Source organism: Protopterus annectens, chromosome 8.part0 (genome assembly GCF_019279795.1).
Source record: "Protopterus annectens isolate FY-2018-M chromosome 8.part0, PAN1.0, whole genome shotgun sequence".
In the NCBI taxonomy this organism is placed as follows: domain Eukaryota; kingdom Metazoa; phylum Chordata; order Ceratodontiformes; family Protopteridae; genus Protopterus; species Protopterus annectens.
In genome coordinates, this window is record NC_056741.1 from 247,403,706 (window position 1) to 247,475,794 (window position 72,089).

The following is a 72,089-nucleotide window of genomic DNA, read 5'->3' on the forward strand; positions in this document are numbered from 1 at the left end:
TAGCATTTTTCATATCTTTGGGTATCAACAGGATGGGCTATTCCTGTTGCCCTGTGGGAGTCAGGACCACAGACCAGGTCACAGATCTGGTACAAGTTGCCCTATCTGATACGGTCTAGTCAGTGAAGTCTTGGTTATTAAGGGGTATGAAACTCTAACTTATCAAGAGCTCACAGTCATACTGCATTTCTGTCAGACACTCTGTCACAAGGGTACCTCTACTATAATTTATAAAGTTCCAACCATTAAACAAATGCTATTCCTGTTATGTACCTCTTTTGCTGGGTGTTTGCATCAGTGTATCTATTTTTCCATCATCTTGTAACATCTACCAGCAAGGCATAGCATTCTAAGGTGGTACTTTGCATTTCACTTTGCTTTATTTGCATTCACTATTCATATGTTGCCATATGCTTTCTATACTGTACAAGTACTACTGCATCGCATGCTGTAGGTCTCTGAATTGCATCTTCACTGGGTGATTGGTACACAATGTGTGCCTGCTCTGTTTTGTATGTAACAGATTTGGGTAAATGTCAGACAATCAGTGCACAATGTGTGCCTGCCCTGTTTTTACATGTAACAGATTTGGGTAAATGTCAGGCAATCGGTACACAATGTGTGCCTGCCTGTTTTATATGTAACAGATTTGGGTAAATGTCAGACAATCGGTACACAATGTGTGCCTGCCCTGTTTTGTATGTAACAGATTTGGCTAAATGTCAGACAATCAGTGCACAATGTGTGCCTGCACTGCTTTGTATGCAACAGATTTGGGTAAATGTCAGACAATTGGTACACAATGTGTGCCTGCACTGTTTTGTGTGTAACAGATTCGGGTAAATGTCAGACAATTGGTACACAATGTGTGCCTGCCCTGTTTTGTATGTAACAGATTTGGATAAATGAAAGGCAATCAGTACACAATGTGTGCCTGCCCTGTTTTGTGTGTAACAGATTCAGGTAAATGTTAGGCAATCGGTACACAATGTGTGCCTGCCTGTTTTATATGTAACAGATTTGGGTAAATGTCAGACAATCGGTACACAACATGTGCCTGCCCTGTTTTGTATGTAACAGATTCGGCTAAATGCCGGACAATTGGTGCACAATGTGTGCCTGCCCTGTCTTGTATGTAACAGATTTGGCTAAATGTCAGACAATCGGTACACAATGTGTGCCTGCCCTGTTTTGTATGTAACAGATTCGGCTAAATGTCAGACAATCGGTACACAATGTGTGCGTGTACTGTTTTGCATGTAACAGATTTGGGTAAATGTCAGGCAATTGGTACATAATGTGTGCCTGCCCTGTTTTGTATGTAACAGATTTTGGTAAATGTCATACAACTGGTACACAATGTGTGCCTGCCCTGTTTTGCATGTAATAGATTTGGTTAAATGCCAGACAATCAGTACACAATGTGTGCCTGCACTGTTTTGTGTGTAACAGATCGGGTAAATGTCAGACAATTGGTACACAATGTGTGCCTGCCCTGTTTTGTGTGTAAGAGATTCGGGTAAATGTCTGACAATCGGTACACAATGTGTGCATGCCCTGTTTTGTGTGTAAGAGATTCGGGTAAATGTCTGACAATCGGTACACAATGTGTGCATGCCCTGTTTTGTATGCAACAGATTCGGGTAAATGTCTGACAATCAGTACACAATGTGTGCCTGTACTGTTTTGTATGTAACAGATTCGGGTAAATGACTGACAATCAGTACACAATGTGTGCCTGCACTGCTTTGTATGTAACAGATTCGGGTAAATGTCTGACAATCAGTACACAATGTGTGCCTGCCCTGTTTTGTATTCAACAGATTTGGGTAAATGTCAGAAAGTAGTTTTACATCCTATTTTCTAACATTGGAAATATAGCCTATGAGATACCAGTCAACATTAAAGAAATCAAATTTCCTAGAAAACTGGTTGTATAGTAAATAAAAATAATTGGTACTTTGTGATACTGTGGAACAGTTTTTCTAAATGGGCAGAACATCTTAGTTGGCCTGACAAACTACAAAAGCAGACAATGAAGCACGTCCCTCGCAGTTTAAGGCCCCTGAGACGCAGCAGTCCTGAATGTGCAAGCTAAACCAAAGCAGGTGATATTTACATCATGTGGATTCACTCTCAAGTCCTGAATGTGCAAGCTAAACCAAAGCAGGTGATATTTACATCATGTGGATTCACTCTCAAGTCCTGAATGTGCAAGCTAAACCAAAGCAGCTGATATTTACATCATGTGGATTCACTCTCAAGTCCTGAATGTGCAAGCTAAACCAAAGCAGCTGATATTTACATCATGTGGATTCACTCTCAAGTCCTGAATGTGCAAGCTAAACCAAAGCAGCTGATATTTACATCATGTGGATTCACTCTCAAGTCCTGAATGTGCAAGCTAAACCAAAGCAGGTGATATTTACATCATGTGGATTCACTCTCAAGTCCTGAATGTGCAAGCTAAACCAAAGCAGCTGATATTTACATCATGTGGATTCACTCTCAAGTCCTGAATGTGCAAGCTAAACCAAAGCAGCTGATATTTACATCATGTGGATTCACTCTCAAGTCCTGAATGTGCAAGCTAAACCAAAGCAGCTGATATTTACATCATGTGGATTCACTCTCAAGTCCTGAATGTGCAAGCTAAACCAAAGCAGGTGATATTTACATCATGTGGATTCACTCTCAAGTCCTGAATGTGCAAGCTAAACCAAAGCAGGTGATATTTACATCATGTGGATTCACTCTCAAGTCCTGAATGTGCAAGCTAAACCAAAGCAGGTGATATTTACATCATGTGGATTCACTCTCAAGTCCTGAATGTGCAAGCTAAACCAAAGCAGGTGATATTTACATCATGTGGATTCACTCTCAAGTCCTGAATGTGCAAGCTAAACCAAAGCAGGTGATATTTACATCATGTGGATTCACTCTCAAGTAAATACTGGATTAAAATCATGAAATAGTGCAGGCAGAGTAACAGGGATTTAAATATACCTCCTTGTGTCTTATCCCTAAACTGTTGACAGTGACAGAAACTGGGATAATTTAGGAAATGTATACAGCTTATACATTTGTCCATATTAGACCTTTTTATTTAGATATTTTGAATCTATTTTAGCAAAATGAACTAATATGAATTTATACTTACTTATGCACTAATCTGAGTTATTGGATTTTTAATCTAGTGCTAGGTATTTTCCACATGGAGCAACATGTATGTTATTTGTCCTAAATCAGGGATGTCCAGATAGGCATTACGTACTATGGAAATGGATGCGTAGTGATTCACAAATGCATTTTGTGGTGCTAGCACCAATATTAATCTACAGATATTCTGACTTGAATTAAAGTGTTAAGCTTTTAGATGACTAGTTACAGGATGCACAAATCAAGCTCATACTCACAGTTAGCCCCCTCCCCCCGGTGGTTACTAGTTATGTGTTTCAAGTGTGCAGTAAGCAGTTTTTACGCGATCAGCATTCTGTGTATGATAACTTGTTTGAGAAATATTGCATGACAGTTTGTATTCTACCCTTACCTATAATTTCGTCTTTCTCATTTGACATAGAACATTTCCATTGTGTGTCAGATCATCAAAGAACGTAGACAGGGCTTCTAAAGGAATGGTGCATTACAAGTGTAAAGTTTAAATACTACTTTGACTGAAATACTTGCTGATTCATGGGTTTCACTGCATTCTGGATTTTTACGTATATATTACTGGGTAAGTAATTAAAGTGATTACAATTATTGGCTTTTATAATATGCAAATTTGCATCTTTTTAACAGTATTTCATTCATATGCTTGTATCTACCCATTATAACCTATACAAAATGTTAAAAATAGTTGAATTTAAATACCGGGGGATGCCACTTTGCAAACTTTTCTGATGCATCATAAAGGCATTTCAGATAATATTTATTTTAAGAATGATTTTCTGCTGAAGTGGACTGGTGCCTAATTTTGGTTTAGTTTTTCTGCCTTAAATGTATTGCGGACCAAGGAGAGATTTCAGCTACTCTATGACCCTAAACTAAATTAAGCAGGTAATCAGAAAATTAATGAATGTTGTTTTCCTGGTGAAAGATGCCATAGATGTACTTGTTACACCAATGACAATTTTGATAGTTCATAAATGAAAAATCAAAATAACATTTCTGTGCTTTTATTGCAGCAAATGTTTAGTAGTACAGAACAAGGGTACCAATGTAAACAGACTGAGGTTTTGGTTGAGATGTCAGGATTCTTTAACATTGCCTGTGAATTTTTAAAACAAAGTTTCCATGATATATTTGTTTCTGACATTAGTACATTGTAGACAAATGAACAAGACAGCATTCTAATAGGATGCATTCAGTTTCACAAAGAAAAGTGTTTGAATCATACAACTGTGAACTCAATCTTGTTAAAAAAAACTTTTATCTATTTGAAAGTCAACATGCAACAGGAAAATGAAGCTGCTGTTTTTTTATTTAAAAAAAAGTTATTTTTTCATTTTTTCAGTGAAGAACAAACCCAGAGCTATTTATAATATTTAGCTCAGATGTGGCTTGGAGAGCTTGTTAGAGAAAAAAAACATATATTTGGTTTGCAATTCCATAAGAGGTTAATTGAAAAGTTGTTCTAGACCTTTAACTTTTACTTTAATCTGTTTGCCTATTTTAGTACTAATATACCAATAAAATAAACAGGCTGAAAATACACAATTTGAATATCTCTAAAAGTATATGTGAGATATGCATGTTTTGGGTAATAGTTTCTGATTCATTACCTGCGTTTATGTTTTTTTTTTTTGTAAGGAAGTATGTTTTAGGAAAACTGTTACATACATTTCAGTGTAGATAACATCAAATTCTGTCATCCAAAATGTTGCCTCTCATTCGGATTTTAGATTGACTTGATTATGTTAAAAGTGCCTTTCCAGAAACATTCAGTTGTCTGCCATATGAAACATTTACTGAATATATGGACCTATTAATATCCATACGGGATACAGGAAAAGAAAACTTGAAGTATAAATAATAGGGTTAACATTAACTACTCAGAGCAGTGAGGTGAGCCTGCCTATATTCTTGTCTGTGTCCATTTACTCTTTGGGTGTCATTATATTTTGGTATCTCAGTACAACTGACTCATTTGTTTTAGAAGTGCACAAATTATTAACAAAGATACATTTTTAAAATATATGTCACATTTTGACAGATGTTTAGTGAAAGATCATTAAAATTATCACCAGGTAGATACCATTTTATTCATATTCTGCTTTAAGTATCTCAAACAAAACAACTTAAATAATCAGACATTTCAGAAACATCATTTGTAAAAACTACAATTAACGGAAGTGGTGTTGGAAGAAAAGGAGACTCTGATAAGTCACCTCTCAAATGAAATTAGTCCTTCCAAAAAATCAAATGCTATTTCAATATTCTCAGTGGCTTTCCCTCTATTACTAATGAACAGTAGGCCAAAACATTTTTTTTTCAATAAAAGAACATTTGGTAGAAAGACTGGATTCTATTTTTTTTCTCTATAATGTATACTTAATGCATAAATATTTATATAATATGTTCATGTTTTACAAAAAATTGCACAGGACACTAAGGATAATCACAAGGCTTTCTTTAGTTATGTTAGGAACCTGGGAGGGAATTCCCAGATATGCTCAGAATTAGTCCAAAATGACAAAAAATACACCGAGCCCACAGACATTGCCAACATCCTAGCTGACAGGTTCAGTGTAAACTTCTCCCCCCTCTCACCACCAAAAGGGCAAATATCTATCCCAACAGAGTGCTGCCCCCCTGACATCTCAGATGCTCAGGTAAGAGCCGCCCTCTCCAAAGCAAAAACACAGCATCAATGGGACCAGATGGTGTCCCGGCTGCGTCCTACATGAACTCCAAGAAGAGCTAAACCCAAACATAAAACTACTGTTCAATCTTAGCCTTACTACAGGATATGTACCCAAAGAGTGGCGCACAGCAACAGTGGTCCCTCTCCACAAAGGTGGTGCCTCAACGGATCCTGGAAACTATCGCCCCATAAGCCTGACTAGCTTGGTCTGCAAAGCTATGGAAAGGATCATCATGGACCTCATAAATAAAGATATTGGGGATCTACAGACACTGGATCCTACCCAGTTTGGCTTTGTTAAGGGCAGATCCTGCCTCTTAAACCTGGTCGATTTCTTTGAAACAGTCACCAAGGCCATTGACGAGGGAAGGTGGTCCACACAGCCTACCTGGACCTCGCAAAAGCCTTCGATACAATACCCCACTCAGGCATTATAGATAAGCTCACCAGCTTAAATATAAACCCCTATGTCACTAGATGGGTTGCAAACTGGCTCAAGGACAGAACCCACATGGTTAGAATTGCTGGAGCCATGTCAGACTCCAAACCAGTTACAAGTGGTGCCCCACAAGGCTCAGTCCTGGGGCCTCTCTTGTTCGGTATATATTTCTCGGTACAGGCCAACACGGAAGGACTGTGGCTGACCAAGTTCGCAGATGACTGCAAACTGGGCGCCATAATCAACTCTCCAGCCGACACAAGCATCCTCCAAAAGGGCCTCATAGAAACAGACAACTGGTGCCAGAGCCATGGCCTCAAGCTAAACGCCAAAAGTGTATAGTCATCCCTTTGGCAAAAACAAAGTGCCTACAAATTACCACATAGGTGGTAATCCATTAAGTACAGAAGAAGTCATTAGGGACCTGGGGACCCAAGTTGATAGCAATCTCTCATTTGACAACCACGTGGCCAAAGTGGTTAGAAAAACATTTTATATAACCCACCTAATCATGAAGGGATTCACATCTAGATCAGGGGAGGTCATCGTACCTCTTTACTCATCCCTCATCAGGCCCATAATTGAGTACAATGCCCCTTTTGGGATGTACCTTACCAGACACCTGCAGCAACTTGAAAGACCCCAAAAGTACCTCACCAAGAGGATCAAAGGGCTCAAACAGATGCCATATGCTGCCCGGTTAAAGAAACTCCAGCTCTACTCAGTGGCATACCGCCTGCTCAGAGGCGATCTGTGCCTGACGTATAAAGCCATGTCCAACCCAGAACTAATGGACATGCTGCACCTCAGAAAATCCAAATCCCATCGAGCTACCCGCTCGAGAGACTTGAACCTCAGCACTGAAATAAATAGGACATGCTGGAGGGACAGATTCATAACCCAGAGGCTCCCTTCACTCTGGAATAAAATCCCAGTCCAGGTTAGGCAGAGTCCCACATTGACTCTCTTCAAGAGGAATCTTGATGAGTGGATGGGAGATCGTAGGTTTACCCCGGCTATCACTTCTGTGTCACTGTTAGACAGAGGCACAGTATACTAACCTCAAAAAAAGGCATAGCAAAATTAATTTAAAATGGGTGGCGAAAGCCAAACTCACTCTGGCTAGGCTTATAAATGCCCTAGGGCAGATAGCCTAGTATGAACCTATGAACCTATGAACAATATGGAAACTCTTCTAGTACTCCCTCATTAGAACTACTGCATCATTATCTGATTTAATAATGAACAAAGACCTAACATGATTAATTCATTCATATATATGCTGAAGTGCGGTGTGTTCATTATAGATCTGTAATACATTCCTAGTGATGGGGAGGGTAACAGAAGGACAGAGTGAGAGACAGAATTGTTAGCTCATTGTGAAGTCATCTAATATTATATCAGGCTCCCTACTGTACTGTTAATACTCAGAATGCTGAGTGCCGAAACACCAAAAAAAGAAAACACAGGAGAAGAGGAAATTTCAAAAATTGTTCCTCTACTTTAAACTTTTTTAAACTTTTAAACATATATATATATATATATATATATATATATATATATATATATATATATATATATACCAACTTACCAACTCTGAGATCACAATTTCTTGGAGAAAAAGGGAATATTCTGAAAAATGCATTTTGGACTTAGTATATGTCAGTGTATGAAAGTGCTGTAGAGGTTTACTGATAATTGGTGATGAGCAGTTGAGATTTGGATTAGGATGCAGTAAAATTGAATCAATATTTACAGTGAGATGAAGGGGAAGAAGCTGGAAATGAGGAAAAAGTGCAAACAAGCATTCCTAGACCTGGAGCATATTACAAGGTTCCGAGAAAATAGATGTGGGCAATTCTGCAATGATTCAAAGCTCCAGAAACATTAGTAAAATTAGTGAAGGTCATGTACATGGACTCAGTGACATAAGTACAAACAGAGTTCATACTAAGAGAGGGGTTTTATTTATTTATATTTGTTTACCAGCGTAATTATCTCAGTGAAACATTTGTAGACCCACCCCGGGTGAATAGGATCACATAAGAAATGAGCAAAACATATTTACTGATACAAAGATATGTTAAAAAACACACACACACACACACACACACACACACACACACACACACACACACACATATATATATATATATATATATATATATATATATATATATACATATAGTTACAAATGCAAAAATATGCTACAACAATTAGTTCAAGAAGCAGTTAACAATAACAAGCCATGAGTGGAAAATTGGAACTATACTTAGTGGAGCGGGATCTATATTAGAACATCGAAGTTTCAGAACTTCGAATGTTCTAATATCAAACCCAATTCAGCGAACATTGACAACATTGAACATTCAGAACAGCAAATTTTTTTCCTAGGGAAAAAAAATTTGCAGTTCTGAAACACATACACACAACACAAGCACACCAAACAAACAGCAATCCACACACATACACTTAAAATCTTACATCTAGCCCTACACTAAACTGTACATACACCACTAACTATCCACTTACCTTAACCCAAATCCTAACCCTAAGGTCCGTCACTATCGCACACTCACCTCACCCATACCCTAACCCTAACTCACCTACCCTGCCCTAACCCTCACGTCCACACAATCGCACACTTACCTGACCCACACCCTAACCCTAACTCACCTAACCCTCACGTCCACACAATCGCACACTTACCTGAACCTGACCCATAACATTCCACCACAGCGCTGAAAATAGCAAAGCGACAGAAACAGACAACTGAATTCTTTCCCTGGGAAAAAATGTGGTTTTCTACAGCTTCGCTATTTTCAGCGTTTGCTGAATAGGGTTCGATATTAGAACATTCGAAGTTCTGAAACTTCGATGTTCTAATATAGACCCAGTGGTGCGTTATGGATGCATTGTAGCTATAATGGCTGAGATGGCTTAAGCTACAGGGTTAGTAGGATATCACTATATAGGGAGGCACGAGGACATTAGAAGAGGCAAATAAGAATAGTTGCAAGAAAAGATACCGGGGGAAAAGCCAGAGAAAAGGTATGAGAGGCATGCAGAGGGAAGAAGATTAAGAAGCAGAAGAAATGTGAGAGAGATGCAAGGAGAAGAGGGAAGTAGGATGAATGAGAGGCAATAAGTAAAGGTGATAACAAGATGAGGTAAGGAAGGATGAAATATGGATAAAGGATTCATATAATATGACCTAAGTGAGTACAGCCGAACTTTTCTTGGACGAAGAGGTGTTGTCTGAAACCCGAGTACTTTTGGATGTCTAACATTAAGACAGGAGTAGTGTCCCATAGTTTAGGTGCTAGGATGCAGAATGCATGGTCAGTGCAATAAAGTTTAATTCTGGAGAACATCTATGGAGGTTAGTCAATTTAATGTATCCCAGATAAACATCTAGGAGTACAGATTGATTGTATAACTCTCACATAACAATGATTTTTTTTTAAATTCTTTAATGCTCAGTTCTTTATTACTCAGAGTATGTGAATAAATTAATATTTTAACTCTTTTCATAGTGGAAAAATTAAAAGCTTAGAATGAAGAATTATAACACAGTACCTTCTATATGAAAAGATTAATCAGAATAATACCCTCTAAATAAATGGTTTGGTTCTCACATATCAGACATGTTTAGGTTAGTTACAGGGCAAAAGTCGGAAATCAGTGAAGATAAGAACTGAAATTTATTTCACCAGACAGAATGTGTGTAAGAGTCATGGGTTAACAGACTCAGAGATTTGACTTGACCCAGAAGAAAATATTCATTTTTAACCTACTAATATATTGAGTAAAGTAACTTGGTCAGGTAACAGATGTAGCTGCAGATTATGAACCCTACCTACAGTAGTAAATCATGTTGAATTACACACCACAAGTTAAACATGCACATTTTAGGCACATTTATTGTTTTATAACCACATTTAATATAAAATGTAAATTTGCACAAACAAAATATGGGGAGGTCTATGGCTGTATGATATTAAAATCTAAACCTTCCCTCAAAGTCTAGAAGGTTACCTGAATGTGGTGTGGCCTCATAACAAAAGGCACGTCAGAAGACATACTATGCAGCATTTATCTGGAAAGGGTATTATCTCTAAACAAATACAGATTTTATGATGCTTTTAAACAAGAATTGTTTTATTTATTTTGAGCTAGTGATGTACACAGTCTTAATATTGATAATGTGTGAATATTTATTTACCTTCTGACAGCAACTGTGTCAACCCTTGACGTGATCCAATATCCAGATGAGCAAACCCAGTCAGCTGGGAGCACAGCACAGCTGAACTGCAGTGTAGAAAATGTCCATAATAAAATTAATGTGGTTTATTGGTACAGACAAGGAGAAGATGGTAGTTGGAACTTTTTGTATCAAGTCTACAAAGGAGGTAACACTGAAGGAAGATATTCTGGTGGAGTGAATGAACAAGAAACTGCCTTTTACCTTCAGATTGAAAATACCAAAAGGAATGATTCTGCTGTTTACTACTGTGCAGTAAAGCAGGATAATATCTTCTTATTTGGAAATGGTTCTACACTAATTATTACAGGTACGTAGACATAATCAGAAGTGAAAACAGGGCAGTACGCACTGATGCTGGTTTACTGTGAGGAAGCTGCATCCTTAGTAAACAAATGCAGCCTTTATGGTAGCCATAGTGAAGATACATTTTTATTAACAGTGTTACTGTACTCAGATGATAATTTTAATTTGATAAATTCCATGTCAGGCTATGTAACAAGCCAGAGACTGAATGCATGTTTGTATTTAACTCATTACTCAGTAGTATTACTGGCTTTAGAAACTCTGGTGACCTACTGAAATGCATATTTCTTATTGGTTTTCTGGTTATCCTTATCATACCAACCATCGTCTGTTCAATAACCAATCTCTTTCTTCACCAAGTGACCTTACATCTTAATATGTGCCACGGTAACCTTGTTACATTATTACTACATACAAGGGCAAGATGGCATTTGGAATTTTTTGTATCAAGTCTACAAAGGAGGTAACACTGAAGGAAGATATCCTGGTGGAGTGAATGAACAAGAAACTGCCTTTTACCTTCAGATTGGAAATACCAAAAGGAATGATTCTGGTGTTTACTATTGTGCAGTAGCGCAGAATAATATTTTCTTATTTGGAAATGGTTCTACACTAATTATTACAGGTACGTAGACATAATCAGAAGTGAAAACAGGGCAGTACGCACTGATGCTGGTTTACTGTGAGGAAGCTGCATCCTTAGTAAACAAATGCAGCCTTTATGGTAGCCATAGTGAAGATACATTTTTATTAACAGTGTTACTCTACTCTCAGATGATAATTTTAATTTGATAATTCCCATGTCAGGTTATGTAGCAAGCCAGAGACTAAATGCATGTTTGTATTTAACTCATTACTAATAGTCATACTGGCTTTAGAAACACTGATGACCTATTGAAATGCATATTTCTTATTTGTTTTCTGGTTATCCTTGTCATACCAACCATTGTCTTTTCAATAACCAATCTCTTTCTTCATCAAGTTACCTTGTATCATAAGATGTGCCATGGTCACCTTGTTTCAAGGAATCCACACCATGGTTGTGAGGCTGGTCCAGGGTTATTATTGTCCTGCAACTTGTTTTCCTCCCCTTTTCTATATGGGGTTAGTCATGGCGTAATAAATGTCACAATGCCCTACATGCACATTTAACCACAATCAGGGTAATCTCCAGTCAATTTTTATTCAATACATATTCTTGTGAGGTGGTCTTCTTGTATGTGTTTGTGACTTATCAAAAATTGTCGAGAAATGAAGTCCATCTCCAAAGATAAGATAGTTTTCTTTGCAATTCTTAAACCTTGCCTTTACATCTCCCCCTTAATTCTGGACTGTTACCTCAGCTAAATCACTGATATCAAAAGTGTCTGAAAATGCTTTTGTTCCCTCTGTATGAATTTTTATTTTATTCATCTTTTTGTTTAAAAACCTGTGTTTGCGCGACATTTGTGCTTGTATTACCTCAGCAAGATCCTGTCTGGGTGTCCTGCAGAGTTCTACAGCAGCAGATAGAGAAAAGGGAGACTTTGAGTGGATTAAGTACCTCTGTTTTGCTTTATATTGTTTATTTCATTAGCCGCATTATTCCGGAAGTTTTTTTATTAATGTTGCAACTTATTTGAACTGTTTTTTTTTAATTCTGATACTGTTTGCACTTTAACTGATCATTTGTAAGTATTTTTCAACTGTTTTTGAACTGTTGAGGGCTACACATGCAAGTGCGTTAGCCATTTTTCTAATTTAAAAGTGTTTGTTTTACTGTATCTGTTTTAATTTTTGAAAAAAAACAAACAAAACCCCCCCACAAAAAATCTTATTTCTCTACTCATTTCCCACCTTTCTAAAACCAGTAGAGTCTGGTTTTCAGATTTTGCTGAATTCTGAGCTGTTTTGTAGTTTCTTTTTGCCCAGACCTTACTAAGATAGAAGGAAGCTTCTATGTTCATCAGTGAGAGTGGTGAGCTTTGAGCAGCCTATCTGTCACTGGAGGAGTGGTTTCAGCTCAGAATCTGTAATTTTATTGGCCATTTTGGGCTATTTCTATACCTTTCATCATTCTGTTTAAAAACCTGTGTTTGCATGGGTTTTGTGCTTGTTTTACCTTAGCAAGATCCTGCCAAGGTGTCCTGCAGAGTTCTACAGCAGCAGAGAGAGAAAAGGGAGACTTTGAGTGGATTAAGTACATCTGTTTTGCTTTTTATTGCTTATTTTCACTAGCAGCACTATTCTGAGTGTTTTCTATTAACTTTGCAACTTATTTGAATTGTTTTTTGAATTCTGATACTGTCTGCACTTTAACTGATCATTTTTGTGTTTTTCAACTGTTGAACTGTTGAGGGCTACACACTCAAGTGTGATAGCCATTTTTCTGCTTTAAAAATGTTCGTTTTACTGTATCTGTTTTAATTTTTGAAAAAAAAAACAAAACAAAAAAAATCCTCTCTCTACTCATTCTCCACCTTTCTATAGCCAGTAGACTCTGTTTTTCAGATTTTGATCAGTTCTGGGCTGTTTTGTAGTTTCTCTGTTGCCCAGACCTTACTAAGATAGAAGGAAGCTTGTCTGTTCATCAGTGAGAGTGGTGAGCTTTGAGCAGCCTATCTGTTGCTGGAGGAGTGGTTTCAGCTCAGAATCTGTAGTTTTACTAGCCATTTTGGGCTATTTCTATCTCTTTCATCTTTCTGTTTAAAAACCTGTGTTTGAGTGATTTTGTGCACTGTGCAGGGTTAAAGGGTTAAGGGTTAAACTATTCCCGGTGCCAGAAATTCTGCTCTTCTAATTTTCCCTTAGAATTAGACAGCTTTCTAGTTTTAGCATTCAAAACTGTTTCCTTGTGCTCAGCACTTGTTCAAAACTCGTGGCAAGCATTTTATGAAATATACAAATTACTGCAGCACTCAACTTTCCTCACTTATTAGGAGGAAAACAGTGTTTAGTACTTAAATTAATAAGAACCTATCCAGGCATGTCTAAGGGTCAGCTCCCGGTATTTTCCCCTGTCTACCTGATGAATCTGGGCATCTTGGGGCACTGTAGCAATTACCTCATGTACACTGACAACCCTCTCCTCCTACCACCCAACAATACAACCTGTGAGAGATGCACTTATATAGCCAAACTGGAAGCCAAGCACTCTCCAGCCAAGACTGTACTAGACAGTCAAAAGGAGGAGGTAAACACCTGCACCACACCACACTCAGCACATAGGTTCATAGGTTCATAGGTAGGTACTAGGCTATCTGCCCGAAGGCATTTATAAGCCTAGCCAGAATGTGTTGGCTTTCGCCACCCCCTTAGATTAGTTCCCTGTGCCTCTGTCCAGCAGAGCTACTGAAGTGATCCCCGGGGTAAACTTTCTGTTTCCCATCCACTCGTCAAGGTTTCTCTTGAAGAGTGCTAGTGAGGAACTCTGCCTAATGTAGATTGGAATCTTGTTCCAAAGCATGGGAAGTCTCTTGGACAGGAATCTATCCCTCCAGCATGTCCTATTTATTGTTGTGGTGAGGTTTAGATCCCTAGAGCATGTGGCTCGAGATGATAAGGTTTTCTTTAGGTGGAGCATGTCCATCAATTCTGGGTTGGACATGGCCTTATATGTCAGGCAGAGATCACCTCTGAGCAGGCAGTATGCAACCGAGTACAGCTGGAGTTTCTTCATTCAAGCTGCATAGGGTATCTGTTTGAGGCCAGTGATCCTCTTGGTGAGGTACTTCTGTGGTCTTTCCAGCTGTTGCAGGTGTCATGTAAAGTACATCCCAAATGGGTCATTGTACTCTATGATGGGTCTGATGAGTGATGAGGAGAGGGGCACAATGACCTCTTTTGATCTGGATGCAAACCCTTTTGTGATTAGGTGGGCCACATAGAAGGATTTGATTTTCTAACCACTTTAGTAATGTGATTATCAAAGGAAAGATTACTAGCTACTTGGGTCCCCAGATCCCTTATTATGTTTTCCATATTTAGGGGACTACCGCCTATGTGGTAGCTTGTGGGTACTTTGTTATTTCCAAAGGGAATAAGTATGCACTTTTTGACATTTAGCTTGAGGCCATGATTTTGACACCAGGTATCCATCTCAGTGAGACCCTTTTGGAGGATGTCTGTGTCAGCCGGTGAGTCAGTTATAGCCCCTAGTTTGCAGTCGTCTGCGAACTTGGTCAGCCATAGTCCTCCTGTGCTTGTCTGTACCTCTGAGAAGTATATGCAGAACAGGAGGGGTCCTAGGACTGAGCCCTGGGGAATGCCACTTGTAACCGGTTTAGAGTCAGACCTAGCTCCCACAACTCTCACCATGTGGGTTCTGTCCATGAACCAATTGGCAACCTATCTTGTGACATAGGGGTTTATGTTCAGACTGGTGTGCTTGTCTATAATACCAGAATTGGGAATGGTGTCAAAGGAATTTGCAAGGTCTAGGTAGGCTGTGTGTACCACCTTTCCCTCATCTATAGCCTTGGTATCTGTCGCAAAGAAGTCCACCAGGTTTAGGAGGCATGATCTGCCCTTAACAAAGCCAAACTGGGTAGGGTCCAGTGTTTGGAGGTTCCCAATGTCTCTGTTAATAAGTTCCATGATGATGTGCTTCATAGCCTTGTAGACCAAGCTAGTCAGGCTTATAGGGTGATAGTTCCAGGGGTCTGTTGTGGCTCCACCTTTGTGGAGTGGAATACCTATTACTGTGCACCACTCTATGGGTACATAGCCTGTGGAGAGGCTGAATTTGAACAGTGTGTTTAGGTGAGGGGTTAAGTCATCTTTGAGCTCATGTAGGATGCAGTCTGGGACACCGTCCGGTCCCATTGATGCTGTGTTTTGGGCTTTGGAGAGGGCTATTTTAACCTGAGTGTCTGTGATTTCAGGGGCTCTACATAGTACCCGTACAGGATACATAGTCCATCAAAACCTACACCACCTAAACCCAAACATAGTAACACAAAACACACACCTACATTCATGGAGGCTCTCAATAAAAATCTGCCCAAACAACAGAAATCTCCAAAGCTGAAAAGCAAGCAACCACCACCCCTCAACACTACCCAAATGACACATAGCCCACAAAATCAGTGTGCCACTCAACCTCAGCCCATAAGGCAAAACAACGTACCCAACACACTACCCATAGGTGACTCTGTAGTCAGGTACACTGATGTCCCACTCACCAGACTAAACAAGGAGAAATTTACTGTCAGCTGCCTGTCGGATATCAGGATCTGTCACATAACACAAGCACTCAGGTCATGCCACAACAAGTACAAATATGACTCTGTCATTGTCCATGCTGGTGTGAAAGGCCTGAGATGTACCTCCCTGGACTACATGAAAAGAGACATGGAGGAGCTCTCGGGTCATGTAGCCCAGTCAGGTATGACTCTAACCCTGAGTTGCATCCTGCCATTCCCCAGAATGATACCACAATACAAAGACAAAATGATTGACGTCAACAATTGGCTAAGCTTCTGTGTCATTCTAAGGGGATCAACAGACCATGATGCTTTGCCATAGATGGCCTGCACCTGTCACCCCTGGGATTCCAGATACTGTCTAAGGCTCTTGCCACCCCTATAGTGCCTTTGTGCCTTTTTTAGGCAAGGTTAAAATGACAAACTCACCACAGCAGCAGTTATAAGCAAGTAAAATCTGAAGATAATGCTACTCAATGATAGAAGTCTAAACCTCAAAATGCACTCACACAAGGCACTCCTTAAAATGGAGAACATTGACATCTATGCAGTGATGGAGACCTTGTTCAAGGCTCCAGAGAGCACCACTGCATTACCAGGCTATAACTCATACCACACCTTTCGGCTACCTAACCTGAACCGAAACACTAAAGGAGGAGGTGTCCATATTCATTAAGGATATCCACACCTCCAGGCTAGTTGCTCAACATAATGTATCCAAAATTATCCAAGAGCAACTAACACTGGGCAAGACTGCAATCCAGGTTGTAGCTTGTTACAGATCCCCTGCCATGCTCCAGAATGCCCACTCCACATTTCTTGATATACTGGGTAATATTAAGGTACAGCCCAATACCCTAATAATGGGCAATTTCAACTACCCCACCATCAACTGGGAAAACTACTCATGTACCAACTCATTTGCTCAACGCTTTCTGGAATTCATAAATTCCAACGCCTTGGATCAGCTTGTCCATACTCCCACCAGGGGCAGCAATATCCTGGACCTAGTCATTACAAGTATGGGCAACCGATGTTCCATGACAGAGGTCAACTCCTCGCTGGTCAGATCCGACCACAAGCTAATCACCCTAGACATCAATATCCTACCCCCACCCCCCATTAAGGAAACCACCGTAAAAAACTTCTCCAAAGCCAACTTCACGCTTCTTAAGACAGAAGTGCTAAGCTTCATGACACCTATACAGACAGAAAACAGAGGTATGACTGCTGAATCCTATACAAATGCACTGTATAAGCACATACACGGGTGCATGGATTGTGCCATCCCCAACAGAACCAAGAAGCTATCCTCCAAATAAAGGAAGCCAATCTGGTGGTCCCCTGCCATAAACAAACTCTACAACAGAAGGAAGAAGCTGTTGCAAAAAAGAGTAAAATCCCCTGAGTGCAAAAACTCCCTGGTCAGCGTCAGTAAGAAGCTGAGATCCCTCATAAAATTCTCCAAAGCTAGTTATGAAAATAAAATCACCACTGATTCTAAAGACAATCACAAAGCATTGTACAGGTATGTCAAGAATCTCAATGGCGACACTCAGATCTGCTCTGAGCTATAGCACAATGGCACTAGATATACAGAACCAACTGATATTGCCAACATCCTGGTAGATAGGTTCAGTGCAAACTTCACCCCCCCCATCCCTCAAAGAGCCCATCACTATACCGAAGAATGGAAAGACCCTGCAATCACGGCTGCACAAGTAAAGACCGCACTCTCCAAAGCCAAGAACACAGCATCCTTGGGACCTGACAACATCCCAGGCTGCGTTCTGCATGAACTACAAAACGAACTGGCACCTCACTAAAGTACCATGTTCAGTCATAGCCTCACCTCAGACTTTGCGCCTACTGATTGGCGCACAGTGACGGTTATCTGACTCCACAAAGGGGGCACCACCACGGACGCCGGGAACTACCTTCCCATTAGCCTGATGAGCCTGGTCTGCAAGGCCATGGAATGTATCATTTTGGACCTTGTAAACAAGGACATAGGTAACCTCCAAACTCTGGACCCCATTCAGTTTGGGTTTGTAAAAGGTAGGTCATGTCTCCGAAACCTGATTGACTTCTTTGAAGTAGTCACCAGAGCTGTGGACAAGGGTAAGGTGGTGCACACAGCCTAGCTTGACCTCGTCACGGCTTTCTATACCATCCCCCACTCTGGAATTATAGATAAACTCACTAGACTGGGCATAAATCCCTATGTCACAAGATGGGTGGCCAACTGGCTCACTGATAGAACTGACACAGTGAAAGTAGCCAACTCCAAATTCAACTTCAGACCAGTGACAAGTGGAGTACCACAAGGCTCAGGCCTGGGTTCTCTTCTGTTTGGCATCTACTTCTCAGAAGTCCAGGCTAATACAGCAGGTCTTTTGCTAATGAAGTTCACAGACGACTGCAAACTAGGTGCCATAATAGAATCGCCTAATGATGTGGACATTCTACAAAGGGGCCTCACTGAGACTGATGATTGGTGTCAAAGTCATGGCCTCAAGCTCAATGCCAATATGTGCATTGTCATCCCCTTTGGGGAAAAACACTGTACCCATGAACTACCACATAGGCGGTAGCCTACTAAACACTGAAAGTATGTTAACAGACCTTGGGACACAGGTGGACAGTAGCATCTCCTTTGATAATCACATCGCCACAGTAGTCATGAATTCCTTCTATGTGGCACACCTCATCAGAAAGGGGCTCACCTCCAGAAAAAAAAAAGGTCATTGTTTCTCTCTATTCATCCCTCATCAGACCCATTATAGAGTACAACACCCCATTTGGCATGTACCTTGCAAGACATCTACAACAACTAGAAAGACCACAGAAATACCTCACTAAGAGGATAACTGGCCTCAAACAGATCCCATACGCAGACCGTCTCGAAAAACTCCAGCTCTACCCCGTCGCTTATCACCTACTCAGAGGCGACCTCTGCCTAACATACAAAGACTCATCAAACCCAGATCTGTTGGACATGCTACACTTAAAGAAACCCCAATCCCTTTGAGCCACATGCTCCAGGGACATAAACCTTGCCACCACAATAAACAGAACATGGTGGAGGGATAAATTCCTGTCCCAGAGACTTCCCATGCTCTGGAACAGACTACCCATTCATGTCAAGCAAATCTCTTCTTTAGCCCAGTTTAAGAAAAATCTTGACAATTCGATGGGAAAATAGGAAATTCACCCCAGGGATCACTTCTGTGAATCTGTTAGACAGGGGCACAGGAAAATAACTTTCTTGGGTGATGAAAGCCAGGGAACTTTTTTGGCTAGGCTTATATAGGCCCCAGGGCCAATACCCTAGTACCTACCTATGAACCTATGTAATGTACATCAGGATGTGTTACTATGGGGATCCATGTGCAGTTAACATTTCTAAATAATCAGTTTTTGAATAATTTATTATTGCTTCCCAAACTGTTTATTTTTCTTTGTTCTGAAGCAAAGGAAATTCTCGTCTTCTATTAGTAACATCTTACTATATGAATATGTTTAATGGTTCTTTTATAGGCTGTGTGAACTCAGTCATTGCCTTCAAATACACAACAGATGCACATAATCATGTCAGCAGATAAGTAGTGTCTAAGATTCTCATTCATATTGCTGCTTCTGTGGACATGAGATAGTGTAAACTATATGTATTTAAGTAAATATAGGCATTGTATGATACTGTTTAATGGAAGGCAAAGTACACATGCCATGATGGCATAATTAAAGTAATAAACTAATTCTAACTACACTAAGCAATTGCTAGCATTTTTTGTATTTGTTTTATTCAACTTCTCAGAATGGTAGAATATTTTTGATTAATCTATTAACTGCATGAGTTTACTTGACATACATACATTTCTTCAGGGATATCACTAACTGGTTAAGTAACTCACAGAGAAGTACATAGTTTAGAAGTGACGGTTGTCAGACTCAAACCTTGATGTGCAGAATGAACATTACTGAGAGCTCATAGCCCTAACCTTCATTATTAAATTATCAGGCTAGGATGCTAAATTTAAAAAATAAACTGAAAAAAAACACCAAACAAAGAGAAAATACTAATTAATTAACAGAACTTCATGTTGCTATGAAGGAAAAGGACTAGGCAAACTGATATTTAGTGCTCTCATTCTTTATTCAGTAACCAAGAACTTCATTAGAAGTTGTAACAGTATGATCAAGAATCAGAGTGCATATATACTAGGCTATTGGCCCTGGGGCCTATATAAGCCTAGCCAAAAAGGTACCCTGGCTTTCGCCACCCAAGAAAATTATTTTCCTGTGCCCCCTGTTGAACAGAGCCCCAGAGGTGATCTCCGGGGTGAATTTCCTATTTCCCATCCAATCATCAAGATTTTTCTCTTCTTGAAGAGTGCTAATGAGGAGCTTTGTTTGATATAGATATGTAGTTTGTTCCAGAGTATGGGAAGTCTCTGGGACAGGAATGTCTTGTGAGGTACATACCAAAAGGGGCATTGTACTCTATAATGGGTCTAATGAGTGATGAGTAGAGGGCAACAATGACCTCTTTTTTCCTGGATGAGAAACCTTTTGTGATGAGGTATGCCACGTAGAAGGATTTCCTGACTACTATGGCGATGTGATTATCAAAGGAGAGACTACTGTCCATCTGTGTCCCAAGGTCTCTTATCACACTTTCAGTGTTAAGTAGACTACCACCTATGTGGTAGCTCATGGGTACAGAGTTTTTACCAAAGGCGATGACGATGCCCTTTTTGGCATTGAGCTTGAGGCCATGGTTTTGACACCAGGCATCTGTCTCAGTGAGGCCCTTTTGTAGGATGTCCACATCTTTAGGAGTTTTGATTATGGCTCCTAGTTTGCAGTAATCTGCGAACTTTGTTAGCCAAAGACCTTCTGTGTTAGTCTGTACTTCAGAAAAGTAGATACCAAACAGGAGAGGACCCAGGACTGTCACTGGTCTGAAGTCGGATTTGGAGTCTGCTACTTTCACAGTGTGGATTCTGTCAGTACGCCAGTTGGCAACCCATCTTATGACATAGGGATTTATACCTAGTTTAGTGAGTTTATCTATAATTCCAGAGTGGGGGATGGTGTCAAAAGCCTTGGCGAGATCTAGATAGGCTGTGTGAACCACTTTACCCTTGTCTATGGCTTTGGTGACTGCTTCAAAGAAGTCTATCAGGTTTAGGAGACATGATCTGCCTTTTACAAACCTGAACTGGGTGGAGTCCAGAGTTTGGAGATTATCAATGTCTTTGTTTATAAGTATCATGATGATACATTCCATGGCCTTGCAGACCAGACTCGTTAGGCTAATGGGGCGGTAGTTCCCGGGGTCCATGGTGGCTCCCCTTTATGGAGTGGGATAACCGTCACTGTGCTCCATTCAGTGGGTGCAAAGTTCTTGGCTTTGGAGAGTGTGGTTTTTACTTGTGCAGCCTTGATTACAGGAACTTTGCATTCTTCCAGTATAGAGATGGGCCCTATAGGGGGTAAGAGAGGGGTAAAGTTAGCACTGAACCTATCTGCCAGGATGTTGGCAGTATCAATTGGTTCTGTATATTTAGTGCTATTGTGCTGTAACTCAGAGCAGATCTGAGTGTTGCCATTGAGATTCTTGACATAGCTATAGAATGCGTTGTGGTTGCCTTTATAATCAGTGGCGATTTTGTTTTCATAACTAGCTTTGGAGGATTTTATGAGGGATCTCAGCTTCTTACTGAGGCTGACCAAGAAGTTCCTCCAGTCATGGAATTTTACTCTTTTCTGCAACAGTTGTTTCTGTTGTAGAGTTTGTTTATGGAAGGGGACCACCAGATTTGCTTCCTTTTTTGGAGGATAGCATCTTGGTTCTGTTAGGGATAGAACGATCCATGCACTCGTGTAAGTGCTTATAAAGTGCATTTGTGTAGGATTCAGCAGTTGTACCTCTATTGTCCGTCTGCATGTGTGTCGTGAAGTTTGCCACTTCTGTCTTAAGAAGCGTGAAGTTGGCTTTGGATACATTTTTTATGGTGGTTTCCCTAAGGGGGGTGGGGGCGGGATGTGGATGTCTAGGGTGATTAGCTTGTGGTCGGATCTGACCAGTGAGGAATTGACCTCTGGTGTGGAACACTGGTCATCCATGTTGGTAATGACCAGGTATAGGATATTGCTGCCCATGGTGGGAGTGTGGACAAGTTGATTCAAGGCAGTGGAATTTATGAATTTCAGAAAACTTTGAGCAAAAGAGTTGGTGCATGAGTAGTTTTCCCAGTTAATGGTGGAGTAGTTGAAATCACCCATTATGAGGGTGTTGGGTTGTACCCTAACATTTCCAGTGTATCAGGAAATGAGGAATGGGAATCCTGGGGCATGGTGGTGGATCTGTAGCAAGTTACAATTTGGATTGCGGTCTTGCCCAGAGTTAGTTGCACTTGGATAATCTCTGATGCATTATGCTGAGCAGCTAGCCTGTAGGTGTGGATATCCTTAATGAATATGGACACGCCTCCACCTTTAGTGTTTCGGTCCAGGTTAGGTGGCCGAAAGGTGTGGTATGAATTATAGCCTGGTAATGCAAGGATGCTCTCTGGAGCCTTGAACCAGGTCTCTGTCCAGATGTTGATGTTCTCCATTTTAAGGAGTGCAGTATGTTGGGCCTATAAATATGTAATTGCATGCTACACAAGCTTTGCATGCAAACACAACTGACAAATACACACAACTCAAAGTCTCCGTCTGTAACTAGAATTTTTTTTTACTCTCTTTTTACTTGTTATCTGAGGGAAGTCAAATAATTTATTTAGTGTCTCCCTGCATGCATGTGGGAGTTGATGGAATTCAAACTCAGGTCTCATTCTTCACAGCCTGAAACTGCTTTATTTCTTAATTTGCTATTTCAGGCCTCGTTTATTTATACAACTTGTGTCACATTTTGATTTGCTGCATGTGAGCAATGCTATTAAGTGAAAAGAAAAATCTATACTGCATCTTTATTGAAACCATTTCCTCCTCAAAATTAAGCTTTAGTTACTTATTGATGTCCTTAACTACTTGCTTCATATCTCATTTCTGTAATTCATGGCTGCAAATACTTCCCACTTTCATAGTTGTTCCTTAAGGATGCATATTGATACTTCCTGTTGGTAATAAATATACATCCTGCCACCTTTGTGCTCCTTGTGACCTCTTTTAGAATCTTATCTATTCCATGCTTGCTTTGGATTAATTAGGAAATAAAATGTCTGGAAATGGTGTGTCCCAGCGAGAAATAAAAGTTCTAACTTTAAGCCCCCCTCCACCCAACACATACACACACACACACACACACACACACACACACACACACACACACACACACACACACACACACACACACACACACATTCTGAGGATATCAGTTCATATAAAACTATTGAACGTTTTCATTTCATGTCTGCTTTCTAAACTTCTGTTTTTATTTATAAATAATAGTATGTGGTATAGGAAACAACTTGCATTCAGTGGGTCTGGTTTCATTATATAGATAATAGAAGCAAGAACAAAACAGAATATAATCCGTGGTAAAGCAGGATCAATCCAAAGCATAAACAATGATAAAAAAGACAGACTCTGCAACGTTGAAAAATTTTATTAAAATAATAAACAACAAAGCTTTCACATTAAAGAATCCTTCATTTGTTAATCTGAAAGCTTTGTTGTTTATTATTTTACTACAATTTTTCAGTGTTGCAACATTTGCCTTTTTTATTGTTGTTTACTACATAGATAATTCCAGTAATAACTTCAGACTACTCCTAGCAAACGTGTTATTTTCTACTTCCGTTAACTGTTCTTCTTTGACAAAATGTTGACAAAGCTTTCATCTTTTTAAAAATTTTTTATTGAAACATCTCAAACAGCAAAAAATGTGCTATTATCTTATAGTAGTAATATAGAGATGATATATATTTTAACTAATAACCATGATGAACTATGAAACATATGACATACAAATTTGATATCTATAAATTTAAAACCGATGAATTAATGAGCTAATAGATGAATTAAATGAATAGGAATACAAATTAATAACTTAAAACAAGATAACATGAGATGAAATTAAATAAAATAAAGAAAAAGAAAGAGGAAACGCAACACCGGATCCAGGTGGACAGTAGTCTCTCCTTTGATAGTCACATCGCCACAGTAGTCAGGAAGTCCTTCTACATGGCACACCTCATCATAAAAGGGTTCTCATTCAGGAAAAAAGAGGTCATTGTTCCCCTCTACTCGACACTCATTAGACCTATTATAGAGTACAATGGAATGTACCACACAAGAGATCTGCAGCAGCTGGAAAGGCCACAGAAGTACCTCACAAAGAAGATTACTGGCCTCAAACAAATGCCCTACACTGACTGCCTCAAAAAACTCCAGCTTTACTCCGTAGCATATCGCCTACTCTGAGGTGATCTCTGCCTAACATATAAAGCTATGTCAAACCCAGAGCTGTTGGACATGCTACACCTAAAGAAATCCCAATCCCTCTGAGCTACATGCTCTAGGGACCTAAACCTTTTCACCACAACAAACAGGACATGCTTGAGGGATAGATTCCTGTCCCAGAGACTTCCCATACTCTGGAACATGCTACCCATTTATGTCAAGCAAAGTCCTTCATTAGCACTCCAAGAAAAATCTTGATGAGTGGATGGGAAATAGGAAATACACTCCGGGGATCACTTGTGTCTCTGCTCAACAGTGGCACAGGAAAATAACTTTCTTGGGTGGCATAAGCCAGAGAACCTTGTTGGCTAGGCTTACGTAGGCCCTTGGGCCGATAGCCTAGTACCTACCTATGAACCTATGAACCTCATTTCATCAGATACTGTTGGTTTAATATAATGTGATGTGTTAAAGTTTGTTTACATTCTAATTCAATTCAAGCCAGCATGACATTCGTATGGTACCAATATGTATCTATAGAATTCAATGGATCTAAAGTGGAGCATGAGCTCATGGGCAGTGCATAGTGTTGATGAGAGGACAAGGTTTGTTTACTTAGTTTCAAATGGAAGCAAGTCACATTTCCTAATATGACTGAAAGGCTCTAGTTTATTTCTTTTCTGCATAATAGCTCATTTAGAATAATATAAATTCTGAAGTAGGTGCCAGCATTCTGAGATCTGAGGTTGATCTGTTATTTCCCAATGCCTAGTAATAGATTTCCCAGACATCACTAGTGTAATAAGTAGGATTCTGTGGGGAGAAATGTCTGGAAAAAAGCTAAATACATCTCATTATGTACCTCAGGGGGAAATGTGGCAACGGGAAAGCTCCAAATTATATGTTCCCAACTGGAGACTGGATCTTTCCCATGACATCTTCAGCACTGAGGTGGTGGTGAGTTTATATTTATATATCTAATCAGGGTTAGAAATAACTGATAGAGACATTTTCAAGAGAATAGTTTCCATCATGGGAAGTTTAAGATTCAGAAGGGGATCGTACTATAGATTTTAATTGAGCTTCTGTCAAATCATGCCTGTGATAGTCAGAAAATGCTTTTGTAAGGTCTTGTGGGGTGTAAAAAGTGTTGATAAATCCATACCTGTCATTTTTTTTCTTTGAGATCTCTGTGTTCATCATAGGTTCTACATACTGGATTAATGGATTTTCTAGGACTAACTGCATCTGGGGATGGGGATACAAAGCTGGGAATAATAACTTTATTTGCAGATAGTGCTGGTTTCTCATGAACAAAGCATTCTAAGATATATCTTAAGAGTAAAGCTTTCTGAGCCCAGATGAGGCAAGGAAGTCTCAATACTCCAGAAGACTTTGGTGTGTAGTAAATGTCCAAACGTCCTCTAGAGTTGTACGGAGACCATAAGAACTGTCTAATTTGCCTGTCTCAGTTTTGCAGTTGTACCAAGGGGAGTGTCATTGGTAGATTTTACAAAATATATAACAGCATAGGATACAAGGTCATTTAACTAAATGTAGCCTTACCTCAGATGGGAGGTTCCAACTGATCCATTCTGCCAAGGCTTCATGCGTAGCCTTGGGAATAAGAGCAACATTTGCATCTCTAGTTACCACTGGTGAAAAGCAAAACATAACACCAAGGTAATGGAGCAAGGAAGAATCAGATGAAAAGTGAAGGTCATTGAGATCTTCTTAAATAACTGAGGTTTGGGCATTAAGAGAGCTGACATAGTGCAACTGACCTTGTAGCCTGAACAGAAGCGACAGCCTGAGAGAAGCTCCCAACATTTTTTAATTAATATTTTTTTAATGAATGGATGGTGCAGTGTTGCAATGGTAGCATTGCTGTCACACAGCACGAGGTTCTCCTGTTCAATTCTTGGCTTGAGTGTCTTCTGTGTGGAGTCTGCATGTCCTCCCTGCATTCGTGTGTGTTTCCTCCGGGTGCTCCGGTTTCCTCTCACGTACAAAGACATGCATCTGGAGCATTTCTCCCCAGGCCTCCACTGAAAATTGGCTTTGTTCCAAGTCAGACTTTCCTGGTAAACAAATGTTAAAATTAAAATTAAATTAATAGAGTCGGACTGTCAAGAAGTAATGCTATGATATATATTTGCTACCTGAGTTGGAGATTGCTCTTGTATCTATAGCTGACCTGAGCACTGTAGTAATTGCTTCAATAGCCAGGAAAAAGAGCATAGAGGATAAGGGGAGCGTTGTTGCACCCTGTTTGTAATAGGGGTGTAGAGTAATAGGGTGCTCATTTTACTACTGTGATCATATTGCAATATACAGTCCACATAGCATCTAGAAAGTTTTCTGGGAAACAAAAGGTCTGAAGGACCCAGGACATATATTCCCATTTGACATTGTCCATTGCTTTTTTGCATCAACAGAAAGCAGGACTTTAGGATGGATAGAATGCTGAACCCTGTCGAACCACAGAGCTACTCTCAGTACGTTACAAGTAGCAGAACAACCTCTAATAAATCCAACCTGGTCAGGATGTATTAAAGCAGGCAGTAGCAATGTGATTCTGGCTGCCAATATTCCCATATAAATCTTGTCAACATTTAGCATGGAAATAGGCCTATAGTTTGAAGTATCAGTGAGATCTTTGTCCAGCTTGAGGACTTGGAGAATTGGAGAATTATAGATGTCTTCCAAGATGGACGTACTGGTTATCCTAATGAAGCTGTATAATGGGCATTCCACAAAAGACAAATTGGAGCTTGGGGAAGGGCCTTGTAGAATTCTGATGGAAACTGCCTGCCCCTGGACCTTTGTTAGTTTTCAACCTCTTAATAGATTGTAAGACTTCCACTTTACTAATGGGCTGTGATATCATTGTGGCTTACTTAAAGCTTAAATGGGGGGCGGGTGATGCTTAAAGATAGTAAAAAAGTTATCACCCATCTAGTTCCAGGGATTCTGGGGAGCCTCCATAAAGGCTGGTGAAATATTTTCAAAAATGTTCTAATAACTGGAGTTTAGAGGACATCAGTTGTGCACCTTCTACTCATCTTATTGGGTATGGAATTTTTTTCCTTGTCTTATATTTATATTTCCATGCTAACCAATAGGAAATAGAAGGTGGGTTCTAATAGTATTGGCGACAGAGCTTGTCCAATGCAATCTCTGTATTAATATGAATGATCTGTCGAAACTGCTTTTTTGGTTAAGATAGACCTTGGATTGTGGTGTGATCCTTTTATCTAGACCTTGCTCTGAGGTGATCTCTATACTGTTGATTGGAGCTTATCAAGCTCTTGGTTCCAAGAGATAAACATGGCAAAGGCCCAGGTTCATATACAGGCATGGGCATACTCCTTAAAAGAATTCCATACTAAGTGCAGGCCACAATATAAATCCTGATGACACTGCAGAAAGTCATTGTGATTTCCTGCAATATGCCTGGGAATTCTATTTTTTTAACATAGTGTATATATATATATATATATATATATATATATATATATATATATATATATATAGGGAAGGTATATCTTTAGTAAAATGGCACAGGCATGCTTCATGGTCTGAGTATGGACATTACATTATTTAGAGTTTCGGGTCCATTTCAAGTGAGTCATTGTCTATATAGATCTTATCTGTCCCACTAGAGGTGCCAAATTGGGAAGAGTAATGTGTGTAGTAAACATGGGTAGAGTTTTTAGGGGCTCCTATATCCATTAGTGACATATCTTTTGCCCAAGACCACAAGAATTAACTGTATGCAGATAGATGGGGTGATGGAGAGTGGACAAGTCTCAAAGATCAGTGATGCAACTGAAATCATCCATGAGAACCAGAAGACCCTTTGTGCTTTCCTGGACAAAAACTAAAAGTCTTCCTGCTGCTAAAATACCTATGGATGAATGGAAATGAATAGATACTAAGGCCAACACTTTCACTTGATATTGGATCACTGCACCTGACATTTCTTCCCCTGGCAAAGTGAAAGTATATAACAGTTGGATATTATAGCAATAACCCATGCCTGGGTGTGGGTCATGCTGGATTTACCCTCGGTTGGTGTGGTTTGGTCACGAGGGCAAAGCTTGAGTGGCCAAACAAAGCCAACCGTGGGTAAATCCAGAATTACTCACACCCAGAAGTGGGTTATTGCTATTATACAATGACATTATTTAAGAAAAAAAATAATTACTTTTCTTAAATAATGGCATTGTATAATGCCTCCTTGCTGCTCTTCCGCAGCTGTCTGGTATTCTGCGGCAGTTCTGATGTACTGCGCAAGCGTATGCCTACACAGTACATCAGAGCTGTGGGCAAAAGCAACGGAGAAAGCAAGATCTCTGTTGCTTTTTACAAACTGTTTCGCTATGTTAAATGGGTTTAACATAGTGAGACAGCTTTAAAAAAAAGCAACAGAGAATCTCCATTGCTTTTTTTAAAGCTGTCTCGGTATGCTAAACCCATTTAACCTAGCGAGACAGTTTTGAAAAAAGCAATGGCGAAAGCAAGATCTCCGTTGCTTTTATGTTAAACTCATTTAACATAGCGAGACAGTTTTAAAAAGCAACTGAGAATCTCCGTTGCTTTTTTTTAAAGCTGTCTCGCTATGTTAAACTCATTTAACAAAGCGAGACAGTGTGAAGCAATGGAGATCTTGCGTTCTCCGTTGCTGTAAAAAAAGAGTTATAGTAATGGAAAAAGTCCAGGTGACCGGACCTTTTTCCATTACTATAACTCTGATTTACAACGTGCACGCTGACCAATCAGCGTGCATGTTTCTGAATATTAATGGGGGGGGGGGGTCATTGTATAATTGCATATTTACAATAGTTTTACGATTAACCAGAAATGCCACTCCCTGTCCTTTGCCAGAGGTGTGTGCTAAATTAGAAAGCAAAGGATAACTCCTAGAAGTCAACTTCTTGAGTTTTGTTTTTGAAAGGTGCCATTCTTGCTCACATGCACAGGTGCAACATTTTGACAGAGGAGTTAATGCCATTCACATTTATTCTAAGAAGGCTTAACATGAGAGGTAGAAATGAAAGCATATATGTGGTGAGCCCCTGCCAAACAGTAAGGCATTAAATATCATTGGCTATGTCTAAAGAGGGAGAAAGTATATCTGCATTTAAAACATTTCAAGTAAAAAGAGCTTAATATAAAGATAAGCACAGTAAGAACAACAGTATGCAAAAACAGCATCAGGAGGAATGAAATGTCAGATGCAAAGCCATCAAATTCCCACAATGCTTTAACTATATGCAGACTAATGAGAATGGCCTTCAAGGCTATGAGGCTGCTATGAACCTCAAGGGTTTTCCACTGTCACCTATATTTGAAGTGGAGATTCCAATAAAAGCACATCAGTGTGTCGCTATCATTTACAGTGCTCATTTAGGGGATTAGTATGTACCCAGCATAGAGAACAATTTTCCTTCAGCAACATGAAAACTTGTGCATTGACTATTCCACAGCCATCCCGAAAGGTTAGTACTATAGTCAACAAATTTAGCCAATGAGAGCACCTCATTTCTTCATCTCACCATTCATTGGTGAAAAAATCAAATTAAGTGGCCAGGGTATCTAGTATTTAATTCTGTTACATAGATTTCACTCTTTTTGGGCCTGGTGAAGATGTACTTAATTCAGCTGCTGCCTGCCCTCTTTTAGTCGTAGCAAGGACTCTGTCCACATTTTCAGGCACTGAAATGTTAGCTTTATCCTGCAAGTACAATATTGCACTGTCAAGCTGTGAGAAGGCAAGTACAATGTTGTGGTGCATAACCCTCAGGCGAGCCAGGTAGGGAATTGTGCATTTTTCCCTTAGAGAATTAGTTAGAGGAGACAATTGCCTCCTACTTTGCAGCACCAGCTTATTGTAATCATTGTTAAATCTTATCCTTTGACCCATGTACTGAAGGTTCTGTTTTTAATAGGCAGTATGAAGAATTTTTTTCTTTTTGGGAAAAGGACAGAAAGCAAACTATGACTGGCCTTATTGGGCCACCAGACTTTGGAAGTGGCAGGAAGGCTATGTGTGTACTTTCAATGTAGATCTTCATGGATGAATCAAGTCCTAATGTAGTTGGTAGCCATGTCTGCAGGAAATGGGCCAGTTCTTTTTGTTCTACCCTTTTGGGCAATCCCGATATGTGAACATTTTTTCATCGGCCTCTGTTTTCCAGGTCATTTGTCCTTGTGTGCATGGGATGAGTGAACAATACTGGATATATTTGGTGCTTGGTTTCTGCCAAATGCAAAGTGATATCCTGCATCTTCTGTTTGACAGTGACTGTGCAACCTGCTACATTGTGTACCACTGACCTGATATCCTTAATTTAATTGGGAAAATAATTTTGAGAAGCTGCTGAAAAGGGTCACAGCTAGTGTGAGAGTTCAGCAGCTACATTCAGAGTTCTGGGCTGCTCATCTGGGGTGATAGTAGCATTTGTATTTCCAACTTGCGAATTAAGTCCCAAGATTTCCTCTATTTCTGCAAACAGTATCACCAGTATGTTCTTCTAGTGTTTCTCCGGGTTCAATTTTACTTTGCATGGTGATTTCGGTGGAGGCATATTTAGTTTGATTTTCCTGAACAAAATATTCATTTATGAATGGAGATGGTTTAAATTTGTAACTATAATTTTGCATTCCCCTGCAGAGCTTGTGTTCCCAATACAAGCGGAATTGGAAGCCCCCATTATTGAACTAAACATTATTTTATGTTTATTGGAGACAGGACCACTTGGTGCACCATATTTGCTTTTTTTTTTTTACTGCTGCAGCTTGACTCAAAAATTAATATATTGGCTGGTACTAAACTTGTGACCAGTTTTAGCTCTGTACATCCTTTAGACTTTATTGATCATCTTCCCATTTTCTGTCACATCCCTTTTGCCTAGTACAGAGTTTTAAAAAATGTGACTTTTCACATCAATTTCTAACTTTCTGATCATTACAAATGTGCCACCTCACATCTTCATTTTCAATACTTAAGAAATAAACAGCCAGTGAAAAATACAGCAGTTTAAATGTATTGAGTGAAAAGTCACTTTGTGCTAATTAAAAACTATGCAGTCTATAAAATATGTTGAAAAATTGAACACTCAGATTGCAGAATAGGTATCATGTATAGTTTATCAGATAATTGTAATGCATGCAAGCATATGACATGATTATCTTTTTTTAATATTTAAAAATTGAACAACTTGAAAAACGTGTGAAATTTTATGTTATTTATGTAGTTATTTTTGGACAAGTTGCTTAATTCAAACTTTCATAAATGTTTCAAAATCCAAATATTTCACAATCCAAGGTGACTTAAAAATGCATGTCATCATGTAAAATACCTCATCATAATGGATTCAACTATCGCTAGCACTGGGTGTAGCATACACTGTCTCAGTGATAAAAATAATTTTCAGATTTTTTAAGCAAATCATTTTACTGGTTTATAAGCCTAATGAGTAAAGAATTTACTGTCATAATTACTGACCATCTCATACAGAACAATGCTGTCATTTATACTTTTTACTTGGAGTTATACTTCAAGAAATAATCATATTAATTTATTGATTTGTAGTATGATGTTATGCCTTGATGTTACCTGAAAAGCTCAGAATGTAGAATTTACAGCATGTTGCAGACATAAGGTAGAATTTTCCTTTAGCTACTCTCCAGTGTCTCTTATCAACAAAGACACAGGAGACATCTAGATACTGGATTCATCCAAGTTTGGCTTTGACAAAGAAAGCCATGCTTACTGAATCTAGTGGACCTCTTTGAAAAGGTCACTAAGGTGATGGTTGGGGCAAAAATTTTGCATATTGCCTTAGATCTGGCTAAAGCATTTGACACAATATCCCACTCGGACATTGTCAACAATCTTTTGGAACTAGGGATAAACTCTCTTTATAACAAGCTGGATGGCTAGCTGGCTCACTGATAGGACCCATGAGGTTAGAATCAGCGAGGCCACCTCCACAAAGAGGCTAGTCAACAGTGGAGTCCCCCAGGACTCTGTGCTGGACCCACTCCTCTTTGGTATCTACTTCTTGAAAGTCAAATCCAATGTCAAAGGCCTTTGGCAGACCAAGTTTGCAGATGATTATAAACTGGGAGCAGTCATTAAATTCCCCCAAGATGAGAACACCCTTCAGGAAGGCCTAATACAGACAAGCACTTGTTGCCAAAGCCAAGGATTAAAACTCGGTACCAAGAAATGCATTATAGTACCTTTTGGAAATTATACCACCCTGGGTAATGCCATCATCAATAAAACACCCTTGAAACCTGATTCATCAGCCAGGGATTTGAGAACCCATGTAGATAATAACCTAGCCTTTGACCAACATGTGCCCAAGGTAGTAAGAAAATCCTTCTATGTTGCTCAACTTATAAGCAAGGGCATGGCACCTAGGTCCAGAAAGGTCATCATAGCATGGTACTTGGCCTCATCAGATCTATCATAGAGTGTAATGCCCCATTCAGTATGTACCTGACCAAACGCGTGCAGCAACTGTAACATCCGCTATGGTTCCTTACAAAAAGAATACAATGAGAAAACACAATGTCTTAAGCTGATTGCCACAAAACCCTGTCTCCTTACTCGATATCATACATACTTCTGAGTTAATTCTAAAAGGTGATCTTTGCCTGGCATACAAGGCATCCCTGGACCCTGTTTTGATTAACCATTTGCACAGCCAAAAAACAAGCAACATCAGATATACCACAATAAATCAATTAAATTTCACTTGTGACAAATTAGAACATGTTGGAGAGGGGTTCCCTATTAGAAGACCGAAGATGCATTCTTTCGAATGCATCTTGGTCGAACTCAAAAGATCGAAACAGCAAAAGATAAAAGCGTTTTTTAAGTGAATTCTTTCCCTGGGAAAGAATTTGCTTGGCTGCTTCGTTACTTTTCCATTTTTGGCACTGTAGTGCAGTCTCGGAGTTGGTATATTTAAGTAGGGGGGTGTGTGGGGTGAAGCTCTCCACTTACTGTAATGTTTAAAGTGCTTTTTTTTTTTTTTTGTTGGAACAGCAATTTTTTTCCTAAAACAGTGATTTTTTTTCCCTAGGAAAAAAATCGCTGTTCTGACAGTTCGAAATTGTAAGCTTTCACTTACATAGGGTTGATTAATCACCGTTCGCTTTTTTAAGCGTTTGGTGATGTCATATAGACCCGTTGGAGAGACAGATATGTTGCTCAGAGAATTCTCATTCTCTGAAACAGACCCCCCAGCAATTTATAGCAGAGTTACTGCCTATCTCTAAGAGCAACTTGGACTAATGGATGGATAACCGGAAATTCACCTCTGGTCTGGCTCCTCCATATCTGATGGACAGAGGCAGTCATTAAATCACCACCTATATGAATAAAATTTGTGGTCCCATTTGGGTTGCACAGTTAGGTTTATAAGGGCCCGAGTGGTTGTTAGTCTAGTATACACTTATGAAGGGAAATATCTATGTTGTTGCCTCTGTTGCACCCTGTGTGTGTACAGGAGTTTGGACACAGTCCCTGACAACAGAATGGTGCTTCACCAGCATCCTCAGTCTCCTCGTTGGCCCCAAATGTGAGTCAGATTCAGCCTGGGGAAGGCTAAGACAGGTCCAGTAGATCCAGTGAATGAAGAAAGGAGCTTGTGGCAGCTGATGGTCAGCTGTGGGGAGAAAAAATAAAATGTAAGTTTACTTAATGCTTAAACACTCATTAATAAAAACTCAAAAGTTTCTTACAGTTCTTATTATAGTTTTGGTCAAGCCATCTACACACCTCCAAAATAAGTCTCCAGTGCCCACAAATAGGTCCAAAAATAAACGTCTGAATTCGTTAATAATTTCAAAGGCCCTGGCCATATCTATGAAAAGACCTACTGGGATGTTCCCTTCATTCATGTTACAATAAATAAAATCTGTAGTCATTATGAGATCTCTGAAGGCATTTAAATAGTTACAAAAACAGTAGTTGGTTATACAGATGCTTTTCAAATATTTATGTAATAGGGCAGATAACTGAGATGGGTATTTCATTGTTTAGGTCTTTAGGAGTATATACTTTGAGTAGAGGAATGATGAAGGACTGCCTGAATTCATTAGAGATGGGTACAGTAGTCATGGAAAGGCTGAATATATGAGCAAATGATTTAGCTATCTTATCTGCTGCTACCTGTACTGTTAATTTTTAGTAGTAGGGGTTGGTTTGTTTGGCTATTTGAGAGAAGTGAGATGTTGGGGGTATAGTGTATGAAAGGTATTTGTGATATTAGATATGGAATTCTGTAAATGGCGTGCATAACATTTGGCAAAGTTAATGTTATTTCTAGTGAGAAGGTTGCTCTTGGAATGCTGGAAATGAGTTGAGGTTTCTGAGAGTTATTTTATTTCCCTCCAATATCTTTTTGGTATGGGAGAGTTTTGCTCTTGTTTTTGTCTCAGGTATGTGGCTTTTGTCATATTAGTGGTAATTCTTACTTGTATTCTAAGGATTAGAAAGGCTTGACAAAGTTGGGTGTGAAGTGTATCTTGTTTCCAGTCCTGCCAAAAAGCATCTCTTACTTTCATGTTATTCTTGATCTCAGCCAAGGACAAGCCTACACTTTAGGTCTTCATTTATTTAGGGGGGTAGTAAATCATGTAGGGGGGTATGTGTTTTTAAGAAAACATATAGTGCAGCTGAGGGATCAGTCAGATTATATGGGGGGAACTAGTCAAGAGAGTTAAACAGCATGTTGAGGTAAGGGAGTTTAGTACTTGGGAATACACATCCTGTAATTATATGTGGTTGTTTCCAAGTGGTTTGGAAAGACCAATAATATTTTTCTGGTGGGTGGTCACTTAGGCTATTTGAGAGTATTTCTGTATGAAGATATCTGTTGGTATATTGGTTAGTATTAAGTTGAGAGTTGAACTTTTGCCTGTATTTCTGCCCATTCTAGTAGCTGAGTTTATTAACCAGGTAAGGTAAAGCTGTTGCAACATTTTGTTAAGGAAAGTTACATCTTTCCTGGTGGCAGATACTGAAATCACCACAGAAGATGGTGATATTGTTGATACTTTTTGGGAACATGTTTTTTATGGTATCATGGACCAAAGCACTGATGAAGGGTGTGATGTATAATGGACCTGTGTCCTCCTAAGATGATCTGTAAAAGAACCTAGTTGGGGCTGTTGGCATTATTAGTTAGGGATTTAGTTACCTCAGTTATACTTATGAATGTAATCATTTTGATTAGCAGGAATGCACTTCCATCAGTTCTCAGTCCAGGTCTTTTATCACTGTAGATATAATAGTTATCCAGTATAAAAGCTGAAGGGTAAGTGTCATCTTGAAGCCAGGTTTCTGAAATATCCAGAGTTTGTGTGGGCTCTCAGATAATAGCTAAGATTGTAAGTTAAACCATATGTTTTTAGACTACACTAATTTAGTGTTGCATTTCTAAGGTATCTGTTTCTAGTTGGGTTAAATGGTATATTAAGGGTTTGAGAGTGTTGCTGAGATGGCCCTGGGCTGTATGTCACTGGTCACTTTAAGTTTAGGATCAGATAATACTAGAAAGAATATCTGTACACTTTATGTGAAAGTCTGCAAATATTTGTAGAAAAAATGTTTACACAAAGAAATGTTTTGGAAAGATATGTCATTTTGCTATTACATTCTAAGAATATAAACTTGATACCTATTTGGGTAAAGTGAGCTGGCGTAGTAAAGCTGTCTTTAATTTTGTGTAATGGAGTGGCTATGTATTTGTAGTTTATTGTGTGGCAAGTTAGAACTGCAGTAGTTGTAATGAAGATCATTATTCTTACCTGTGGAAGAGATACTGGGGGTCTTGCGGTCAATGTGATTGAGACTGTTATGTATCTATGTGTTTAGGGGAGTACAACAGTTTAAGAAAGAGACTTGGTAAATAAAAGGAAGGTGAAAAGTAAGTTATCAAGGAAGAGAAAGAGAATGCAAGTAGATTTATTAAGGAGTTATTTACATTTTTTGTTAGTATGAGGGGGCACTAGCTTGTAAACCGCATACGTTAGTAGGCTTTTCAAAGGAGATACGTCATTTGTGGGAGCTGGGGAAGTGGGAGCAGTCAATCCACCTCCTAGAGAATGACAGATGAGAGTGTGGTCAGTCTGCCTGTCAACTCAAATTGTCAGGATGAAATGAAGGAGTAACATGAGATTAGTCTGACACCTAGACTTTTAGGGGGAATGAAAGAGAAGTGAGAGGTTAGTCTAGCTGGCACTTAACGTTAGGAAGCAATGAAAGTAAAGATGAGGATCAAGTTAAAGATTGTGGGTCACTGTCAAATGTGTTACATGGACTAGTAGTCTTTTGATGGCAGGATAATCATTTTAGTAGCAAGGGGAGTGGGAGCAATCTGTCACCTAGAATGTTAGGATGGAATGAAAAAAGAGGAGAGTGGGGTGTCTATCTGCCACTTAGAATGTTAGGTAAGAAAGGTAAGGGGGATCAGCTAATGTGGTGCTCAGGGATCAGGAAGTGAGAGTAATCTACCTGCCATCTAGAGTATTATGAAATACAACAGAAGCAGAGTGAGGTCAACCTATGTATGAGACAGGCTGAACAGCGGTGATTGGAGTGATCAGTGAGAAATTTATTCTGATTGCTGCTTAAAATGTAAGGTATGGAGAGTCACAGACTGTAGTAGAGAGGTGGGGTCTGAAGCAGAAGTGGTAGGAGGAAAATTATGGGGATTTGACGTGCAAACTTATAGCAGCTGAAGAGTTAAGGTTATAGTGCTAGCTTGGAGTTAAATATTGGGTTGCTAGATAACTAATATCGGTGAAAGTGAGAGACTGTTTGTTAGAGGGTTTGAATAAAATTTACCATTCCAATTAGATTTGATTACAGTTTCAAGCTGATGGATTTCCTAGTTAGCAGCTTGGTTTTATGTCAAGTCACTGTACCACCACACCACAGTTCTGCCTGATGAGCACACAATATAAAAAATATGGATTTAAGAAATCTAACAGGTGACATTTTCACTGATTTGGCAAATGCATTTAATTCAGTCTTCCACTGATTGCTTTTAGATAAACTCCTCAAAAATTGGAACCAACCAAATTGTCTTGTGTAATTCACTAATTATCGTAAAAACACCTCAATTGAACTGGTCCGACAAACTCCCTTTAGACCTACAACTCACATTGCAAGGTGTGTTCAGGGTTCGAGTACTGAGTACTGCTTTTCTCTATATTTATTTCTTCCCTCAGGCTGGAGTAACCTGGGCTCTAGGCGAAACTCTGCACTGACGATTTGATATTATTCAAATCAAACTGCTCACCACAGGTCTTTAGTTCCATGCTTAGCCATGATCACAACATTACAAAAACTGTAGGATAAAGGGATGCTCTCTAGTTGATAAACATTTGCCTGACCTGTGTATAAAACTAAAGGGACTAAAACATTTTCACTACTGAAATCTTGCTATCTATATACATAGACAAGAGTTTCCAGTTTCTTTCTTTTTGTAGTATTGTTTTTTAGTCTCTTCCCACATATTCTTTGCTGCCATACCAGCATCCTTTTTAACCCATACACCTAAATACTTTATTGTAACATGTACCCATAAATATGGGTATCAATGAACCAATTCATGTGTAGTACACAGTTTACAGCTACAGCCTTTGTTTTGTCTTCATTAATGTTGTATCCCAAAAAATACCTGAAACTGTCTCTGAATGTTCCACAGTATTGAAATGTCATTTTCTGGCTTTATCAGGTACAAAATAATATCCTCTGCAAATAAAGCCAACTTTTCTTACATTACCATACCAATTATATGCCTGAATTTTTGAGTCCCTTATTTTCTTTGCCCGTGGTTCTACTGTAAGTATAATGCAAATAATAAAGGAGAAAGAGGACACCCCTGCCTGGTTCTTCTCTTCAGACACAACTTAACAGAGAGGACCCTCACACTTTGTTTTTATGCCTCCATTTCCTCATATATCTTCCTAAGTAATCCTATTACTATATCAGGGAATGTAAATACTTCCATTGTCCTATTCATAAAATCCTGGCTTACTCTGAAACCTAATTATTTTTCATGCACTACACCAGGTTGTGTTTTTATATATTCTCCTGGCAAGCTTCTTAAACCCATAAATAAATCAGCATATTCATATTAGATAGCAGTACTGTAGCTCTGTGAAGTATCTGTGATGTCGCTGTGGACTCTGTGATTGTGAGATTCATTCTATACATGTACATTACTAGCTTCTCATAAACCAAATAACCCAGAATATTAGATAACTTAATGACAATGATATGAAAAAAGTACTTAGTATTTCCAAAGTCACATCATCAGTTATTTAGCTAACTATGCCACTATTGGTAAGAATAAATGGTCAAAGTGCACAGGACTTTCTTTTCAAAACTATCGAACTTCAAAGACTTAAAGGAATCCTTAGACAAGTATTACATTCTGCACCTATGTCTACCTTAAGTTCAATATTCTGTGCAGTAAGGTTCAATATTTTCTTTCAACAATCCTACACACATTCTTGTCTTAGTGCTTCACAGACATTTTCAGACTTCTTGTATTAACACATTTCATTTCAATACTGACAGAAAACTGGGAATTATCATACTTCTGTTAAGCAACATGCACAGTTTGAACACATTTTTGCATTCACACATTTTAGACAAATATTCTTTTCAAATGCAGGCCTTCAGAACTAACAAAATGTAGGACAAAGCCTCTTTTCATTCTTACAGCCTTACATATTACATGAAACATGAATTAAAGTTCTGCAATCATGTTTCTGAATTCCATTTTGAATTATCACATGGCTCTATTCTTTGTGTCTGTTATTGCAGCAGCACATCCTGACATTACTTATCATGCTTTACTATTACTTTAGGTCACATTTGATCTAAAGTATTTGCAGAAACTTATGCTGTTGCAAAGAACACATTGCAAATAATAACAAATTCTTTCAAGTTTCCAGTTTTCTGGAAACTGTCTTTCTTGTGGAAAGATTTCTGGTGATCACTGTCAAAAGTATGTTTTCTACAGCTCACACTTCTGTACTTCCAAACACAGAATTCCTTTTCCAACTTTTGAAAGCCAATGTATTTCTTTTTGTCTGTAGATATTTCTTCATTTCTGACACCGTCACCATGGCAGATTAAAAGTCTAAATAAATAGCATAAACACTCTGTGCATGTGTGATTAACCTGCATGAGGTATATATATTCAGACTGAGACCTCACTAGAAGAACTGAGTGTTATATGACATGCAATTCACTGTGGATTCCTCAGTAACATTAACGTTACATGTCCCATAGCTAACATGGGATCCAATGTTCATTTCAAGACAGGTACGTTATAAATTCTAGTGCTTAATAAAACAAAACCATTGTAAAAAAGCAAAAGAGTACATCTGTGCGGCAAAGTGCTTCAGACCCCTCCAATAACAACGGCTAATCAGTCACTCTAGATTATATCATAGGACTTTCATTCAAAATAATGATAGTGAAAGTCTATCCATTGGAAAACTGACCCATCCAAGGTAGGACAACAGAACATCTCTGACACCAGCATGTACAATACAAACATAAGCAATTACCCCCAACAGTTAGCTGAAGAAATAATAAAAAAATGTCAGAAAAGCAGAGCTGTAATGTTGCTGTAGATTAACAATGGCATTCATACAAAACAGAAATTTTAATTCCAGTCATAAAACAATAAATAAGATATTCTGGTGCCTGTGTATGCAAGTGGAGATCCCAATGGCACATAGTAACTTTCAGCAACAGATGAAATGTAGCTTAAGCATACAGGTGAAAAAGTAAAAATCGCAACATAGCACAATGAAACATTCATCGAGCAGGTAAAGCTAATTACAGTTTGTAGCAGCAAGTCCAGCACAACTATAGAAATATTTCATATTTATTTAAGAAATGATGGTCAATTTTGACAGTTTAACTAGCATCTAGGAAAAATAACTATATTTATTAAAACAAATTGTGTCTATTGGCAGCAACCCCACTGCTTTTACAAAGCATTAGTGATACTGCACTCATACTGTGTGAGTGAAACACAACACTGGCAAATCAGGACACTGCATCAACACTGGGTTAGTCCTTGACAACCCCTTATCTTACCATCAAGGGAAAATAGGGAATCCTGGGCAGTAAACTTTCCAAATTTGCCATGAGTTTTTTTTTATGTGGATTGGGTATGCAGCAAGGTCAGGGTGCTAGCCTTTGTTTACAAATTCATTATTGCTACCCTGTTGGATCAATACTGTACCTCCAAACTGTGACATGGATTACCTCTTATGTCTTATACACTCTTATCAGTCCCTGCCCACAGTGATGAAGTAAACTGTCCTGAGATGCTGAACCCTCTCATTCCAATCAGGCACTAGCGACAATCTTTATTCATTCCTGCTTCTCGGGCAGACAGTAGTATTACAGTTCAAACTTGAACTATGACATCATTGATCTGGCATAAATACTTAAGTCTTTGTAAAATGTTTTTAGAAATAATACATTAAAGTGATGCCATTATGAATAAGGAATTTAAATTTCTTAAATCTCTAGGAAAAACTATGGTCCATGTTACACTCACTAGTTTATTTATTCCTCAGTGCCATAAATGTTATCTAAAAATACAGATTCTCTTTCAAAGTCTGACTTTTTCATTTGACTGTATTTCCAAAAACATTTGTGTGATTTTTTTTTTTTTTTTTTTACTTTTTGGATGTAAAATAGTTTTGTTTTCATTTCTCAGGGAGAATTTATATATGCCCTTAGAAAGTTTGAAAAGTGATATGTGTAAATCCTTTCATGTATTGATTTTCATACATTGATGAGCAATTTGATGAAATCTTTCTAGCTGAGTTATCTATGCATCTGCTCATAGACTTTTAAATTCTTGTATTGTTAGTAATTACACAATTATTTATCAATATTTCTTGACAATAGTGCAAAGTGATGTTTCTTTCCAATCCATTACTATATATCCAAATGCACGTTATGTTTTCTGTAACAGGTGGTTAATGTTTGGTAGCAGCTGTTTAGCTGCAGTTACATGTGTTCTCACACATTACCCACTGCAATGGGACTTTACATGTGTTCTCACACATTACCCACTGCAATGGGACTATACTGTCTTAGTGACTATTTAATTAAAAAAATAATGAATAAGAAATCATTTTGACTTTCACATAGGATAATCACTCTGATTATCACAATGTTTTAGTTATGTTAAGTGTGTTTACCTGAGACCATAAATAATATCTCTCATTTTAGATGATGTGGCAGGATCTCCCAGTCTTCTTATTTTGACACCCACACAGCAGGAGACAAACTCTGATGACACAATCACGTTACTCTGTCTGGTGACTGATACTTCCTCTCAGTGGAGTCCCATTCAGTGGAATATTTCAGGAGAAACCATGGAATCACTTGAAGATGCTGGAGTGTTTGACAAAGCTGGGTCCTTCAGTATCGGAAGTCAAGTTTCCATTCCACTGCAGACATGGAACAGCCCTGCTACCTTCTTTTGTCAAGTAAGATCTATTCATAATGGAGGACCAGAGGAAAAGATATTAAGTGACACAGGTATGAATTAAAGTTTTAATGTGTGACCTAAGAATGAGAAACTAAAATATAGATGGATACAGGTACGTAATGAAGCCTTGTTATAAGTAAGAAAATAATCGGATGTAAAATGCTGCAGATAAGTCCATTCATCTCTTCAGTTATTAATTCCTTCCTTTCTTCCTTTTTAATGACAGAAAAACAAATGTTCCATATCATCCATCTTCTGCAGATTTCATGGGCTTTTGCTATCCATTGGTTCATATAAACAGTGTTGTCATTATGTAGTCTACCCTGTGCTGGGTTGTAATAGGGCAAAGTGAATGGTCGACTGGGGGCAATAGGTCCAGGGGGCCCTATGACTAGTCATCTAGTACACTATTCTGCCTAAAGGTAACAGCATTACTTAAATCTGTTGTTATGCTCACCACACTGCTAACTCAGTTTAGTTATCTTGTGTGCTGAAAATAACAGACACAAGTCCTGGGTGCATATTATGGGTGCTCAAGCATATGTAGCTACTCACAGCATTATTTAAAAACTTTTTTTGCAGTCTTATTTAGATGTTTAGCTGTTTTTTTGGTCTTGTGTTGGATGCAGCAAGATAAGTATATTAAAAAAGAGAATTCTTATTCCAGTTGTTTTTAGCATTTCAGGTATTACTAAAAGATTACATATTTTTAAAGAGACTTGAACATAGGGATAGCCTTAGTAACTGTGGGGCCCAAATTAGGGCATGTGTGGGGGACCCCAAGCAATATCTCTCTCATCACCCATCCCTACCCCTCCACCTATGCCATATTCTCTAGGATTCCCACATCTCCTATACTCCTGCATCTATAAAGACACACAACAGTGCTGGAAAAAGAAACTCTCTTAAATGTAATGTTTTATGATTCAAGTGACCTGGCTAATCCATTCCAGGGTCATAGAAAGATCCAGAATGTATCCTGGCACTCAGTAGATGCAAAGCAAAGAAACTTATGCTGAGAAGTATGTGAACCCATCAGAGAACATGGAAGAAATGCAGTCTATTTCATACCTCTCAGCCCTCCCTGATTTTGCAGATTCTTTGATTTTTGCCCCACATCAAATGTTTAATTATGTGGAAAACAGCGGGCATTACAGTGAGGCAGTAATGCCAGACATTAGAGTTTTATAATTCTTAATGCTGCTTTTTTTAAGAGCATTAGGACAATGTTTAAAATTATCCTTGATTTTTGCTTTTATCCCTTCATTATTCTTGACTTTGTTGAAAAATCTTGAGCAAACACATTCTTTTACCTGCCTAAGCCTGTCAAGCTGCAGAGGAGCACATTCAAAGACGTTGATCTCATCATCATAATAACAGGCAGTTGTAGAATAAAGATGTAATCACAGATTTAATGCTGCAGTCAGATGTTCAGCCTTCCTCCATTGACACACATTTTTTCTTGTAAATAATGGGGGAGAAGTGTCCAAAACTAGGGACACTTCTTAAATATTGCTCTTATAAACTTGTAGAATAACAGGTTTTGCATTAGTATGAATTTTCTGAAGGATATGAAGTCTGTAACACAAATGTCTGTATTTTCTGACTTTACCCCTCAATAATGCACCAATGAGTTTTCAGAAAACCACAACTGTATGAGAAACAGACCAAAAATCGAAGACAAACCTCTGGATATTCTGGAAAAATCTATACAGTTGAGAGGTATGTTGTAACATCACTGTGTGCTTTCTTGACTCTGATTGAACTATTAAGATCAGTTGATAGGCATTTAGAGATTTCTGTACTTGTTAGCTGATATTGGCAAAAGACAAGTTCTGGAGAATCCAGTTTTGGATTGCATGACATAAAAGTGAATTCCCTGTTTTGAAAGGTAATAAGAAACCACAGTACCAAGGTACTCTGTTTTGTGACAGAGGTTAAAAAATAGGATGTACTGCCAAAAGTGATAGAACTGAGAGGTCGTCTGCTAATGATCACCCCCAGTAAATCTACTACTTACTCATGTAAATTATTTTTAATAGACTCCTATCGCACTAGTGGAGGCCCACACTTGTCTGACTGAGCAACAAGTAACGGGAAGTTTAGACTACAGTGACAGATATGGGGCCCCCTTATGTGAGGACCCCTATTGTACCCCTTTGGCTCAACTGGTTGGCCCCAGTTGAACATAATCCTCAAATTCTTTGATCAAGAATTCTGCATAAACTCAAAAAAATGGGGTGCATGCAAAGGCCTAAAATCAGAAATAATATTTAAATATTACACAAATTCACTTAAAAAGTTATGAAAGTAGCAGGTTTTGCATTATTTTGCATTTTCAGAACAATAGGAAACATATTCCGCTAATATCTGGAATTACTGACTGACTGCAATCCCCTGTGATTTTCTAGACAATCAAAAATTTTGTGAGGGAACAGGGCAAAAAATATGAGGCAAAATCCAGAATGTGCTGCATAATCAGGGACATTTGAGAGGTACATACTTGTGAATGCTATTGCTAGGAAGTCTGTAAAAATAACCTGCCTCCTTCTTTCCATCTCTGTATAGACTATATTATAGACTATAATGTTGTTCTTAAGATTCATGACTTATCCAGAAATGCTTTGAATTTCTTTTCAGTGGTGCAGTGCTTTATATTAGCAAGTAAACTATGCATGGTGCAGCATGGGTGCAAGAAGATGCTGAAGGGTGGGGGTGCATGGTGGTCCTAAGGGGCATTCATTGACCTGAAAAGGGCATTTTTCCTTTCTATTGCTATGATAAAAGAATCATATACATTATATTGACAAACTACAGCAACCCAGTCCAGGTGTTCTGGGAAGTGTTGATGATCACCCTGTCTGTGTGCACACACACACACACACACACACACACACACACACACACACACACACACACACACACACACACACACACACACGGGCAATTATACACAGTTGGAAAGAGGAATCGTTCACTTGTGGCATGTCTTTGGAATGTACAAGGGAACTGGATTACCTCATGAATACCCAGGCATAGGGAGGATTTGCAACCTTTCCAAAGAAGGCTCCCCAGCTGAGAACTGAAATGGGGAATCAAGCACTGTAAGGCAATAATACTAATTGCTGTCGCAATCAAACACACTTTACAGGAAGAAGAGTATCTACTACAAACCCCCCCCCCAAAAAAAACATGCCTTTTTTGCTCTGTATGTTGCTGCTTTTATTACTAGTCAATAAATATACAATAAGTAATCTCTTAACTGCTGAACATTTTCATCTAGTCATCTAGTCTGCCCACATAATATTGACTGGTTTTCCCTATGTTTGCTCTGTGAATGTTTAAACACAGTCATGAAATCTTCAGGAGAATTATTAGCATAAGATAAAACTTCAGTGGTCTGGGCTTCTACCCTCAAAGACAAAGGAGCAGCTGCAACTTGAATTTTAATGAAAAACGATCAATCAATTTTTAAAGTTATTTTTTATGCCACAACATATTCAAAAAATTAAAATATTTTTATAGATGCACATACTCCTTTTAGGTCTAAAATAATACCAACATGATATTTTATCTTTTTAATGCTTTTCCTTATTTTACTCTGAGGAGAACTGACAAGTTAGACTTATTTTTCAGATGATTGTTTTGTAAAAGTTGCACTCTGTCAATTTATAAAGGTCATTCTGGCTTGAATTCCATCCTAAGTTCAAATGAAAGTTTCAGGACATCACCACTTGATAATTGCACTTTCCTTTTGTATTCCGTCATGTAAAATCTTTTGGGGAAATTAATAACAGGATTTCAGATGTGAGCATACTTCTCAAGGTAGGCTCAGCCTTAGGTAAACTGGTACTCTAGGTGAAAAGTCTCCATGGTGCTGCCCTACCGTGCAGCCCATCCCATCCTGTCCAACTCACACCATCCAGGCTACTCTTCTTTTCTTGCTTTTTCTTACAGTTTCTTATTCATATGTTTTTTTTTTTGCTGGAATCATTTATTCATTCAACATGTTCTATCTATGCAAGACTGCACTCTGATAAAAGCAAATGAAATTAAACCAGGGGTCTGGAGGCCACAAGGCCCCCATAAACCAGAGGAGTTCTAGATGAGGTGTATTTTAGAGTTTTTTAAACAACCTTTTTACCCAATAATTTTCTGTATAAAAACCATGATCAAAGAAAGAAATTTACTCCTGTTCTTGGGTTCATAGGTTCATAAGTGTTTACTAGGCTAACGAGCACAAGGGCCTTTTTAAACCTAGCCATGCATCCCAATTATTTGACAAGTTCTGGTACCCTTGATGAGTGTAAGCAGGGATTTGGGAGATGAAACATTTACACACAGGGGCCTGTGAGATGAACCATTTACAGGTTGCCTGTGTCCATTAGATACACAGGTGCCAAACCAGGAATGAATTTCCTGTTCCACATCCAATTGTCCAAGTTGAACTTAAATTGGGTTAGGGAGGAACCCTGCTTCACATGGATGGGGAGCCTTTTCCATAGACGGGGTAGTCCCTGAGATACATACGTGTCTGTCCAGCTGGTCCTATTTATATTACAGGCAAGGTTTAAGCCTTTAGAAAGGGTAATTCTGGTGTTGTTTGTTCTGTGGATATGCAGGAGGTCTATCAAAGTGGGATCTCACAATGCCCTGTATGCCAGGCATAGATCTCCCCTCAAAAGCCTGTAGAAGACAGACTACAGAGATAGAGCCTTGAGGTAGTCTGCATAGGACATTTTACTTACACACTGTAATAAATGCAATGGAAATCATTGTATTAAGCTGGTGGGTCCCCCAGAAGCCATGGGGGCTCAAGATGGACTGAGGTGCATTTTACAGTTTTTTTTTTTTTTCTCCAATGATGGCCCGATCACAATTCATGACTAAGAGAAGGAATTCAGTGTTACTCTTCAACTTTGGTTTTCCCTGAATCCTTTTAACACACCCAAACTGACCAAAACTGCACTGTAAATTACACTGAGGGTATAGGGGCCATTAGGCACTAGAAGCCATGGGGTTTTAGATGCTCTGAGGTGCATTTTAGAGTTTTTTTGTCCAACATTTTGATTCAATATGACCTGAAAAAAATTATATGTAAGGAAAAAATTGAATTATACTTTTTTTTATTTCAAGAAAGAAATGAGGTGTATCCTAGGCTTAATGCTCAAAGTTAACCAAATAGCAATGCGAGATAAACAGAAAAGACAAATGCTTGTGATGATGCATACATTATATCTGGAAATAGTACCTGCCTCCCTACAACACCTTAAAAAGGTAGTCACCTACTGTGTGTTCCTGTATGGCATTAAATTGGGATGAAAATTAAGTGACAAATAGCCACAATCATATAGGTTAATTTGTTAATGTCATATGTATTTGTACAGCATGCCTTTCACCCCTACCTGCAAAAGACACCAACTTTTGTGTACCACTCTGATGCCAGACTTGGGCAAAACTAAAAAAAAAGAATAAAACATAGTTACTCTCAGACATAATATAAACAGAATGCTTCCCTGCCCAAATCATAGCCACCTTTATATGTATGTGATGTCTGATTGTGAGGAACATGCACTAAATAAAATAAAATAAAATAAATAAATAATAACAGTAATATTGTATGTCCAATTTACATTTAAACAGTACAATGCTCCTGTAAAAGCTTATTGAACCTATCTGCACCCCTCTGAAATTTGTGAGGAAAGTTAAAGAAATAATGACCACACTGTCCCCAGCCCAACACAAGATAGTGACCTCTGAGGTTTGGGAGGAAAGTTAAAGAAATAATGACATCGTCCATGGCTCCCTACACAAGCTACAGACATGTACTGTATACACCTATGAGCAGAGATTATTTTAGGTTAGGTGAAATTCAGGGTAGATGCCACTAATAAGCCCCTATCGAAATCCACTTATACAGCCCTGGTCTGTGGGGGGCTAGTAGCTCCCCAGAAGCTCTGAAGGTCTGGATATTCTGTGAGGTATTGAGAAATGACTGTAAACTGAGCACATGACAAGATGCTCAGCTACTTTTATCTAGACAACCCCCACAAAGCATTTATAACCACATCTATGTACAGTTCAGTTGTTGGATTGTGACCATGTAATGCATTTCAATTTTGTTCCAAACAGTCAACACACACTAAAATATTCCAAGATGCTTCAAAAATCACACTAGTCCCATAAAGCCAAAATAATAAGGAAACAACAGCAGGCAGCTGGTCATTTTCAGTCTAAACAGGGTTGAAATTGCAACTCCAGTGATAAAAAACTTCTGTATTAAAGAGAAATATGCAGGGTTTTAACACCTAATGTGCAATGCTCTTATCAAAGAGCTATTTAAGATCACTATTGTACTCAGTGCACAGAGCAGAAATTTGCCACAGCACTCAAAAATAAAACAGATTATAATGCAAAGTATCAGACTTTAGCCACTTGAGTTTTCTTTGTTTGGACAGCTGGGCATGATACCAGTGTGTGTGTGTGTGTGTGTGTGTGTGTGTGTGTGTGTGTGTGTGTGTGTGTGTGTGTGTGTGTGTGTGTGCGTGCGTGTGTGTGTGCGTGCGTGTGTGTGTGTGTGTGTGCGTGTGTGTGTGCGTGCGTGTGTGCGTGTGTGTGTGTGTGTGTGTGTGTGTGTGTGTGTGTGTGTGTGTGTGTGTAAGCTAGTATATATCTTTACTACAGCTTTCAAAAGGTGTTTCAGGTAGATACACAGCCTTCATGAAGATGCACAGCAGCTCTTTGCTCAGTGCACTTTTTTGGTCCTTATCTATGCAACTCTGAAGGTGAGGACACCAATTGGGTAACTTCACATGGACCAGTTGACGCAGCTACAGTTCTGCCAGAAGCAGTTACTGAAGATCCATAAATTCCTGAGCTCATTCATTTCCCAATGATTATTATGGAACATATCTTAAACTGCACTCGCAAAGCTAAAAAGACTACCTTTATGGGCCACAATAGTATACCTGGCAGTTTAACCAACAGCACCAGACATGCATTCTCTGAAACCCCACCTAAAACTGTTCACCTTAAGGAGAGGCACATTGTATATACCACAGGTATAAAAATGGCAATCTTTAGGACCCTACCTCATATCTCAGGAACTCAAGACCCATCAGCTTAGTAAGTACAGCTTGCAAAGCCATGCAATGTACTAATTTATATCTAATTTAATAAATTCTGATATAAAATATTAATATTCTAGATCCACAATGGTAGGCTGAGGTGGTGCAGCGGTTAGCATTGTCACCTCACAGCAAGAGGTCCTCCCGTTCGATTCTCAGCTGGAGCGCCTTCTGTGTGTAGTCTGCATGTCCTTCCTGTGGTCAAGTGATGTACAAAGACATACAGGTAGGTGCGTGTGTGAATGGGTGTGCCTTCTTTGAAGGTTGGGTGTCGGGCTGGCAACTTGGAACCGTAAAAATCCACTGCCAATCATTAGCGGACCAGAGTTCTGCTGTGGCGACTCCTAACCGGGAAAAGCCGAAAGACATTACTTTACTCTAGATCCACAACAATATGATTTTGTCAAAAGGTGATCATATCCATTTAATTTAGTAAACTTCTTTAAGAAAGTAACTGAAGCTATAGATAGCAGACGTGTAATTCATAGAGTACCTGGATGTATCAAAGACCTTCAACAGTATTCTGAATGCTGATGTTCCACATAATCTTATGTTGAAAGACAGATAATCAACTGGCTGATAGACAGATCCCACATACTTAAAGTAGGAGGTGCCACCCCAGAAAGCAAAAATGTGGTTCGAGGCATCTTGTCTAAGCAGAAATACATTATCTTTGCTCTATAATCTACCCCTATCAAATGACTTATAGAATATAATCCCCTTTTTATATGCAACTATCTAAACACATCACACAGCAATAAAGACCCCAGAGGTTCCTAATTAAAAACATCATTGTACTAAAGACCCTTTGTTACCCAGATGAGCTTGAAACTCTGTCCTATATTCTGTCTAATATAGGCTCATGTGCTGTGGTTTATGGCCATCATTCTGTGTTTTTAATGACTCAACCTTCCTTTATAATTTCACAGGTTCATAATAGGATAACAGTCCACAAACTATTAAAAGCCCAGCCAATAATCATAAGTCAGGATCAAACCCGATACCTGGTATCTATGAGATAAAGACCTTAACCATTATATCAGCCCTAAAAGACTTCCACAACTGGTTCCACAGATACCCAAACAAAAGACTTGTATCTCCATCAACAAACAAATAAGACATAAAAAACAGAGTGATACCAATGCACACTATGATGAGTTTTAGCACTTGAATTTGCTTATTCATGCTCAGCACTTGTTCAGAACTTGTTGTTAGCACTAAATAAGCTACAAATTACTACAGCACTCAACCTTCCTCTTTACCTAGAGGAAAACAGTTTTTGTATTTACTTTCCTCACTTGCTTAGAGAAAAACAGCTCTTATACTCACTTTCCTCACTTGCCTAGAGGAAAGTAGTTTTTTATTCAGGCATGTCCAAGGGTCAGCTCCCAGTGTTCTCTCCTGTCTATCTGATGAATCTGGGCATCTTGGGGCAATGTAGCAATTGCCTCATGTACACAGACAACCCTCTCCTCCTACCACCCAACACCACAACCTGTGAGAGATGCACTTATCTTGATGAGTGGATGGGAAATAGGATGGGAAATAGGAAATACATCCCGGGGACCACTTCTGTGGCTCTGCTCGACAGGGGCACATGAAATTAACTTTCTTGTGTGGCATAAGCCAGGGAACCTTGTTGGCTAGGCTTACGTAGGCCCTTGGGCCGATAGCTTAGTACCTACCTATGAACCTATGAGGCAAACCTTTTAGATAAGACAGGTACCCTTAAATGCATCCTTGTCTTGAGTTGTTTTTCCCACCTGGAATAAGGAGTTGCCTTGGAGGGTGGGGGCTGGCAAGGACTAATTCTGATTTATATACTGTATAACGCTATAAATGTGTACAGTGGCAAGCAATTTCAAGTTTCTCTTTCTCATTATAGTAAGACATCCAGTCCATGTCCATTTCCTATGCAGTCTAAGCCTTTAGCAGCCTATCTCAGTGATGAGTCGGCAGGCTCTAGTGACATATTACAACTAGAGATGACCGAGAACTGTGCAGTCTAAGAGCATGCCATTAGCAATTGACTGCACTGATTTCCTGGCAAACTTTAGTTAAGTGGTCATTAGTTTAGAAACTGCTGGAACTGTAGAGTTATTGGTGCTTGGGGGTGGCTTTCCTTTTAGAGCTATTTTTGTAATTGTGCCAGGAAGCCTGATAAAACTATGGACAGTGATAATTGTAGACACTGCCCACAGAAGAATATATATGCTTTTCTTGTTTACTTTTACCATGATCAACATGGGGAAGGGGGCCCTTGCATATCTCTCAACTTGTTTGCTGAATAATTCTTCACATAGTCAGAAATAATAAGGGCAACAAATTTAAGGATAATTTTTAATATTATTCTAATTCACTTAAAAAATTTAATAGAGCAACATATTTTGCAGTATCATGCATTTTCTGAACAATAGAAAGTATAAAACTCTAATGTCTGGCATTATTGACTTATTAGTAATCCTCGTTGATTTACCAGAAATTCAGGAACAGTGCAAAATATTATGAGGCAAAATCAAAGATGTTTGACAAAATCAAGGGACAGTTGAATGGCATGGTTCCCAGTACACCTTCCAAATTCCTAGCTAAAGAATTCTGAAATAGCCCAAAGTAATGGGGGTGCAAAATCTGGAACAATGTTTGATATTATTAATCTAATTCACTTAAAAAGTTAATAGAACACCAAGTTTTGCATCCACGTACATTGTCTGAACAATCAGAAATACAAAACTTTAACATCTGGCATTACAGATTTGCTTGTAATCCTCTTTGATTTAACAGAAAATCAGGGACATCAAAAGTTTGAGACTGATGCAAAATCAGGTACAGTTTATAGGTGTTGTCTCAGTTTTGACATAACTGCTGAGTCATGCAGGGACTAAATCACAAGAGGGCAAACACACACACACACACACACACACACACACACACACACACACACACACACACACACACACACACACACACACACACACACACGTACACACACGATTATCCTGGAGCTGAGGGCACAGTCCAGGATTTCATTGAAAGTGCTAGGGGGAGACTCTTGTTCCACCTTGTCTTATGGTTCTGGCAACCTTGAGTTGCTGTTAGAAATTATCAATTTATCTTGAAGAATAATTCCTAAATCAGACTTCTGGCCATACTTCTAACAAACCATGTATGTCCGTGCATGCGTGTGTGTGTTATCATGTATGCATGCGTACCTGTGTGTATGCATACGCGCGTGTGTGTGTCTGTGTGTGTGTGTGTGTGTGTGTGTGTGTGTGTGTGTGTGTGTGTGTGTGTGTGTGTGTTTGAGAAAATCTTTCCCTGTGTGGTGTCTCAGATAGACTCCTGTGCTATGATTTATAACTATGTTTATTTCTGGCTATGTTCATATTGCACTAAGAATATGAATAATGTACAGGGAATCATACCTCTCAGCTCCCTCTTGATTTTGTAGAACATCTCTGATTTTGCTGTATTTTATTTTGCACTTTTCTGATTTTTCTGGTAATTCACTGAAGATTACTAACAAGTCAATAATGTTAGACTTTTGGTTCATACTTGTTATTGTTCAGAAAATGCATGATGTTGCAAAACATGTTCTTGCATGCACACCTTTGTGTGACTGTGTGTGTGTGTGTGTGTGTGTGTGTGTGTGTGTGTGTGTGTGTGTGTGCGTGTGTGTGTATATCTGTGTGTGCACATGATTATGTGTGAGTGCAAGCACTCTTCTTTATTTACTCATGGTTGCCTACATGTTTGATTCATATGTGCATGTATTTGTCAGCCTGAGTGTTTGTGTGTGTGTGTATGTATGTGTGTGTGTGTATATCTGTGTGTCTGTGTGTGAACATGATTATATGTGAGTGCAAGCACTCTTCTTTATTTACTCATGGTCGCCTAAATGTTTGATTCATATGTGCATGTATTTGTCAGCCTGTGTGTGTGTGTGTGTGTGTGTGTGTGTGTGTGTGTGTGTGTGTGTGTGTGTGTGTGTGTGTGTGTGCACATGCGTGCGCAGGTATGTGTGTGTGTGCGTGTGTGTGCATGTGTGTGCATGTGTGTATGTTTGGTTCGGGGGTCTGAGAATAACTGAGGCTATCAAAAAAGTCTCACTGTGCTGATCAGAAAGAATCTGAAAATTAGACATTGGTGTAGTGGCAGATCTCAGAGTTATTGATATGATAATGTGAAAAAAATGTTTTCCTGTGCTGAGTGTGGGAATCAGATATTGGTGAGAGAAAACACAGAAGTCAAAACTACAGAAAAAAAGAATGCAGCTGCCTATATTAGACTGAAACTAAACTGAGCTCCTCTTGTAAAAATATGAAAGCTGTAGAATAGCAAAATATGATAAGCTGTATATCAGGTTTGAAGGAATAGAAAAACACATCTTTCTGAACTTGGAGGTTATTCACCTTTCACCCTTGAGCCGAGACGTATCCCTTTCCTTTAGTGAACTTCTCTATTTTTATTAACTTTCCTTTTATTTCCTGCTGCTTGTGTGGGGATTACCCAATTCTTATTTTTTATATTTATTAAAATTCATATTACAGCAGATGCAAATTAATAGCATATATATTGTGATGGCCTCATGGCAACCAATGGCACTATATGTGAAGAAGATGCTGTTACCCAGTCTGTTTCAAATGAATAATCCACAAAACGCAGTACTGGCACTAAGAGCATAGAGGGAGTGCACTACTGTTCTGGGTCTTGGTCTCCAACCTCCACACCCAAATTAGAGTCCGCACTGTTCACTTACTCAACCACACCACTCGCTCTGTAAACCAATGTCTCCCAGCACCCCTCTATTCACAGTAACTGTCTTTCATTCAAAGTATTATTTTTCATATTCACACACTTGCGCATAATTTCCAGGGAAGGCTGTTGAATCCTCCAGTTCCACACAGCTTTTACTCCTAAGAAATTCAGAGACTTCCAGTTTGGGATCCTCGAACTGCATATGTCAAACCATCTTGCCAAAAAACATTTTTGCAGTATTGTTGCAGGGAGACAAGGCTCCCTGCAACCCCTGATGTGAGGGAACAAGCCCCCCACCCCACAGACTTATACATACCAACTGCCCAGCACTAACTCAAAGAAGAGGGAAATTCCCCCAAAAAGCAGATCACTGTTGGCATAACTTACCAACAGTGATTACTTATGGAGGAACTCTGATCATCAAATAGCTGAACTTGGGCAATCAAAGCTGAAGAGCTCAAGCTCAGTCTGTCAGGACTGTCTGACTGTCTGGCTCCAAAGCAACTTGAAATACTATTTAAAGCAATAAAGCAATATTATTTAGGACTGTAACATCAGGCAGTGCTCTTAGGTGCTTGATCATCTTTTTGCTTTTCCCAATCTCAGCTGTTAGCTCAGTCATCTTCATATTAACAGACTGTAGTTCAGAAAACACTGTCAGATGTATGCAACATTTGCTACTAGCATACATATAGAGGTCTTATGGAGACTCACCTGGTAATACCATCCTTGAAGCTTTACTGCTTCCAACAGGGCCTGTGCCTGCTTTAGAACTTTTATTTTATTTATTTTACATTTGTTGACCAGGATAGTCTGACTGGATACATGTCCATTTTTAGCAGAGGCCCAGGGAGAAAAGCTCCAAGGTAGAACATACAGTAAAAATCACAAAATGATTACAAGTTACACACAGTTTAGAGGCTCCAGTTGAGCAAGTAGGTAATATAATCATACGTTTTTAAAACAGTGTTGACAAATTGACTAGGCAATGTAACATGATTACAGACTATAGAGGAGGATCTAGTCCGGTTTTGAAGAAGGACATAGCCGGTTAGTTTTAAAGTATAGCTTGAGGCATGTTTTGAACTGAGTATGAGAGGGTTCAAGAGTAAGATCAGCAGGAAGAGAGTTCCAAGTTTTGCCAACAGAGTTAGCAAACAGAGAGTCCCCAGCAGAGTTGTTGATTTTGGATGTCTGAACCAGTAGTTTATTAGAAGAGCAACGTGACCTTAGGTTGCTATAAGGGTTGATGATATTTTTAAGTGCAGGCATATTGTCAGAGTGATTGAGAACTTTATGGGCAATTATAAGCTGGTTGTACTGAAGTAGGCTAGGCCATTCTAGCCACCCCAGAAGATTTAGGTTGTGACAGTGGTTGGTCCTATAGGCCGTGCCTGTTGCAAATCCAGCAATATGGTTATAACAGCTGGAGAGTTTGCTAAGAGTGGATTTGTTCAAATTAGTGAGTAGAGGGGAGGCATAGAGAAGAGTGGATAGTAGAAGAGAATAAACAATAGCAATCCTAGCAAATGGAGTAAGGAAATGTTTGATCTTATAGAGGGAGCCAAGTTTTTTGTTAATGGTTTTGATAGTTTGATTGACATGGATATCAAATTTGAGGGTGTTGTCTATTGTGATGCCTAAGAGTTTGGTTTGCACATCTGGGGAGATAATGGTACCATTATTAGATTTTATGGTAAAGAGTAGTGAGGGGAGACTTACAAGTGGGAGAGAAAAGAAGCAACTTTGTTTTGTTAGGGATTAATATCAGCTGACAGAGAGCCAGATTTCAACTATATTGAAAGTATTCTGGGTTAATGTCATTAGATCTGTTGGGGAGGTGGCTGAACAAATCAAGCTGGAGTCATCCACATATTGGATGCAGGTAGCATTTGGGATAACAGTGGGAAGGCCATAAATAAAGACAGAGAAAAGAAGGGGTCCTAGTATGGAGCCCTGGGGGACACATAGAGTGATGGGTAGATGGGTTGATAGTTTGTCCTGCCATAGGATGGCTTGTTGTCTACAACACAGGTAAGATGCAAGTAAGCTTTAATAAGCATACTGTTAAAGAATTACCAACATTGAAAGCCTTTTTTGTTGTTGCCATGCAGAGAATATTTACATAACTAGATAACGTATAAGCCTTAGGTATTGAAATACATATGACAGTATTTGTAATAAAGGACAGGATTACAGTATTTTAAGAAGCTCATTACATTTGTTGGAGACTTGCAGTCATCTTTGCAGGCTTTACATGTAAACTAAACAGAATGCCAATCTATCATGTGAGGTCCATAACCTGCGCAGTAATCCTTTAAGCAATTTATCTTGAGCTTGTTTCTTGTTTGCTGTTCATGTTTTACTTTGATCATGTCTTCCCCATGAAACACGTAGATAGTTGTTGTCAGGCAGCAGGTCTTTTTGGATAAGAAACATTTTTACAAGTGGGGGTATCACAGAGATTGCTACTTTCAGCATATTACTTGGTAATTTTATAAAGCTGAATATAAATTATAATTGGAATTGCACTACAAGGAGAAGTGGTTTGAGTTGAGTGCTGCTTGTTTTTTTTAATACTTGATTTTGACTGGCATTCCAGTAATGCATTTAAAAAGTAATTTATTTTTTCATGCCTCACAACCTTTGTGTTTCTATCTAGGTATTAAGTAAGCTGTCATGTAGCCAATGCATTGAAATATTTTTTCTTCTATACTTTATTTTGTCTTGATTGGACTCTCGTAATGATGGTTTGGCACCCAGGGCAGCATATTTAATTAAAGTTCCAGTTGTTGTGGTTTTGAGCATAGCTCCACCCCTTTCTAATTGGCCACACCCCATTCCCATTGGCCCCACCCATTCAGCTGCCTTCTGCAGCCCCCCGTTAATTTGAAGTCACCAGCTGCCACTGGTAGTTAGTAAGGTACTTTTCTGGAACATTTTTGCTTACTTTAAATGTAGCTTCCACTACATGTTCACTTGGAATATTCTTGATCTCATATCTCACTAGCCTAGATGCTTTTCTTGTTTCCTTTAAATTAAATCTAAACTTTGCAATATGAAGTCAGTGATATGAGCCACAATCAGCTCAAGGTCTTGTTTCATCTAACTGTATAAAACAGCTCTCAACAAAATAGGGGTATTTAACAGTTATATAATTAATACATATAACCCTGTTTAGATATAGCTTAGTATGTAGTGACAGAATCCATAGGATTAATCTATAAAAAATAAACAAAAAATGCATTGTCAAATTTCAAATAAAGTTATAAAACGTGAATGCAAAAACTGTTTTACAATGCTATATTTTTATAGACTAATGCTTATTTTTCTGCTTTAAAGGGCTAGTCCAAAAACATCACTGTATGATGGAGTTATACTTCAGGCTGCCAGGACTTGTTGTGTATTTAATTATAATAACAGCATGCACTGTCCTTTCTGAAAAATAGTTCTAGAGGTAAGTAATGCATTGTAGATTTTGTATCTTTATTCAGGCATTAGTTTATGCATTTTATGGTTACATTAAGTTTGCAAGTGGCAACTATTTTTAAGTGATATCTCAGACATGGGTGACAGATGTTCACACATTTTATTGATTATTAATATTAAACCAAAGTGAAAAAATGTTAGAATACAAAACAGTGATAAATGTCATTACTTTACAAGCATATGAATAAGACTGCATATATTTATGTCCAAGGCTATATAGTTCATGTAAAAGAGTCTATAAAAATAAAGCTAGCAATAAGTGCAGTAGATGTGAATCTTATACAAAAGCCAATGAGAATGCGATGGTTAAGTCAGAGTGGAAAAACGCAGTGCACAGATGTTTAGCCCACTATTAGCAATGAGAAGGCATGTTCATATTCTCTTTTTTAACACACAAAGGAGTTTGATCCAAAATTTGCAGGAAAATTACACAAGTTCTTGAATATTCTGAGGAAGTTTATGTCATAAGAGGAGCACTGAGTGACAGAAACATCTTGTGCCGGTTTTCAGCTTGTTTTGAAGATCTTCATGTAAGGCAAGAAATGAGAATTCTAAATATTCGGTGCAAATGATACAAAGAAAGCTCAACAGCTGACAGGGGTCTCCTTTAATGTATTTAACGGCTGTTTAGATCTGACTGTATATGAATAGTGCTAGAATTTCCAAAAAGTACAGTGAGATTCCTCCATGAAAATTCCAGCAAAAGTCTAGCTAACACTTCAAATGTGGGGTTTATTCTAATTAATCAATAACTCTTTCACTTGAGTGCAGCTTGATAAAAAATAAATATACAAATAACTGCTGAAGCAACTTTCAGTGAACCTCAGAGGTATTTGCACTAACAGCCCTCTACACCTCCCAAACTTAATATATACCTACACTGAGATATACAACAGTGGAGAACACAGTTTCCCCAATTTATTTTGATTTGTATTCACATAAAGAGTTGTTGAGCAAATGGCACATTCCCCAAGTTTGTATGGTAAATTAATTTGATTTGCTTAAATACTGATTTATATAGCATGTGTATTATGACTTTTAACATACAGATTAATTTAATTACTTTAAAACAAACATCTACCATTTTCTTTAATCTTGCTTAGTAATGATATTTTGTTTTCCATTCAAAGGATTTTTGAATTGAAGAAGTACATTTAAAATGCCGATCTGAAATTGCTGAACCACAGAAGAAGACAAGTGTATTTGTTAATTGTATTTTACTTAGGAAATGTTTTAGAAGTAAAAGTTTATTTCACTGCTATACAGCAATCCAAATGTGCATTATGAGTATTTGTAATCTTAATCTAAAGTATAATAAAACTAAACATTCATGGATATGTTATAATAAAAGGAGCTCAGGACCTGGAGGTGGTCAAGAGGACAGAATAAGTGCATTGAGTCTATACTTCTGCAGCTGTGATTAATATTTAGATATTCAGCCCTTCTTGGTTATGGAAGGTCACTGCATGATAAAATATTTACATCTTTTGGGTCTAACTGGACTTGGAAAAGCATCGTAAGCTGGATGTTCAGACATCCCACGTGAAATAGTTTTGCACAAAATGACATGATGCTATATTTCCTTTGCACTGTTCTTAGAAAAAATTCTACCTTCATAAATGACAGAAGGTGAAAACATATATTTTTCTTTACCCACTAAATATTTTAGACTAGTAACAGAAGAAAATATCCTCTTCCTTACCTTTTTTATTATTTTGTTTTACTTTCCTAATTTGATAAACAATGTATGGCATTTAGCTTTGTAATTATACGAGTAGACTAACATATTCTAGATTTTATCATCATCTATTTTTAGCTTGGTAACATTCTCATGTAATATTATGCTCTACAGTATGGCTTGAGGATCTTTTTGTGTATCTGGATTCATAGACATTTGTACATTAGGTTGTTTTTCCAACCACAATTCCCAGTATTGAATGTTAAAGCAGAATCTCAAAAATTTGTTTTTGAGTTGGGGATATCATGCAGTTTTATTATTGGTTTACAGTATGGATAACTTAGGCCAAGATAAGACTGGTAAAGAGAATGGGAGGGATGATGTAGGTACATCAGGCAATAGAAGTGTTGCATCAGAGAAAACTGTTAATGGAAAAAAAGCAGTAGAGAGTCAAATGACTGCTAATAAAGATAGTAATATAGTGAATAATAAGAATAAAGGGAAAGTTATGATTATGACAGCATTAGTACATAATGAGAATATAGCTGATGAAATACCCCTATCAACATCTGAGAGTAATGGTAAAGAATCAACATTAATAGATGAAACTGACGTTATAACAGAGATAGTTGAATCAGATATAAGTGATATAGTTGTAAGAAGGACGATTGTTAATAACAACTCAGGTATTAGTAGCCCTAAAGGTAAAGCCCCTTTCCCCATAGTAAATCAATGGAGAAGGGGAAGGGACCGTTCAATGAGCAGGGGACGGCAGAAAAAGAGAGCGGCTGACCAGGAGCATGTAGGGCCAACTCTAAAGAAGATGTGGCAAGGAACTTAAACTCTCTAATATGGAATATATCTAAGAGGGATCTTTCCATAGACAAGAAAGTAGTCTTAGAGAAAGGACTTACTTTTATCCCATCTACTAAAAGTGACATAACACAAACAATAGTTGATCTGAAACTTTTTACACGAAACATACAACTCAAATTAGATTTTGGTCCAAGTACCAAAGAGAGAACTTTCTATAGGAAGCCCAGTACATTTATACCAGCCTTACATCCCTTGATTGATGCATATACTAAATTGGTTGAGCAAGAACTATATGCACATGAGAAAAGAAATAGTGAAAGGAAATGGTATGGTAATTTGACATTTAAACAACGGAAGGCACTAAGAAATTTAATGAATGACCCTAACATAATGATTAGGCCTGCCGACAAGGGTGGACCTATTGTCATTATGGACATGGACCAATATATCACAAGTATGACAGAAATGTTAAAAGATGAACAATACTATAGAACAATTGGATTAAACATAGTTGATAGAGTTATTGAACATGTATTTATTGCAGTTAACATACTACATAATGAAGGGAAGATAAATGAGAATCTGTTCAACTACTGCACCGTCAGTCATCCAACTTTACCATGCATACAAGGGGTTCCAAAAATTCATAAACATCCCTCATACCCACCCATGTGACCTATTGTCGCAGGTAGAGGATGGGTAACTGAGCCGATATCACTATATTTAGAAACTGTATTACAACCAGTGGTGAATAATTATTAGCATATACTTAAAGACACCAAACAGTTCCTAATTATGTTATATGACCGGATGTCCAAGATTCCCATTGATACTACCTATTGGTTAGTTAAATTAGACGTCCAATCCCTCTTTACATCCATTCCAAATCAAGAAGGAGTAGAATGTATTCGTAGACGGCTTCACATAGATCAATCACATATGGATGCTTACATTGACGTAATATGTGAATTAATAGAAATAATACTGTGTAATAATGTATTCGTATTTAACAATCAGGCATATATACAAAAAGATGGCGTAGCTATGGGCACTTCATGTGCCAACAGCTACGCCAATCTTGTCATGGCAGATTGGGAGGAAAGGCACTTGTTCGAAATGAATGACTTTAAAGAAAACGTAAAATTTTACACATGTTTTGTAGATGACCTTTTTCTTATTTGGAGTTCGAACGAGGCCAAGCTTAATGAATTTTTGACGAAAGTCAATGCATTTACACAGTATTTGAAATTTACTATGGAAGCATCCTTAAATATAGCATCATACTTAGATGTGTATATTGAGAAGCTGCCAGATGGTCTCCTTAATACAGGAGTCTATAGAAAAAGTTGTTATAGGAACTCTCTGCTACATAGAAATAGTATGCATCCAGGATTTATTTTTACAAATATTATCAGAGGACAGGCAATGAGGGTAATATGCCTAAACTCTACTGATATTGGATATATGACAGAATTGAGCAACTTGAAACAACAATTGTTAGATAGAGCTTACAAGCCAAAAGAAGTAAATGAAGAACTATGTAAAGTAAAGGGGATGAGAAGAAATGTAGCACACCCCTACTTTTCTGATAGTGGAGTCGATACTGAAACAGCTGCCACAAGTAATAATAGATGTAATAGAGATAGTAAAAATGAAGATGTTAAAGTGTTAATACATTATACACAGGATGTGACAAGCATAAGAGAGATATATCAAAAATATTGGGAGATACTGACAGTAGACCCCAAAATATCAAAAATAGTGGGTAATTACCCTAAATTCACATATAAAAATAGAATGAATTTATATAGAATGTTATGTGGGCCAAATAGAGTAGGAATGGATCATTAGAAAAATTGTATTCGAGAAACAAAACCCTGCCAGAAATGTAGGTATTGTATGTTTATTGATGGTACAGCCAGCTTTACACATCCTGAAACACTGCAATGTTTTACGTTCTCAGCATATGTCACCTGCGATACGGCTATCTTGCTACCTGCACACTTTGTCCTGCATTTTATGTAGGCAAAATGGATAGATCGAAAATATCCACCAGCACAGGACCCGGAGACCGCCAAGAATAACAACAACTCTTCAAAACAAAAGTTTAATTAATGTAAAATGTATACCCAAGCGCTTTCGCCCGGTACTCTACCAGGCTTTTTCAAGGATCAAATAATGCATTTATACATCATCCCTTTAAATAGTAATCTTCCATATCAGCGGAGCAACATGTAATTCATCAATTAATTAATTAAAATAACCTCATACATTCCATATAAAATTAATGCTTCCATGTCTTTCATTTTTTTCACACGCAGTAAAAAATGTATATAACAAACAGAGTGCATAAAAACAAACAACATCCCTATCATTAAAAACTGTAACCCAAACATCCCCTAATAAACTTTTAAGAGATTTCCTTTTTTTTAAATCCTAACAAATAAACCATGACACCCCATCCTAAATATATTAGAGTCTAGCCCTTCTTAATTTTAACACTGGGGCAATATTGATATTGTCATTCAGACCTGGAAACCTAGTAGCATTGAGTTTCAACTGCCAATAAAGTTCACGGTATTCAAGCAATGTTTCCCAACTCACCCTCTTAATTCAGGTATAACCTGCTCTAAAACCATGAACCTTAATACCATTTCTTTGCATGTCTGGGAGTGCTTAAAAAAAGTATTTGTTTCCTTCTTCTTTGAGATGTCATAAAGATGCTCGTATACCCTTCTTCTTAGGGGTCTCTCTGTTTCATTCATTAAACTTTTGTTTTGAAGAGTTGCTGTTATTCTTGGCGGTCTCCGGGTCCTGTGCTGGTGGATATTTTCGAGTTACTTGGTTTTGTTAATGCATTGACTTGGTTCAAAATGGATAGATGACTTAGGGACCGAATTAGAGAGCACCTATATAATATTCAGATAAAATCACACAATAATGCGCTCTCGAAACATGTCTTAGATACATCTATAGATCATGGATCCAAGTTCATGGTTATACAAAATAATTTTACAACTATTAGACGTGGTGATATAACAAATAAAACTGAGGAAAATGAAATTAAATGGATTATCAAACTAAGAGCTGACCATGCACCGGGTTTAATGATAGGATCCCTATCAAACCTGCGTTAAAGGCTAGTAAGTTAGATATCAATAGATAATTGGATGGTCTAAGTTGCTTGCATAGAGATAGTTATCAGTACAGAGAAGTGATGTATACAATTTTTGTATATATATTTTGTGTATATTATTTTCAGTACACATACTTTTTCAAGCATCTGGTATCCACATCAATATGACTTATACACATTTAGCGTGGTCTAATATGATTTGTATTACATTTGATAGATATGTCCTTATGAGAGAACAAAATTTTAGAAATGTTTTATATTATTTTATACTAGTAAGTTGTATGCTTTGTAATATATATGTATTTAATAAGAATCTAATTAAATATGTCTTTATTTTATGAATATATATACATATAAGATACATACCACAAGACATTTATGTATATGAGTATTTTAAAAATTTATTTATTTACTACGCATGGATTTAACTATTTTATTAAGATTACGCTACTAGTTACTAGTTGTACTCTAACTAGTGAAATAATACAATGTGATCTTAATGCTAAATGCTAGGAAATAGTATATAAATGTTTTGAGTTTGAATATATGAATTTTATATATGTACATACTACGAATTACTTATGTACATATGTGGAAATTTAAAAAATATTTATTTGTCTATTATGCATGGAATCAATTATTATATTAAGTTTTTTCCATGTTATTAGATATTGTTTGTATTTTAATTAGCGTAATAGCAGGAAGTGACCTCAGTGTTAATGATAGGAAATAGTATATAAATGTTTTAATTCTGAATATATGTTGTAATGGCCTGAGGAAGTGTACGGGTGAAAGCGCTAGCCAACTTTTACTTAAATAAAATTTCTAAGGAATGCAGAACAAGTGCTATTTTGATTTATCTATAGTGAAGTGAAAACTGCTGGTGGATTGTATCATCATTGCGCCGAAGGGCAGTAGATGTTGAAAGTAACACTTTAAACATGCAAAAAGTGTGCTTCAATGTCTTATTCATAGTGAAGTGAAAGCAGCTGGTGGATCGTACTATCGTTGTGCCGGAGGGCAGCTGAGGGTGATAGTAACGCTTTAAATACGACTGTACATCTTGGGATACTCTGTTTGTCTTGGATTTTTATGCAAGTGACTGATATTTGCCATTGTACCTACCTGACTTTGATTGTATTATTTAGTTGTGCTATTTTTATAGGGCAATGTACTAATGAAGTAGCAACAGTTTTCTTATTTTTATTTTTCAAATGTATATATATATATATATATATATATATATATATATATATATATATATATATAAGATATATATAAGTGTACAGAATTACTAAGTATTCGAAAGTAATCCAAGCAAGGCAGGCAGTCTGTTTCCAGTCAAAAATCCTTTATTAAGTACACAAGACAAGTGATCCAAGTAACAAAAATAGAGTAATAATTTCCTCACAAGTTTCTAAATATATATATATACTTTTTATCAGGCAAGGGAGTGGTTTATTGTGCTGTAAAACAAAGTGTTATTGGTACACATGTTAAATTCACATCCCTTCCCCATCAGTGATTTTTACAATTGATTTTTTACATGCAAAGTATATGTATATATTTATATATATTTTCTGATTGCCAAATGGACTAAGGTTGATATATTTCCAGTCACGTAATATATTGTCTTGGATAAAATCACAGACTTAATATTCTACTTAATAATCTGGTTAAATAAGAGGTACCACATCATTATAAATTTTATTTAAAGTACATAAGGGTTATATTATTATGACAGCTACTAAGCAGGGCAGGACCAGCTGGAATGTCACACTGATGGGGGAAGGGATGTGAATTTAACATGTGTACCAATAACACTTTGTTTTACAGCACCCTTGCCTGATAAAAAGTATATATATATATATATATATATATATATATATACATATATATATATATATATATATATATATATATATATATATATATATATATATATATGTATATATATATATATATATTTAGAAAGCTTGTGAGGAGACTATTACTCTATTTTTGTTTTACTTGGATCGCTTGTCTGTGTACTTAATAAAGGATTTTCGACTGGAAACAGACTCCCTTCCTTGCTTGGATTACCTTTGAATACTTAGTAATTCTGTACAATTTTATATATATATATATATATATATATATATATATATATATATATATATATATATTTTTTTTTACTTAAGACGAGTTTAAGTTCATTACTTCTACTAATTTTGTCTGATCTGATTAATATACAGTGATTAACTAGAAATATATGGACTGAAAATCTTCCACACAGAGAAGTTTCTTACAATGTTTTGTTTTTGGACCCACTACACTTGTTTAGTGGGTTATTTTGAGACTTCGGGGATACCACGGAGATTGCTTGTGATATTTAAATAAAGCAGTCTGATTAATCAGCCATTACAGCGACATGCATATTCTTTTAGTGAAGAAGCACCAGAGAAAAGATGTAAGTGATCATTAGTATCACCTTCTTTGTGTATTAAATCATTAAGTTATGTGCTTCCCTTTCCAGTGCATCATATGAGAAACTTTTTCACTTTAAGAATCCTGGCATTGAATGTATCTGGGGAAGTAGCATCACAAAATAGTTTATTCTCACTGAGTTTCTGCATGGTGTGTTAGAAGCCAATATAACACTGCTTTGGCTGTGACTGTAAATACTAGATGTCTGGGCTCAGTCCACATCAATTGCCTTCAAGCACAACACAGAACCTATTCTTACACCTGAGATTTTCTAATAAGCAGCATGTACACATATTGCTGTGCAAGTCAGTGACCTTGGTACTAATAAATTTGCGTCACAGTATACCTCATGTGTACAAGAGTCAGTGACCTTGGTACTAATAAGTTTGTGTCGCAGGATACCGCATGTGTACAAGAGTCAATGACCTTGGTACTAATAAGTTTGTGTCACAGTATACCTCATGTGTGCAAGAGTCAATGACCTTGGTACTAATAAGTCTGTGTCACAGTATATCGCATGTGTACAAAATTCAGTGACCTTGGTACTGATAAGTTTGTGCCACAGTACACCGCATGTGTACAAGAGTCAGTGACCTTGGTACTAATACGTTTGTGTCACAGTATATCGCATGTGTACAAGAGTTAGTGACCTTGGTACTAATAAGTTTATGTCACAGTATACCACATGTCTACAAAAGTCAGTGACTATGGTACTAATAAGTTTGTGTCACAGTATACCTCATGTATGCAAGACTCAGTGACCTTGGTACTAATAAATTTGTGTCACAGTATACCTCATGTATGCAAGATTCGGTGACCTAGCTACCATACCTCATGTATACAAGACTCAGTGACTTTGCTACCAATACATTTGTGTCACGCTATAGATCAAGTGTACAGAATCAGTGACCTTACTACCAAAAAGATTGTGTCACTGTACCCCATGTATAGTCACTGCATTTTGGATCCTACTAACATTGATATTAATAATGCAATCAAGATGCAGACTAAGCACACACACACACACACACACACACACACACACACACACACACACACACACACACACACACACACACACACACACACACACACACACACACAAATGCACATAGGGCTGCCTTTACAATAGTGCAGCCCAATTTGGACAGTTTTGGTAGGATCCCCCTGCTAATCCGCCATCCATTATGCCAACCCCCCACATAATGGCATTCTGAATTTACAATTATTTCAAATTAGGTATTTGGAATAGATGCTATAACTGTACACTAAAACAAAATAATAAATTGATTTGTTAGCTTATATTTTGTCACAAAAGCTATTAAAACAGTATTAGACTTCTTGAATACACTCAGATCCAACATCTCCAGCGACTATAATAACTGACAAAATAACAGCGCTAAGTCATTTTATGCACATATTGTCTCTGTACCAATCAATCACAGCCACAGTGTTGACTGTGTACATGCACCTTGGATATCTTCTTGTGATTAAAAAAATAAATTCCGCAGTGAACACATTTCAACTTGCTTTCACAAACCAGACCTGCAAAGCCAGATTAATGTTTATTTATCTTAAGCAAACGACAGCATGATTAGTCATTTTTATCCACAGACAGCTCCATACCGAGCAGTTATAGCCATGTTGTTGACTGTACACATCAGACAGCTGATAGTAAAAAAATAAATAAAACTTACTGATATAATTTGTTTCATCTTTTGTTTTATACAAACATACTGTAGCCAACCACATTAAAGCACTTCAGCTTACTTCACACAAATACACATTAGTCCTACAAAGCTAAACAACAGCATCATTTCATCCATAGACAGTCCCATATCTACCAATTATGGAGACTTTGTGTACCCCGCCACTGTATCCATATTCAGCCACCATACCCAGCAATACAGAGACTTTATGTACATCTCTGATACTTCATCTGCAAAGATATTTAAAGACAGGCAAAGGCATCCAGATATGGAAATGTTGCAATACAAAAAAAATAATAATATCACAAAGGGGGGACATAGAAGAGACGATTAGTAAAGTAGAAGTTAAACAAATAGAAGCCAAAGTTCTGGAATACCTATGAAGTGAAGGGTTCAGTGTTGAAAAACCAACTCTGGTAACGTCACAGCATGATGGAACAATGAGCACCAAAATTAAGGAGAATCAGGTGGAACATGAAGCATCTGATCACTTGCCACATGAAGATACTCTTCAGTCTTCAGTAGGAAATCAATACAAAGATTCAGTAGGAGTTACACAGCAAAGGAGGGAGCAGGAAACAGTGGCAACTCTGTCAGTCAGTGTTGTGGAGTGATAGGCCAGTGATTTCCTATATGAAAGAGCAATGGATGGTGCAGGATGCAGTTGAAAAGGATATGTCACAGGAAGATCCTCTGGATCTTTCTGTAGAATGCCCACAGGAAATGGAGAACAAAGAATGTGCCTTTTGTTGAGAAGAAAATGATGTAAGGGAAAAGTTTATTGATGTAATATAGATGGGTGGACATATTAAGATAAATGAAATTGCTCCACTTAAAGAAATCCCAATCCCTCTGAGCTACATGCTCTAGGGACCTAAACTTTGTCACCACAATAAACAGAACATGCTGGAGGGATAGATTCCTGTCCCAGAGACTTCCCATACTCTGGAACAGACTACCTATCTATGTCAAACAGAGCTCCTCATTAGTACTCTTCAAGAAAAATCTTGATGATTGGATGGGTAATAGGAGATTCACCCTGGGATCACTTCTGTGGTTCTGCTTGACAGGGGCACAGGAAAATAATTTTATTGGGTGACGAAAGCCAGGGTACCTTTTTGGCTAGGCTTGTATAGGCACTAGGGCCAATAGCCTAGTACTTACCTATGAACCTATGAACCTAAATAAATAGATTACAAAAAGCCAATAAGACTCAAAATGTTAGATGTTTGATAAAACAAATGACAGTAATCAAGATTATTAAAATAAATTTGTGTGATATAACTGAAGCAAATGGAATATATTACTGTGCAGCTAAATTATTAACAGATAAAGTCTTACCACAAAAACAGAGGGCAGTATGGGAGAAAAAGGAAAGAAATCAAATGCCATCATGGAAGTACTAAATGGAGGAAAATATAAAGCAATTAAGACAAGAAGTGTCACTGTTAGAGGAGTACAGAAGAGGGACCAGATCAACAATAATACTTAAAAAGATACACGTGATAAAAGCAAAATGCAGTATCAGAAGAGACCAGGATCTATTGTACACTATTGCAAATAATAAACTAAATCTATCAGCACAGGCAGAAAAAAATAGAAGATACATAGATAAATATAAAGGAAAATTATGACCCAAAAATGTTTTATACAGAATTGGGAAACAAAACAAAAGGAATAGAAATACCACTAAAAAAGACAAAATAGATTAAAAAATATCTTTGAATACACTGTGAAAAATAACAAAGATGCTGAATGGATAGAAGAAGAACAAGAAACAGCCAGAGTAATTGAAACAGAATTAAGAAAAGCTCCTAATTAGTCAACCCTGGGCTCAGATGCAGTGCCTAACTTCTGGACAGAAGTATCAACATCTTTACATGAAGATTTTTCCCTGGGTAAGAACTATTTATATGTGCATCCCGAACAGACACCAACATGGTTAACAATAGGAAAAACTATATTCCTCCTTAAGAGTGAACCTGCAAGCTATGCTAAAACTATAAACCAATAATTTGCCTTTCCACGATATGTAAGCTATACACTGGAATTGATGCTGCCAGAGTTTATAGTCATTTAGAAGAAAACTAACTCATGGCAATAGAACAAAACGGTAATAAAAGAAAGGTGAAACAAAGGATCATTTGTTGATAAAGTCATAATGGAGAACTGTAAAAAGGGGAAGAATCTAAGTATGCCATGTATAGACTACAAAAAAAAATTTGACAGCATCTCACATTCATGGATAAAGGAGTGCTTACACATGTATAAGATACACCCTACATTAATCAATTACACATTACAGTGACCATGAAACAGTGGCAAACCACTCTGCAACCTAGCCATGATAAAGAACATGTTATTTTCCTAGGGATAAAAATTCAAAGGTGGATATCCCAGTGTGACTCTGTCACAGCTGCTGTTTTGTCTTGCCCTTAACCCATTACGCTGTCAACTTAACAGCCTCGGTCATGGTTACAATTTGGCTCCCAGAAAACAGCAAAGTGTAACTACTTCTCGTCTTCTTTTTGTGGATGATTTAAAATTGTATAGTTCATTAAACAAGGAATTGAAAGCACAAATGCAAGTGGTCAAAACTGTCTCAGATGATATCAGAATGTTGTTTGGTCTTGATAAATGTGCAAAAACAACCTTTAAAAAAGGAAACCTGAAGAACCAAGAAAATATCAGTCTGGAACAGGAATGTGATATAAAGGAACTTGAGTAGGAGGGAGTGTATAAATGTTTGCAAATTAACAAAGGATCAACAACAAAACATGAACAAATGCGAACAAAACTTAGTAAGGAATATTTTAGAAAACTAAAATTAATACTGAAAACACCTCTGACATCCGGGAACAAAGCCCAAGCTATAAACCCGTTTGCTCTTCATATTCTAACTTACAGTTTTGTGGTGATCGACTGGCCCTAAAAGGTATTGGAGTAGGTGGACAGGAAAACAAAAAATGCTTTACACTTATCAAATGATTTATAAAAATCAGTGTATAACAAGATTCTATATATTCCTTGTTCTGAAGGCGGTATAGTTCTCCTAGAAATTGATTGCATGTATAGAAAATCTACAATCTTAGGACTGCACATATATCTGCTGACCTAATAAGATCCAGACATAGTGAATGTTTTAAAACATGAAGAGAACAAGTCTAAGATGATTTCCCTGCTTAGTTCAGCAGAAGCATTTCATTGTCATGTGGGAATGGAAATCAAACCAGAAGTAGACAAAAATCAGGCAGCAACTGAATATACCAAAAAACAAAAGAAAGAATATAAGGTGAAGGATCAGAAAGTATCTGACACAAGAATGATTAAGGAGAGCTGAATTGGTGAATTTAAACCAAAAGACGAAAGGTTAATATTGGTGGCCTTGGATAGTGGACTGCATACATGTTGTCTTACAAAGTCCATTGAACATGTGGGGGAAACAGACAAATGCAGGTTTTATAAAACAAAATTGGAAACAGTCACACAGCTTGTTGCTAGACGTGATACACTAATGTCAGAGGGCCTGTATACTGCAAGTCATAATTATGTGGCAAGACATTGCACTGGGGTCACACCTATCAACTGTCCAGATTTTTGAAGAATGTCTAGGTTTTTCCCTCTTGTTTTTTGGTCTGTTCCTCATAAAATGTGTGATTTTCTGGCATATCATTGAGGATTGAAGTCACTAAATAATACTAAAAAATGACGGGAATTTGAGTTTCAGATGTCATATCCTTCAGAAAATATATAATAATGCAAAATCTGTCATAAGGTTATAAGAGCAATATTTAAAATCTGTCTCTATTTTTTGGGCTTTTGTCCCTCCATTATGTCTGCCTTTGTCCAGATTTCTTGCACTGAGAGGTTCAGAGGTCTGATTGGGGATTATGCAAACATTATGATGTTGAAGTAGCTGAGAAGCACTGGACACATGAGCCACAAAGCATTATAGAGAATGATGAAATTTATATCACATGGGATCACCTATTACCTGCAGTTGAAAAAATAGATGCTAGAAAACCAAATATAGTAGTCTATGAAAAGAAGACAAAAGTAGCATTGATTATTCAAATTGTTTCACCCAGTTATTATAGTGTCTTAAGTACAGAGAGGCACAAAGTCATAAAATGCCAGTATTTGCAGGCAGAAATAAGGACAATGTGGAAGAAGGATACCCACACAGTTCCAATAGTAGCAGCAGCAATGGGTCTCATAAACAATAAGTTACAGTCGTATTTACATGTAACTCCATATGAATTGTAGAAGGAGTCACTTCTGGGCACATTGCAGGTGCTGTAAAGAGCACTCTTGGCTAACATCAAGGATTGAAACAATACTAATTTCATGAACTTTAATCATACTTTGACTTAGGAATGGGGTCCATTCCCATCATGGTATTAGAAACCAAAAAGACTTAGAGAAATGAAACCGATAAATAAATACATATATAAATAAAATGGCACAGTGATTTACATTATCTCTATTTAAAATACACAATCAACAGCCACATCAGCTTGATTCATCGAAATCATATTAGTCCTGCAAAGTCCACTGCCCATAATATCATAGTTTTCAACCTTCCATCTCCAAAATGTACAACACTACTTCTTACAATGTGGACAAATAGGGGAAAAGTGGGAGATTTAGTAACAAATTACAATCAACTTCAACTAGAGATCTCATAAAATAGTTAAAATGTGTTATTTTATACTAAAAAACATTCTTTTGAGGAATTAATATGATTTGGTATTATTTAACATGGATATCAATTATAAAACAAAATCCTAACATAGAATGAGTGACAGCCCTTTTTATTCAGTGTGGAACTGTGAGGAACATATTCCTCAGCCTTTTAGCTCTGAAATCA

At 37.9% G+C, this 72,089-nt stretch overlaps 1 protein-coding gene across 1 annotated transcript; it reads left to right on the top strand.

The window, feature by feature from the left end:
* Positions 1-3,492: 3,492 nt before the first annotated feature.
* Positions 3,493-57,383, top strand: LOC122808016 (immunoglobulin alpha-2 heavy chain-like). Its single transcript, XM_044079009.1, has 4 exons — positions 3,493-3,736; positions 10,541-10,879; positions 41,782-42,093; positions 57,268-57,383. Exons 1-4 carry the CDS (start codon positions 3,694-3,696, stop codon positions 57,372-57,374), a joined length of 801 nt encoding a protein of 266 aa, XP_043934944.1. The 5' UTR covers positions 3,493-3,693; the 3' UTR covers positions 57,375-57,383.
* Positions 57,384-72,089: the final 14,706 nt, after the last annotated feature.

Coding starts and splice junctions, on each gene's coding strand:
- LOC122808016 (XM_044079009.1), top strand. CDS start 3,694: ATGGGTTTCACTGCATTCTGGATTTTTACGTATATATTACTGG. Junction 3,737..10,540: donor TTTTACGTATATATTACTGG/GTAAGTAATTAA, acceptor ACCTTCTGACAG/CAACTGTGTCAACCCTTGAC. Junction 42,094..57,267: donor AAAGATATTAAGTGACACAG/GTATGAATTAAA, acceptor TCTGCTTTAAAG/GGCTAGTCCAAAAACATCAC.